Genomic DNA, 72,089 nt, shown 5'->3' on the forward strand with positions numbered 1-72,089 from the left:
AAACAAATCGCAACATAACTGAAACAGAAAGTTTAAGTATCAAATGGAAGGTTAAATTTAGCACCCAGAAATTCCCATAGCCTAATAAAATTGAGAAAGAAAGATAGCATCCGAAAACAACAATTACCAATCGTATCAAGAGAACTCCCTAGTTTTCCGGTTCGTTCAGGCTTGAAGCTTGAAACAAATTCCCTGCAACACTGTAAATTGAATCTTTTGCAGCACATAAAACACAGAAGTGTAAATCGACTTCTAACTTCTATTTTAGATGATGATGCCAACAAAAACACTAACTAATAGATTCCACCAGCAAATCTCATATGGAAGATGTGAGGAATACAATAACCTTTTTTTAGATTAATTGCTCTGTCTAATATTAGCACCTTTAAGTAGAAGGTGATGCAACAACTCTCACCATTCTTAGAACATTTTGAGCCTCATTAATGCTCCATTAGATTCAGGGGAACCATTTGCTGAATAAAATTCATTGACAACTTTTAGGAAATCTATTAAAACGACATCATTTTCTCCATAACATCATATTGACGAAAAGATCCGCAAATATTTTTTCTTCTATTGCAGTTATTGATGGCTCTCATCAAGAATTTTCAGCTCTTGTTCAATAATTACAGGTCTTTCCGTCAATATGATGTCATGGACAAAACGATGTCATTTTTGAATAGGTTTCATGAAAAAATCAATCTTAAGAGAAGAAAGAGGAGTGAATTTGACTAGCCTCCCTTTCTGATGTGTGCGCAGTTATACGGCTGGAGAACCATGGTTGGCCTCCCGACGACGCCAGAGATGAATACGTCGGTTGTTGCCGGAGATGAAGAGTTTGAAGACGGTGTTCCGGCCGACTTCCCCCTTCACTATTCATTTCAGTTTACTTCAAAAAATATTTTTTTCATTGCCCCATATCAACCATTTTTTCTTTCTTCAATGCTTCATCTAACATTTTTACCGGAATAATAATGAGCAGGGCAAACATGATGAGAAACAAACAATCAGTCAGAAACAAAGAGGAGGAACAATTAGTTGATCGAAAAGGAAACAAACCATTTTTCTGCGGCAAATAATGAATAAAATGACTCCAACAAGTCCAAGAGAACCAACGCATAGGTAGAAGACTAGGTTTGCATGTATGCTGGTCTCCAATCTTTCTGCCATGGAGAAATCTTCAGCCAGCATCTTCGTAACCCTGAATATTAGGTACCACAACACTGCTTAGAAAAATAATTTGATACATATCTATGAGAATATATGTATCTTTTTATACAGTGAAGCTTCTAAAAACTTTACACCCCAACATGATAACAAACAGAAGATAAAGCAATTAAAAGTTGAAGTACAATGATATTTCATAATGCACAGAGAAGCAGCAAGAACGCTTGGAAACAAGTAGGGCTGGCAAAAGAACATATAGTTAAGGGGAAAAATACATGCTGTGGATTCTTTCTAGTGTCATACTATGTTAGCAGAAATGTACTCCAATAACTCATGCCCCAGAATAAAGATATTACTCTGCTGGAATGACCCACCATTGTTTGCATGATGAAGAAAGCAACAAAGAAAAGAAAAGCAAGCAAGCAATTCAATATAAATGCATAATTTGCAGGCAATAAATATGCTCTTAAATAGGAAATCAGGGATCGATAAAGAGAGAAAATAATATAGAAAATCTAAGGAAATCACCGTCCAAATATCAGCAGGGACAAAGATGATGATTGAGAAAGAACAAAACCAGGTATATCCAACGGTCAGAAAGATGTAAATAAGAACAGAAGGAGTCTCGAAATATCACAAAGTGAGAATCACCATCCCCATTGGCAATGAGATCAAATAGAAAACCATCTTTCTTTTTGATCCCTTCATCCTCTATCTATATCATGGTTATCAAAACCGGACTGGACCGGCCGGTTCAACCGTTGAACCATATGAACCGGTGGCCTGTCCGGTCCGGTTACCTCACAAAACCTGTCTGGCAATGAACCGACTGAAAATCGGTAGAACCGGCCGAAAATCAATAAAATCGGGGTGAACCGGCTGAAAACCGATTTGAACCGCCGGTTCACTTTTTTTCTTAAAAAAAAATTAAACCAAAGACGTCGTTTATTCAACGAGCCAAGTCAAATTCAAGTATTGCTAAGCTCGACTCGAACTCAAAAACTTTAAAACTAAGCTCAACTCGACTCAAAAACTCACGAGCTAAAAATTATCAAGTTCAATTCAAACATGAAATATGATATTAAAACTTGAACTCGAAAATGCTCGAACTCAAAAAAAATTAGAAGTAAAAATTGAAGCCTAAAATTTGAGCTCAATTGAAGCGAAATAATAATTCACTCTGTGCTCACCAAAGGCTCCATGATTTTGAATGTCAAATTACCTCTATTATTTATAGAAGTAAGTTGGGACGCTCTTCTATGTTTCTTAGCCATGTGGGATTGTTTTGTTCTCATATTTTTACTCTTTAAACTTTTGGGATGCTCTTCTATGTTTCTTAGCATGTGAGATTGTTTTTTTTTTAAAAAATTAAACTAAATGACATCATTTGTTATGATTTTTTAAGCCCAATTTTATTTTTTTGATTATAATTATATAATTATATTTATTATTTAATATGTTTTACCTTAAATATTATGTTGTAGTTTATTTGAATCATTTTGTTTCACTTGATTTTATGGTTTTTAATTTATATATGTTATGACTTGTGATATTTTTATACCTTTTAATATTGTAAACTTAAAAAAATTGTTACATATATATTAATATTGTTTTGAATATTATGTAAAATTAAAAAAAAAAATTATATAAAATCCGGTTGAACCGCGGTTGAATCCGGTTGAACCAGTGAACCAGTACCTTCACCGGTTCAATATCCGGTCCGGCTTTAAAAACATTGATCTATATACACACTTTATTACTTCACATAAAAATGTAATCAGATGAATATTTTGTATTTTATATGGTTAAATTTCCCTCTCATACTCTCATCTTTCCTTTTTATATGGCTTTTACGTTCAAAATTCTTGCTGCCACTACGAATTTATTGCAATGCATTCGTAATAACAGAAAGTTCGACAAATTATCATATTTCATAGCATACAACTTCATCACACAGTAAAATAAATAAAAGCACTAATAAACAATGTCAAAAATCACATTATATGCGTATGAGCTCTAATTTCAATTACCTCCTGCAGTAGCAAAGGAGAATATTCAGTCTTAACATCTATTCCAAAGTTATACAAACATCATTAACTCTGGCCTATTGTATATGTTGTTCTGCTCGCTACACTGCTCGTCCTCCAGAATAGGATATGAAGCAACAAGAGCATCTTGAACTCCAATATAGAGTGAGTTATAGATCTTCCAATACACTTCCCTCCGAGCAGGATGGAAGAGACCCTGGAGACAACAGTTCAACATGACCGCAGCACTCAAGGCAACCGTCATCCCTTCGATAGCTTCCATGACAGCATCGATGACATGAGGGGAAGTTTCAAATATGTTGGGCCAGACGTAGTTCAACAGGTGGACTAAAGCATCCTCGGAACCTAACCCGGCAACACCCAAAGCCATGTGGTTGACAGCTGAGGCTGCAGTTTGCCTGTGAACCAAATCTCTATCCATGAGAGCATCTGTTGGGACCGTCGTCTCACCCCATGGCACAGCGGAAACAAAATTCGACAGTCTCACCAGCGATCCAAGTACGATAAATCGAAATCGGGAGGAAAGGATGTGAATACTTACAGCGAGTTCCTTGAAAAACAACAACGACAGCAGCGGCTAATGGTGGTGTTGATCGATTCGAATCGTAAGCCTCCACGAAACCACGTCTCATCCTCTACTCAGTTCACCCGATTGAGAGAATATTTGCTTTTCCCAAAACTATTTTGAGAAAAACGACAAAGATCATGTGTAAAAACGACTGCTAGACCTTACACCTCCTTTTATATCCAAGTTACCCTAACATATTTGGGATTTTATTATTTCAAATTAATTAAATATTTATTTAATTAATTTAAATTAAATACTCATGATTATTAAAACATATGTATATAAAACATACATTAACTCTAGATATATTTTAATAACATATAATAAATTGTACATCTTTGCTCATTTCAATCCTAGAGTATGACCTTGTAGGTTCTTGTAAAGTTATCAGTAATTATTAGAACAATTATAATATTACATACAATGAGTGTCATCTAGCAATATATCATTGTCACCTAAGTTACAAGAAAATATGATTCGACATATCGTCTTCGTGATTAATTCTTTTCATTTTGTCCTTTATATCTAAAATAGGCACAAGTCTAGTATTAATCACACTTGTATAGCCCATCTATTGTTTCTTGATATCTAGAGTAGACTTTAATTAACGAATAATTTGTGATATCTCATATCATCTTATTCGAGCATGGCTATGCATTTCTAGTCTCACTTAATCAAGTGGCCTGTGTACATTTTATATTATGTAGGAAGGAAAATCCTATCTTAATCATACACACCCACTACATATATTGAGATATATTTAATAACAGTCTTTATAGAGCAACCAGCTCAAGTCTGAGAATCATACATATAGTCATCACCATGAGCAATGTTATGACTGTCACATAATAATCCAATACATATGCTCATGGTGGTCAATCCAATGCATTGTGCTCTAACAATATAATCATGAATCAATTCTGACATCTCTATGTCAATGAAAACTCGTTGTCATCAATCAATAACATGTTAGTCTTAAGCGTATTATTATTGTCCATGCCCATAATAATATTTGACTAGGGATCTTTTAATTAGAACAATTATGTTATTATATGGACTTTATTATCTTTCAGTTTATGTTAACACACATATATATAACTAAAAATAGTAGCGACAATGCCTTTATTCAATAAAATTGGTAAATAAAATGTATTATTACAATCATGATGTGATTGGTCTTTGGGCATACTCTAACAGAATCCTGAAATATTTCATAAGCCAGAGTTATGTGCTGCCCACTGAGGTTCTTCGAATTTAACCAAGATATATTTATGTGCCAATGCTTTGGAAAAGCCCACACAATATCGATCGAAGCCTTAACGAGGGTAAATATTGGACAGTTAAGTTAAATTAGATTATAAAGAGGGATTTGCGTAATTATCTTATCATTGTTCATTTTACTATTAGGCCTTTATTGATCTCATCAATATCCATTCTTATTTTATCATTTGATACATTGCATACATAAAAAAATATAACAATAAATAAGATGCAATGGTTGTAGCCCAAAAACAAAACATAAGGTGGCCTATCCCAAGCCAATGGGAGAACAAAAAACCCTAAAACCTAAGACTGCACTCTGGGTATCTTCTCGCCTTTAGTTCAATCCGTTCTTATGCTCATTGTGAATCTTCATAGGATTACAATTTTAAAACAAACTCATTTTACATACAAGGGAGTAAGATGAGAAGAGAAATAAAACTGAGATATAGAAAGGCATGGCTCGCAGGCCGTATTTCAAATTCAACCATTGTAAATTGAACCAGAACTATAACCATGCATGTCAAACACTGTGCAAAACAAACATATCATATATATACATGTTGTTACACCTTTGTTAAAAATATTAACATGGGCCTACAATCTATACTGCTGATGAAGGGTCAAGGGGCAGAGCCCCCTAGCGCGCATCGACCATCGCGGTATGGCCAGTGGGGTTTTATTTGAAAAACAGTACTTTTGTTTCTACAGAAAAACCTCACGATTTGATAACACTTATCAACAGAATCGTTTTTTTGGGATTTTCAATCCTGAAGGTTTTCTGCATCGGAACAACCATTGTTCCACTGCCAAACACGATCTGCTATCGCACACCCACGGATCATCATGTCAAAAATTAACATATGGATTTCATAAAATCCTTGCAGCAACACACAAATTGTAAAAATAGATTAACAAAATAACATATTAATTGTTGCGGTTATCGAATCGAAAAATAAAATCATACATATTCATCGAAAACGATAAAACTAGAACATGCATCTCATACATATCGCATCAACCAAGAATTTAACCTGAATTCAGATCGTACAAGTGGCTCTGATGCCACTGTTGGGACCGTAGGCTTACCCCATGGCACAACGAAAACAAAAATTCGATAGTCTCATCAGCGATCCAAGTACGATAAACCAAAATCGGGAGAAAAGAATGCGAATACGTTACATCGGGTTCCTTGAAAAAAACAAGGACAACAACGGCTAATGGTGGTGTCGATCGATTCAAATCGTAAGCCTCCACGAAACCACGTCTCAACCTGTACTTAGTTCACCCAATTGAGAGCAATATTTACTTTTCCCAAAACTGTTTTGAGAAAAACGGCTGAAGATCATTTGTAAAAACGACTGCTAGACCTTACACCTCCTTTTATATCCAAGTTACCCTAAAATATTAGGGATTTTATTATTTCAAATTAATTAAATTTTTATTTAATTAATTTAAATAAAATATTTTGGATTATTAAAACATATGTATATCAAACATACATTAACTCTAGATATATTTTAGTAATATACAATAAATTGTATATCTTTGCTCATTTCAATCGTAGGGTGTGACCCTGTAGGTTCTTGTAACGTTAACAGTAATTATTAGAACAATTCTAATATTACATACAATGAGTGACATCTAGCAATATATCATTGTCACATAAGTTACAAGAAAATTGATTCGACATATCATATTTGTGATTAACTCGTTTATGTATTACATCTTTTTGTCCTTTATATCTAGAATAGGCACAAGTCTTGGAATAGTCACACTTGTATAGCCCATCTATTGTTTCTTGATATCTAGAGTAAACTTTAATTAACGAATAATTTGTAATATCTTATATCTACTTATTCGAGCATGGCCATGCATTTCTAGTCTCACTCAATCAAGTGGCATGTGATATATTTTCAATTATGTAGGAAGGACAAATCCTATCTTAATCATACACACCCACTACATATATCGAGATATATTCAATAACAGTCTTTATAGAGCAACCAGTTACGGAGCTTGTTTAACTGCATCAAAACATAGAACAATATATGTTGGGATAATATTGATCTCAAGTTTGAGGATCATACATATAGTCATCACCATTAACAACGTTATGATTAATAATCCAAGACATATGCTCATGGTGGGTCAATGTTCTCTAACAATATAATCATGTATCAATTCTGACATCTCTATGTCAATGACAATTTGTTGTCATCAATCAATAACATGCTAGTCTTAAGCGTATTATTATTGTCCATACCCATAATATTACTTGACTAGTGATCTTTTAATAATAACAATTATGTTATTATATAGACTTTATTATCTTCCAGTTTATGTTAAACACATATATATAACTGAAAATAATAGCGGCAATGCCTTTATTCAATAAAATCGGTAAATAAAATGTATCATTACAATCATTATATGATTGGTCTTTGGGCATTCTCTAACAGTATCCTCAAGTAATTGAGTCGCGTCATAGAGGTAATCTTTTCCCATTTCACCAATATACTCGAACAGGAAAGAAAGAGATTTCAAGACTCCATTCTGCACATTATGTTCTGGCACACGATACTCGTTCATCAATGCTGGCAAAACTGTGAAAGGCGAACAAGTTTCAGCAACAATTGCAATTGCCACAGTAGTACAGACACGGTTCTGGCTTCTTGTACTTTAAGATTATTCAACAGAGTGGCCAAGACATCTTGTGTGCCAATGGATTTATCAATATATCCAAAAGTATTGACAGTAGCTCTTCCAATAACCTTCTTGTGAGCTTTAAGCATCTCAAGGAGCTCAAAACAAATCCTCATCCAGTCCCTAGCTGTACAAACTCTTCACCTCGATTGACAATACTGCCAACCATATCAATGCAGTTCTCCTGGACTTTCGCATGCCTATTTTTCAAATTGGGGTCAGTCTTGGAAGCAAATCTTTGATTGGAGGCGTCAGTTTTGTCATACGAATAACATTGACAATTGCCTTGAGGGCTCCTAAGATAGATCCCAAAACTTCAGGGTACTCCTCACCCAGATACTCATATAGAACAACCCCGATATGGCCCATCAATTGTTCCTCTTGGCACTATTTCATAACCACTGTAATTCTTGAAATAAGATTAGCTGCCTGCTGCCTAACCTTGGCATTCTTGTTATTCAAGCACCATTTAATCGTACCCCAGATCTGGGGAAGATACGGTTTCACTCTCTGCCCAAGTGAATTCACAACAGCACCAAAACCATTAAGCATCACATTTGCATCATCATTAGTATGCTCTTGGAACGCATAAAGGATACCATCATTCAAAAGTTCCTCCAATCTGGCATCAATATCAGATGCACCCAAGTTTGCAACCACCTTCTCAATTATTTCCATTCCCATACGTCTGTAGGGTTCACTTTCATCCTTCAGATCCTCCACTATTCTCCCAATGATATCAGCAACACCTACTTTATTTTCCATCTCAACAGTTGTCTCGACAAGCTGCCTATAATTTCTCCTATCTAAAGCCATGCTTCTCGCCCAAAAATCCCTAAAGAACTCAGCTAGAATATCATTCCTAATGTACTCAGCTTAACACCCTCTGTGCTCACACATTGCTTCACCACCTTAAGCACAATTTTCTTCATTTCTTCATCAAGAGACTAGAACTCCCGGTTAAGAATAAACATAACTTATTTTGTATAGTAACTAGCATAAATTGCAACCATCAAAGGAATGATAAAACCAATGGCCTTAAAAAATGCAGCCAATTATCATGACGACTTTTTTTCGAAGCGCGTTCAGAATAAGTTTAGAAATTGGAATTAAGATTCAGAATTTTAGAAAAGATTTAAAACATTTGGAGTCATCGACCTTTGTGATTAGGTAGGTTGAAAACCCGGGATACTCCCTTTTAATTTATTTAAAAAGACGTGATTTGGCTTGCGATTTAGGGATTATGGGTTTGGGAGTCAATTACTCTTGGGAAAGGATTAGCACCCCACAACACTCAAATATTGGTACCTTATGAATTTTTCACTATATTAAGAATTAAGAAATTTGAATGTTTATTTAATTGATGATCCTTTTATTCCCTAAAATAAGAATATTTAACCTAATTAGAGAATTTTAGAGAGACGCACAATATTTGTCTATTTCCAATTAAAGAAGAAACTAACCCCCTAATCAGAATTAAGGCGATTATTTCTTATGTTTTAATCGAAATAATAAAATATTATCATCTTTAAAAATTATAGAAATTCTAAAAGAAAACTAAAGGTGACAAGTTAGTCAAATTATTATTTGAAAGAATAAAGATGTTCTTTGATTTAAAGAACGAAGGTCAAGCCTTTGACATTAATCAAACAGCGTGTCCTTAGCAATTTAAAAGTAGGAACAAACTTTTACCCTTTTGTTTTAATTAACGAGCCTATTTAATTTTAAGGTGACCACTTGTAGATTATTTATTTATTTGAAAATATTGAAAAAGAAATGTCTAGTTATCTTAAGACCATTCATTTCCATATTAAAAAATAAATGTATATTCTATTTTAATCAATTATGAATTTATTTGTTTGTTTCTCATTAAAATTATTAAAGAAACTAATCCTAAAAGGATAATTATAAACTTAATTGATTTCTAATTAAAGAACCTAAACTAAGGCTCTAACTAATGACTAAAGCTAAAACTAAAGAACTTAAATTCTAAGGCTTTAATTAAAAAAACTAAGTCGAAAGAACTTAAAGGAAATATAATTGTCTACAACAATATGCCCCCACTATCCTATCTAGCTTATTCACATATATGTGTTCTAGAATGAAAGTTTGATTCAACACCTTTAACAGAGCATATTGGTGCACATCAGAGTTCATCAACAAGTCTAACAATGAGATTCATGCTTATTACTTATACAACTACTCCACCACGCTATATTCACTGTGTTTCAGAAATTTCAAGTCAGTAACCAGCTCATTAATTTTTGGCGGAGGCTCATCCTCAAATATCTTTTGAGGTGGCGGTGCTTTCGCCTTTCCTTTCACCTTCTCGGCTTCCTTCGAAGTTTCAAGAGGAGAATAACATCTTCCACTACTTGTAAAGTGCCCAACTTCACTTATTACCTCAATCGGTGCCTTCATTTTCATTTCAACGTTCGTTTTTACCTCTTGCAACACTTTTGGACCTTCTACTAACTTTATCCCCTCTGATATGGATATATTAGTGGTATAGCTCCATGTAACCTTGCGTGTATCTTTGAATGGGAATAGAGATGGAGCCAAAATCACTATTTTTGGAGTGATGGGTGTTGGATGCGTCACCTTAGGCTTTAGAATTATAACAATCAACTTCTTAACTCCATATGTGGGCTTGGTGTATTCTGACGTGCACACGTCAATTTCTCTCTTTTCATCAACATTCTCAAAGAACTCAATTTCTTTGTTATTCAACATTGATTGTATCAAAAGCCTAAACTCCTGAGAACGTTAAATCACATGCCACTCTTCGTGATGGAACTTTCAAAATAATCCACTTTCAACGTGACTGGAAAATGAACTTTGCTTAATCAGATCAGTACCTATAAGCTGTCCAAACAGCCAGTTAAGCAGTGACCTAATCTCAGACACGTATTTCTTCCTCCTTTTTCTACTTTCCTCTTGAATGACATTCACCCCCTTGCCCACCATGATTTGGCAATGGATTCTTTGTAACGTTAGGGGAGTTGAATTCTAACATCCCAGTATTGATCAGATTTTGCACCATTATTTTGAAAGCACCACAGTTTTCAATCGAATTCCCTACAATATATGCATGATACACCTTGCGTTCGCATCCTACCATCTATCATAAGGTGGTTGAAGCGATTTGAGGTAGTATGGACGAACCACACTTTCCTTAAATAGCGATGCATACAATTTAGCATAAGACATTGGAACTGGTAAACATCAATTTCTAGGCCTCCCTTCTCTGCCACGATACTCGCCCTTATTGGTATTGGACTCTATCCCAGTAGTGCTTGGTTGAGTAATCATTACATTCTTTAAATAACCTTTATTGTAAGTGGTCATGGTGTTTACTTTATTATCTTTCTTTCTAAAAACATGTTTCTCAGCACCATCGATTTTTCCACTTTTGATAGTCACTTATATCAATTCACCTGAAATCACCATGTCTGAAAAGCTCTTTGAAGCACTACCCAACATACGATCTAGGAACAAAACTTTCAAAGTATAAAGGAAAATAATTGTATTCTTCTTATCTAAAGTGGCTGTTGAACTTCTGCAGCTAAATATCGCCATCTCTGAACATATTGTCAAAAACTCTCATTAGGTTTCTTTTCCATGTTCATCAAGGCTACCCGATCGGGTATCATATCAATAACGTGTCTGTATTGTTCCAAAAATGTTCTAGACAAGTCTTTTCATGACCTGATACTGGTACAACTCAGTTGTGTGTAACATTGGGCTGCAGAACTGGTGAGATTATCTTGAAAATAGTGGATAAGCAGTTTTTCATCTTGTAAGACCATCTTGTGGCAGTACATGGTATGGTGAGCACACATACAACTAGTTTCATTGCACTTTTCAAATTCTAGAGTCTTGAACTTATGTGGGAGAATCAGATCAGGTACTAGTCTGAGCTCTCTAACATCCACACCATATTCAGTAATAGATTTCATCGCTCTGACTTTATCTTCGAGCTTCTTATAACGATCTTCGTATTGCTTGGCTAATTCAGACTTAGACTTTTTAGCCACGCTATGTAGATTGAAATAAGGGGTTTCATTGTAAAGGTACTCAACACTATCACTGAGGTGAATGGGATGCGTTGCAGACACTCCAGCAGTATTAATTCGGACTCCCCCTCCATGTAGCACATTTCTCAGATTGATCCCTTATGCGAGCTGACAAACCATGATCAACCGTGTTAGAATCTTTGACAGGACCTTTTTGTTCGGGGTCAACTTCAAGCAATGCGAAAATTTGATTTACCACATCTTTTTGGGATTGGGCCACTTAGTCCCTCAGGTCATTTTGAATATTCCATGACCGATTTTCCAGACGCTTTTGGGACTCTTCCAATTCTTCCAATTTGTCTTCCATATTTTATTTGGCCCTTCCCTGAGTATTATACGAATGAGAGGTACTTTTACTAGGAGCTAGAATATCCTTGAACAAAATCTTGAATTTTGACAGGTACTTTTACTAGGAGCCAGAATATCCTCGCACAAAATCTAGAATTTTAAAAAAGTTTAATGAATAGACATGAATATAAATGTTAATGAATATTAACAACAAAACAATTGATAGGTGTTTTATTTAGTTATTATTTTGCTTTTAAATTACTCCTTAATTGTTGGTTTTTGTGGCTGATTTGTTCTTTTTTTTCATTTTCTGTGCATGACAATAGATTATGGAAATTGCACTAAAAGAACATAATTATGCAGTTTTTTTATTTTTGGAATCAAGACTGGATTAGTGGGCATGACACCGAGCATGACACATTGACAAGGCGATGAGTTGACACCTTCTAGAAGGTCCAATCAGGGCTTCTAGAAAGACGAATGGATCAGCCGCACGTTTCTGTAATTCGAATTTGAGTTAAACTAATGTTTTTAGGATATAAGTTTAAATATTATATTATATTTTATCTTATTTTTGTTTTTAGTATTTTAATTTAAATAGTTTAAGTATTTTCATTAGGAATTATCTCTTTATTTTAGGAATTATATTTTCCTTATTTTTAGGATTTTAAAGGCTATAAATATCCTCTCAGAGTAAGCCTAGAAACACATTCAGAATTCATTCTCCATAGCCAAGGGCTGAAGCAATGACTAAATCCCTATTGTGAGGATTGAAAAGCACTAAAATAACTTCGAGTTATTTTCACAATTTTTTGGAGGAATTAGATTGGTAATCGACCAATCTTCTTAAAATCAAAACGCATTTAATCAAAAAATCGACATTGGTTCGAAAGTTTTTTTGATCTATAGTCGGGAGGAAGAATCGACTGGTAGCAAGTTCGACTTCCTATGAACACACTTAGAGACGGTTCGTGAAGGGAAATATAGATCGAACTCGATTCTCATTGAGGCAACATAGTTCGAGTTGGGTTTTTTTCGTATCTATAAAACAATTTAGCACTAACTACGATAGTCGTAGTTAGCCTTTTAAATGACAGATATCCAAAAATAGATTTTGAGTTATCAGTTCACAAGAGAGAAAAACAAGTTACAGGGGTTGGGCCCTGTACATTGTAATCGGCAAATAACTGAAGCAAAAATTCATTCCGATGATCAATAGGAATTTAAGGCAAAAGCTGAAGACAGATGCTAATTTCACTATAAGTTTCTCTTTATCTCAATCACTTTAAAATATTTATTTAATTATTTTCTTAAATTTTATTATTATATTTTATTTTAAAAACAACTTGTAAACCACCTATTTAATCTCATCCAAAACTCTACCTTATCTCATCATTTTCTAAATAAGAAAGTTCACTTCATCATAAACACCAGATTCCATGTGGATCGACCATGCTTCCCGACTCTACTCTACTCTCTCTCTTTATTTATTTATTTTTAAGAAGCCATAATTATTTTAACAAGAAAACGACACCCGTCAAAATTGGCACCGTTGCAGGGAACTTCGACAATAGTAAATGATAAAGTTGTTTCTTTTTTATTTATGACCAGAATTAATCCATGTGATTTGGTAGAATTTGATCCAGAAATCAAAGCTCGAGGGAGATGAATCTACACAAAAACACTTCGAGAAAAAAGAAGGAAACGACAACAGGAACAACTGGAGCATTCAGATCCATAATTAAATCTAGAAAGATCATATTCCTTTAATACAAATGAAGAACCGATAACCGAAGATACACAAGCCACAGAGAAAGCGCCAGAACCAATGGCAGATCAGGCAATTCGACAGTTAGCTGCGGCACCTTCCATACAACAACCTCTATGTATCACTTTTCCTCAAGGCGCAATTTCATTTACTCTGAAAAATGGCCTTATTCATCTTCTTGCTATATTCCATGGGCTTCCCAATGAAAGTCCACATAAACATCACAAAGAGTTTCATATGGTCTGTTCAAGCATGAAACCTCGTGGAGTATCTGAAGACCGAAGAAAACTACGAACTTTTATTTTTTTCTTTATTTGGTTTAGCCAAAGAATGTCTATTTTATTTACCTCCTAATTCTATAAATACTTGGGTTGATTTAACTCGGATTTTTCTAAATAGGTTTTTCCAGTAACTAAAGCAAGTGAGTTAAAGAGAAGTATTCTGGGAATAAGACAAAAAGATGGAGAATCACTTTACGATTACTAGGAGCGATTTAGAAAGCTTTGTGCAAGCTGTCCACAATACGAATTATCCGAGAAAACACTCGTCCAGTTTTTGTATGAAGGGTTGTTTCCAATGGAGATGAAAACTATAGACCCTGCTAGTGGAGGACCTCTTGTGAACAAAATATCAGCTGCAACAAGGGAATTAATTTCGACAATGGCTGCAAACTCTCAGTAGTTTGGCACTTCAAGTGAACCCACCCGACGGGTTCACGAGATAAGTATTATTTTCTTAGAAAACAAAATCTATAAATTAACTGATATAGTTAATTCTTTGGTTGTAGGGAAAATTGGATCAATAAGAGTATGCAAAATATGCACAATGATAGATCATCCGACAGACTGATGTCCAATGCTACAAGAGGAAGTTGGAGATGCAAATGTTGTAGGGAACTTTCTGGGACTTCCCCAGAGAACCTATAACCCATACTCTAATACTTATAATCCGGGATAGGGAGACCATCCAAATCTGAGCTATGGGAAAACCCCAAGGCCTAATCAAGGCCATCTCCACCACCTCATGAACCGTCAAAGTCCTCTTTGGAATCTATCATTGAGATGTTGGCTATTTCTCAAGAAAAATTCCAGAATTGCAGTGAGGCTCATTTACAAGAAATAGATAAGCATATTAGTCAACTAGCTCATGCTATGGGATGCTTGGAATCACAAGGTAAGCTTCCATCACAAATTGAGGCGAACATACGGGAAAATGTTAGCTCCATAAACCTTCGAAGAGGTACAATTGTTGAACAACCAATCCTAGAAGATATAGGTGTAAATCCACAAGGGAATGAAGAAAATATGAAATCCCAAATAGAAAAAGAACCCGCTGGCACATATCTTTCTAAGGAAAAGGGGATTGACGCAAATCCCAGAGAAAAAAGAAAGAAGTTTTAAAGCTGGTCCAACACCATCTCCCTATGAAACTCCATTACCTTTTCCTTCTATGTTAGTAAAAAGAGAAAAACAAGCTGAATAGAAGGAAATTCTGGAGGTATTCCGAAAGGTTGAAATTAATATACCTCTCCTTGACGTAATCCGAAAAATACCAAGGTATGCTAATTTCTTAAAGACCTTTGTACTACTAAAAGAAAGCTTACCAGAACAAAAAAGGTGAATTTGGGAGAGCATGTTTCTGCTGTTTTCAAACGAAAGCTTCCACAAAATTAAAAGATCAAGGTATGTTTGCTATACCTTGCAAAATTGGTAAAGTTGGAATTAAACGTGCAATGTGTGATTTATGAGCTTCTATAAATATTATGCCTTTATCTGTGTACAACTTACTTTTAATGAGCCTTTGAAGGATATAAGAGTAACAATAAACTGGTAAATATATCGATAATATATCCTTAAGGACTCTTGGAATATGTCTTGGTTAAGGTAAATGAGCTTATATTTCCAGTAGATTTCTATGTCATTGACATGGAAAACGAGCGAACAAATACTTGTTTCAAGATACTTTTGGTTGTCCCTTCCTTAGCACAGCAAATACAAAAATTGACGTAAGCAGCGGGACTTTAACCATGTAGTTTGTTGGTGAGATAGTTAAATTTGATGTGTATAAGAAAATGAAAAACCCAGACAAAGTGGCGAGCATTAATTTTGTTGATATTATTGAGCCTCCCATTAATGATTATATGGAATATAACTTTATTGATAATCTATACAGGGTATTGGAGGAATTTGAAAAATGAAATCAGGGAGTTTGAAAAAATATTTTTCAGTTAATTCTGATTCTTGCTTTACTCCCTTTAATCCTAAAATGTTACATTCTGTTTTGTAGGTTCCTCAAATCGGTTTAAAGAAGTTGTCAGACCAATTAAAGAAAACATTTTTGGGAAAAAAATACTTTTCTAGTAATTATTTCAGACAAGATGAAAAGGATTTGTAGAAAAGCATATGAGAATGCCAAAATCTACAAGAAAAAATAAAAGAATTATAGAGTTGTAGAATTTCTCATAAGGAAGTTCTTAGTTGGAAAAAGTGTATGAAGTGGAGGAAGTATTTTTCTAGAAAGTTGTAGTTTGAAACAGGTAGTAGAGCTAACATTAAACAAAAGCGCTTGATGAGAGGCAACCCATTTCATTTTATTTTTAGCATACTTTATTTCATTCCATTTTATTTTATTAGATGCTTAATTTTATTATATTTTTCTGAACAGATTCGAATTTCAATCTAATATACAGCCTTGGAGCAATGTTTTACGTGTAGAGGCATAACCATAAGGTTAGCAAAAACCCACCCTCACATGGTGCACGATAGCAACTCCCACAGCCAATTTTATTCTATTATGCCGCCAACTTAAAATTTTAGGGGACTATTTTTCGGTGGGTCCCACCTTACACCAATCTTATTCCTTTTAAACTTCCCATGGATCCACCTATCACTTTTTCAAATACTTTTAAACTCAAAACACTGTGTTTATCCTTATCATAACCGGCTAAACCCCTTCTCCATCTTAAATACCATTTTTTTATTTTATCACTTATCACTTTATTTTAATTATTAAATTATCTTATCATTAATTTAACATTTTCACTCATTTTCAAACACTTTCCCCTTTTTTTCTTTACTCACATGAATCAACAAAAAGCCAAATCCCCATACTTTCTTTACCCAGCCACACAACACCACCCATTTCATGCATTCTCTTTTCTTTTTCCTTAATCGGCCGATTCACTCTAACCCATCGCCACACCACCGAACGCCACTTTCCTTGCGCATGTTATTTTCGCTCGTTCACGTTCGACTTGCACCGCCAATAAATCATGATAGTAATTATGTTCCCTCTTTTGTGCTTTTATATTCATATTGGGTCAATATGGTATAAGTGAGGGGGTATAATTTACTATCAAATTCTTTGCTTGCTTATTTGATTGTTTAGAATTAAGTTGTTCTAATATTTATGTGTTGGAATCTTTAGTTGCTATTCTTGAAATTTATTTTATACTCTTGCTTCTCTTGAATTCTAATCATGTTTTGATCGAACTTAATTGGTATAATAGTGATTGGCATAACTGGTGATTTTCTGCTAAGTATTGTTATTTCATGCATTTGTTGATAGAGATGAAATTGACTCGGTACATATAAACCTTTTCTTGTGAGATTCGAGCCTAACGAGCATGCATTTTCTTTCTTGCTTATTGTTTGACTTGAGTGTATCAGACTAGTTATGATATTGCAGAACTTGTAATCACAATGCATATCGAGACTACATGTTGGGCATAATGTTTTAATGTGATTAGGAGAACTTAGGATTAAACCCACTTTTTCCCAAAAAGCCTACCCATTTATATATCCACTAGTGAACCATATTTGAGTCTATTTCCCTTTGTTTGATTTTCAAATCACCAAATTAAGCCCAAAGCTTTTTTCCTCCCTTTTCACATCCTTGCCAAGACTTGAGATCTTGTATCATTATTGCCCCATAAAAAGAAAGAAAGGAAATGAAAAAAAAACAATTTCGTAAAAGTATACGCTGTTCACTGTTTTGAACAACAACAAAAAAGAAGAAATAAAGAGACACTTTGTTCGAAAGAAAAGAAAAAGAAGAAGGAAAATTTGATTGTTTAAATTGCCTTTCATATATTCTTTTTCCTTGTTTTTTTTATTGTGCTTCATGCTATTTCATGGATTGTTCCTAATTATTTTCATCTCTTGTTATAGCATATTTTTTTAAAAAATTTGGCCTTTTTCCTACCCTAACCTAAGCCCCATTACACCCTGATTTAAAGACCCCTTGATTATTGCGTTATGTTCTCCTTTAGTAGTGGAGACTTGATTGGTTTCCAAGCCTATGGTAATATATTGATTAGTTCTAGTATGAGTGATTTTAATTTACTCTAAACACTTTGAGCGGATATGTGTGAATTTTTTGTGAGGTATTGAGTTATGTTTTATTTATGTTGGCAAATAATTGGGATATCTTGATTGCCTAAAATTCTCCTTTGTTGTGTCTTTGCTTGATTGTATCTTGAATTCGACAATTTTCATGGACTTAGTTCAATTGGAAGTTTAAGAAATAAATTGAAATTGAAGATAACAACTTGTGATTTTGATGTGTTAATTGAGGAATGCTTAAGGACAAGCATTGAATAAGTGAGGGAGAATTTCATAGGTGCTTTATTTAGTTATTATTTTACTTTTAAATTACTCCATAATCGTTGGTCTTTGTGGCTGATTTGTTCATTTTGATTCATTTTCTATACAAAACAATAGATTTTGGAAATTGTACTAAAATGACATAATTATTCAATTTTTTTATTTTTGGAATCAAGGATGAATTAGTGGGCATGACTCCGGGCATAACGCATCTAACGAGGTAATGAGTCAGCACATTCTACAAGGTCCAATCAGCACTTCTAGAAGGATGAATGAATCAGTCGCACGTTTCTGGAATTCAAATTTGGGTTAAACTCATGTTTTTAGGATATTAATTTAAAAATTATATTATATTATATTTTATCTTATCTTTGTTTTTAGTATTTTAGTTTAAATAGTTTAAGTATTTTCATTAAGAATTATCTCTTTATTTTAAGAATTATCTCTTTATTTTAAGAATTATATTTTCCTTATTTTTAGAATTTTAAAGCCTATAAATGCCCTCTCAAGTAAGCTTAGAAACACATTCAGAATTCATTATTCTTCTTTCCTCTAGTTTAATAAAAGTTTTTTTTTTAGTTTTTCTTTGTTTTTATTTTTATTTTTATTTTTAAAGATGTTAAGTATGATTGTCATACTTAGCTAATTTCTCCATAACCAAGGGCTGAAACGATGACTCAATCTCTATTGTGAGGATTGAAAAGAACTAAAACAACTTCGAGTTATTTTCTCAATTTTTGTAGGAATAAGATTGGCAATCTACCTATCTTTTTAAAATCAAAACGCTCTTTTATCAAAAAGTCGACTTTGGTTTGAAAGTTGTTTTGATTTATAGGTTGGAAGAAGAATCGGCTAGTATCAAGTTCGACTTCCTGTGAACACAATTAGTGGCGGTTTACGAAGGGAAATATAGATCAGACTCGATTCTCATTGAGGCAACACAGTCTGAGTCAGGTTTTTCCATATCTATAAAATAGTTTAGCACTAACGACAATAGTCGCAGTTAGTCTCCGTAAAGAATTGATATCCAAAAATAGATTTTGGGTTATCAGTTCGCAAGAGAGAAAAACAAGTTACAGGGGTTGGGCACTGTAGATTGTAACTAACGAATAACTGAAGCAAAAATTTATTCTGAGGATCAACGCGAATTTGAGGCAAAAGCTAAAGCCAGAGGCTAATTTCACTATAAGTTTCTCTTTATCTCAATCTCTTTAAATGATTTATTTAATTATTTTCATTTATTTAATTCTTATATTTTATTTTAAAAACAACTTTTAAACCCCTATTTAATCTCATCCAGGACTATACCTTATCTCATCATTTTCTAAATCAGAAAGTTCACTTCATCATAAACACCAGAGTCCCTGTGGACCGACCCTACTTCCCTACTCTAGTCTCTCTATTTATTTATTTATTTTTAAGAATTGAAATTATTTTAAGAAGAAAACGACACCTATTAACAATAAAATGCAAAATTAATGAATGCAAGAGTTATCGATCTCAAAAAGCCAACTATCATAGAACAACTTTCAAACTGGAAAAAAAAGTCTCGTACACAATGGTTTGTCTCTAAAAATACGGCCTAGCCTTTCTACTCAACTCTACAACCTTAGCTATCAAGGACATTACTCTTTTGTTTCTTTCTAAAATTGGATCGAAGTAATGCCCCACTATCCTAGCTCGAGCAACCAACTCTCCTAAGTATCGAACGGCTTCACCAATATGGATTAGGGCCTCGGTTATAACTCGCTCTCTAGCATTATTTTGATCCTCGTAGGCATCGATGACTTCCTGCCGCTCATCGTGGGCATCACTAACAGCATGCTCTAGGTCAGAATCCTCCTCCTGACAATGTTGTAACTCTTCTTCGATGCTCAGAACCTGACGACACAAAGCAACTCTCTGTTGAAGACTCTTACTAAGATGTCTCAGTTCTCAGAACAAATCTTTCTCTAGTTGCATAATGTACCTCATGAACTCAATGTTCTTGGCATGACACCGAGCCAACCGATCATCACTCCTATCTTGGGTCTCATGTATCCTCAGGTTTAGACTTCCAATCAGGATAGTCTTGTCTTGACTCCTTTAGATCCAAGTACGAGTAACCCCTCATTGTATCTCAAGCTTAGTCTTCTGGTGTCTCCTTTCAAGGTTAAATCTCACTCTCTCGGTCTCGAGGTGCTCGATTCTCTGTGCCCTGACATCTGCTGGCGAGGCTTTTTCCTTGCCTTTCACCTTTTTGGCTTCTTTCAAAGTTTAAGGAGGATAATAGCATTTGTCACTCCTTGTAAAGTTCCCAACTTCACTTATTACCTCAATGGGCACCCTTCGCTTTCCCTTCAATGTTCATTTTTACCTCTTGCAGGTGTTTTGGTCCTTCTACTGATTTTATCCCCTCTGATATGGAGATATTAGTGGTATAACACCACAAAACCTTGCGTGTGTCTTTGAATGGGAACGGAGATAGAGCAGAAATCATTATTTTTGGAGTGATTGGTGTGGATGCGTCACCTTAGGCTTTACAATTATAATAATCGTATTTCTAACTCCATAAGTGGGTTTAGTGTATTCTGAGGTGCACACGTTGACTTCTCTTTTTTATGAACGTTCTCAAAGAAATCAATTTATTCATTATTCATCATCGATTGTATCAAAGCCCTAAACTCCTGACAATGTTAAATCGCATGCCGCTCTTCCTGATGGAACTTGCAAAATAAACCACTTTCAATGTGACTGGAAAATGAATTTTTCTTAATCAGATCAACATCTATAAGCAGTTCAAATAGCCAATTGAGCGGTGACCTAATCTCATATATGTATTTCTTCCTCCTTTTTCTGTATTCCTCTTGCATGGCATTCACCCCTTTCCCACCATGATTTGGCAATGGATTCTTTGCAACATTAGGGTAGTTGAATTCTAACATCCTAGTATCGATCAGATTCTGCACCATCTTTTTGAAAGCAACACAAATTTCAATCAAATGCCCCACAATATTAGCATGATATTCACACCTTGCATTCGCATCATACCATTTTAGATAAGGTGGTTGAAGTGATTTGAGGTGGTATGGACAAACCACACTTGCCTTAAACAACGATGCATACAATTCAACGTAAGACACCGAAATCGGTGGAAACGTCAATTTCTCGACCTCCCTTATTGGTATTGGACTCTATCCCAGCAGTCCTTGGTTGAGTAATCATTACATTATTCGAATAACCTTTGTTGTAATTGGTCATGGTTTTCACTTCATTCCCTCTCTTTTTAAACACTTGTTTCTCACCACCAACGATTTTTTCACTTTATAGTCGCTTCTATCAATTCACCCGAAATCACCATGTATGAAAAGCTATTCGAAGTGCTACCAAACATACGATCTAGGAATTGACCTTTTAGAGCATGAAGGAAAAAAATTATAGTCTCATTATGTAAAAGTGGCGGTTGAACTTGTGCAACCAAATCCCGCCATCTCTGGGCATATTTTCGAAAACTCTCATTGGGTTTATTTTCCTTGTTCATCAAGGCTACCTGATCGAGTATCATATCAGTAACGTGCATGTATTATTCCAGAAATGTTCTAGACAAGTCTTTCCATGACCTTATATTGGTATGACTAAATTGTGAATACCACTGGGCTGCAGAATTTGTGAGATTGTCTTCAAAATATTAGATAATTAGTTTTTCATCTTGTAAAAAACTGGCCATCTTGCGGCAGTATACGGTAAGGTGAGCAGACGAACAACTAGTTTCATTGTACATTTCAAATTCTAGTCTTGAACTTGTGTAAAGGAATCAGATTAGGTACCAGGTTGAGCTCTCTAACATCCAAACCATATTCATTAATAGATTCCATTGCTCTGAGTTTTTCTTTAAGCTTCTTATAACTATCTTCATATTGCTTGGCTAATTCATACTTAGCCTTTTTCAGCCTTGCTAAGCATATTGAAATCAGGGGTTTCATTGTCAAGGTACTCAACATTGTCATTGAGATGAACGAGATGCATTGCAAATGTTCCAACAACATTAATTCAGACTCTCCCTCCAGGTAGCACATTTTCGGGCTGATCCCTTATATGAGCTGACAAACCATGATCAATCGTGTTAGAATCATTGACATGACCTTTTTGTTTGGGGTCTATTCCGATCAATGCGGCAATTTGATTTACTAAATATTTTTAGGATTGGACCTCGGGTCATTTTGAATATTCTCCAATCGTTTTTCCATATGCTTTGGGCCACTTCTAATTTTTCAATTTGTCTTCCATATTTTCTTTGGTTCTTCCCTGAGTATTATACGAATGAGAGGTACTTTTACTAGTAGCCAGAATATCCTCAAAAAAATCTTGAATTTAAAAAAAAGTTTAATGAATGAACATGAGTATAAAGTAAATGAATATTAACAACAAAACAATAAAATGCAAAATGCATGGATGCAAGAGGTATCAATCTCGAAAAGCCAACTATGATAGAACAACTTTCAAATTGAAAACAAAATATCATACTAATGGTTTATCTCTATAAATACGACCTAGCCTTTCTACTCAACTCTAGAACCTCGGCTATAAAGGACAGAACTCTCTTATTGCTTTCTGAAATTGGGTCGAAGTAATGCCCAACTATCCTAGCTCAAGAAGCCAACTCTCTTAAGTATCAACCGACCTCACTCATCTGGATCAGCGCCTCGTTGATGACACGCTCCTTAGCAGGGGCGGACCCAGGACAAAAATTCAGGGGTTGCACAAAAAAATTCTTATAAATATTTTTAGCGGTTGCACAATATTAAAGGTGACACTTGTATTAATTAAAAAAATTAGAAAAAATTAACACTAAGTAGACAATTTTATTGTATAAATTTTTTTTTCTATAAGAATTTATCTGAAATATAGGGATTCTACCTAAAAATCACAAAAAATATATATAAATACTAAAATAATATCATTTGATCAATGTTCCTCACAATTTGAGGGGTTGCCCGGGCTACCCCTGGCAACCCCCTGGGTCCGCCCCTGCTCCCTAGCAATATTTTGATCCTCGTAGGCATCCATCACATCCTGTCGCTCGTCGTGGGCATCAATAACAGCATGCTCTAGGTCAGAAACCTACTCCTGACAATGCTGTAATTCCTCTTCGATGCTCTGAACCTGACGACACAAAGCAACTATCTACTGAAGACTCTCACTGAGATGTCTCAATTTTCGAAACAAATCTTGCTCCCATTGTGTAATGTACCTCATGAATTTAGTGTTCTTCGCTTGACACTGAGCCACTGATCATCACTCCTATCATGGGTCTCCTGTATCCGCATGTTCAGACTTGCAATCTAGTTAGTCTTGTATTGACTCCTCTATCCAAGTACAAATAAACCCCCGTTGTATCTCAAGATCAGTCTCCTAGTGTTTCCTTTCAAGGTATAATATCACTCCTTAGCCTCGAGGTGCTCGATTCTTTGTGCCTTGACATCAAGCTCTACAAGTAGCTGACTTACCTCAACCTCAAAATTCTTCAGTACAGTGCTATTTGCTCCTCTCTTAGCCTCCAACCGGGTAACCTGATCATTCACCTTTCGTAATTCACAATTCAAACCTTTAATTTTCCGATTGTCTTCTTTGGATTTTATGATCCGACGTCTCATTTTCTCTTACAGCTCCTTAATCGTCTTACACGGGGCGCTCAACCTTAACCTCTAGTGCTTAAACACGATGCTTTTTGACGTTAAATTCCCGAATCTACTGTACTGAAGTTTTACTCGATCCAACCACCTTCTTTGTCTTTTACAAACTCTGTTAGCACCTCTTTATATCTTAATGATCTAACTCGAGGTTCGTATCATTTCAAATTACGCTGCATGGAATTCTACATCGAGACTCACCATAAATTTTTTGAACTCAAGATACTTCAACCTTTCAACCCATTTGACTTTTTCAGCCGTGAACTCACCCCTAGCAATCTCAATTTCCGATGGAATAACCCGAATAGTTACTTTCATAGGGATAACCTTACTTTCGTCTAGGGGATGAACCTTCTTATTTGCTCAGAAACTTCTCCATTCCTCGTAGTCTGACATCATAATAATATCAGCTGGCTCTGCTCATATGCAAAAGGGTTTTTTTCAAGCCTCAATTGCCTCATGAAGATTCTTTTTGTAGTCATATCACTAAAAAGCGAAATCAGAGGTAAAAAGCCCAAAAGTAGTCGGAACAAACTAGAAACCTCCAAACTATCTCAATACCAATAATGGTGTGTATCCAATGGCTCCCCAGAGCCCAAGTAAAATAATCCAATCATGTTAACCTTGATGTATCCCAAGGCCTTCGGAAAGATAATTAACCCATAAATCCCCAAGGCTAACAGGTTAAACTGAACTCGCTCATCTGGGTGCTTGATTAGGACCTCTTTAATGCTAAGCCAGGCAATGCCTTCACCTTCACCCTTCTATTTGATCTGATGCATGACTCATTCCTCATGTACTCTAGTGATCCTGGCCAATTTGATGCGGAAAGGCTGAGGTTTGATTGACTTTGAGTAAACTAGGTCCTCTTGGACCATTTCAATGTGTATCTAACAATATACTCTTCCACGGTAGGAACTAAATCCTTTTATTTGCTAGTGAAACAATGGTAGACCGGATTCCAAAACTGAATTAGATCCCTCAATAAATCATCCTCCACCTTGAAGACCAAGAGGTAAGTGACATCACCAGAACATTATTGGAATTTCTATCTCATCTCGAGATCCCACTTCTTGCAGATCTCACACACGTCAGACATGTCATTTATCTTCAAATAAATTGATGCATACTCGGCTAAACTAGACACATGATCAGCTGACAAACTGTCCTCTTTCCCCTTTTAAAGAGCCTCAAACCACGAACGTACTTCCACATTAAGAACCATCTGAAAAATGTTTTTGTTTTCCATCAATGACAACCTTCTACTTTAACAATTGACTAGAAATCCAATACCTCAACCTATGAATGATGCGATAAGTGCAAAGAAAATGAAAGAAAAAGGACAAAAAACAAAGAAAAATATTGATTAGTATCATAATAATAATTAAATTCATAATATAGTAAAACCTAGTCCGCATGATTTTCTAGTTCGTATACAGTACCTTAGAAAAAAAAAGATAAAGGTTTAGAGTTGATTTCTCCCTTGCGTAATTATTCGGGTACCTACGGTGAGAGTTTTGCATCGGGCAGATCTAAGGTAAATTAAATGCATGGTTTTGGCTTTAAAAGAATAAGGTACTCGAAATTATCTTTGCTCATGCCCCCTTGGGCTAGTCAGACCCTCGATCCTCACCCATTACAGGCTTATGGACCATGTTAAATTTTGAGAGAGAGCATTTCCCTATGCCTAACACGAGGAATAAATCCCTACAACGATATAGGTACTTTGGACCCTGAAAGTTACTCACTAGGCCTATAAGGAGAATAAATCCTCACCAAGACATCACTTTCACTCTCAAATAAAAAGGATAGCTTGGGTATAAAGCGAATTTCATGAATGTGGGTGTGTTGTGTGTAAAGAGAAATACTCAAACCTTTAATCAAACGAGTAGAGAAAGGAACCAGATAAAACAAGTGGTCTTGGAAACATTCTAATATCTGAAAAAGTCACTTAAGTCACACATTAGTACAACTAGTTAGAAGAATTTGGGGAAGTATGAATTTTAAACAAAATTAAAAGGAATAATCTAAGAGGAATGGAAATTACAGGGAAATTAAAAGGATCAGGAATGAAATAAACTAGAATTTCCTGATTTTGCAATATAGGGACAAAGTATAATTGTTTTAAGGCCTGGCTCTCTAAGGAAACTAGTGATCTGGGTTCGGTCCCCAGCAGAGTAACAAAGTTTTCATGACAACTTGTTTTCAAAGCACGTTCAGAATAAGTTTAGAAATTGAAATTAAGATTCAAAATTTTAGAAAAGATTTGAACGTTTGGAGTCGCCATCGACCTTTGGGATTAGGTAGGTTGAAAACCCGGGATATTTCCTTTTAAAAAAATAAAAATATGAAATTTGGCTTTTGATTTAAAGATTATGGGTTTAGAAGTTAATTATGCGTAGGGAAGGATTAGCACGTCCACAACGCTCAAATATTGGTACTTGATTATGAATTTGTCCCTATATTGAGAATTAAGAAATTCAAATATTTATTTAATTGATGATCATTTTATTCCATAAAATAAGAATATTTAACCTAATTAAAGAATTTAGAGAGACACACAATATTTGTCTATTTCCAATTAAAGAAGAAACTGACCCCTTAATCGGACTTAAGGCGATTATTTCTTATGTTTTAATTAAAATTAAATATTGTCATCCTTAAAAGTTATATAAATTATAAACGAAAACTAAAGGTGATAAGTTAGTCAAATTATTATTTGAAAGAATAAGGATGTTCCTTGTTTTAAAAAACGAAGCTCAAGCCTTTGCCATTAATAAAACAACATGTCCTTAGCAATTTAAACGTAAGAACAAACATCTACCCTTTTGTTTTATTTAATGAGCCTATTTAATTTTAAGGTGACCATTATTAGAATATTTATTTATTTGAAATATTGAAAAAGAAATGTCTAGTAATCTGAAGACCATTTCTTTCAATATTAAAAAAATAAATGGATATTCTATTTTAATCAATTATGAATTTATTTATTTGTTTCTAATTAAAATTATTAAATAAATTAATCATAAAAGGATAATTCTAAACTTAATTGATTTCAAATTAAAGAACCTAAACTAAGGCTCTAATAATGACTAAAGCTAAAACTAAAGGACTTAAAGTCTAAGGCTTTAAATTAAAAAAAACTAAGGCTAAAGAACTTAAAATCTAAGGCTTGATTCTAATATTAGTGACTAAATTAAAAGATTTAAAAATCTAAAGGTTTTATTCTATGTTTAAACATGTGACCATTTTAAAAGATTTTAGAATTAACATTCAATATTAACAATTAAACATATTCGAACAAACAATTAAAACAATTGGAATTAAATTGATGACTAAATTGAATCCAATTAAAATTTAGGGAAAGAATTACAAGTATTTGATAACCAAAATAAAATAAAGGAAAAAACATCCCCGAAAGCAAAACATGCATACAATGAGGGGTTTTAATGAAGTAATTATCCCAAAAATTACACACTACAAAACCCAAAAATTTATAGGAAGCTTCATTTTCAACACTTCAAAATTTTCTCCTCCCTCAATTCCTCTCATCTAGCCAAAAATTCCAACCCAAAAACCCATTAATTCTCCAAAAATTCATATTTTATTCATCCTTGTTCTTACCTAAAACCCCACTTCAATCTTCCACGAATGCTAAAACACCACCCAAAACGTGTTTTTCAAGATCAAACACCCAAACTTTTACAAGAACACGGAATGTTCATCTCCCAAAACCAACTATGATCTTCCACTAACACCAAAAAACAACCTAAACATGTTATCTTTAGGTCAAACACCAAAATTCCCAAGAACAAAACCAAATGTTCTTACATCTACCCAAAATCTAAATCTAAACCCCAAAATCTAATACGAATTTCCCAACTTCAGCCAACCTAAACTACCAACACCCTAAACCAAAATCCACTGGTGCCATATCCTCTTCCGGAATCCAACGACGATTGGCCGCCTTCCCCGACGCCGACCACCTAGCCCAACGTCAATAAAAGCTTATTGGAGCAAAAAAAACAAATAATAAAACGAAGCTGACCATGAGCTCAAGATCGACGATGAGCAGTGGCGATAGACGACCTCTGAAGGTAAAAACCTTTCCTTTCCAACTTCTTGCTTCAAAAAATCCTTGGATTAATGCCTTGATTTTTAGTGGTGGATGATTTTCATGTGATTAATGCTAATGATTGAAGCTCCTTTTATATTGATGAAATTCGACTCCTAAACTAACCGTTCCCGCTCAAAAAATATTAGAACAAGCTTATTCAAGAATATCTTAAGCTCAATTTTTTTTTCATTTTTTATATTTGCTGCATGTTCAAAAAGATCAACGACGGTGGTGATGCGGTGGCAGTAACTCGACGAGGAAGATGACAGGATCAATGCGTATGAATCACACGCCAGCGACGCATCGACGAACATTTTGGCCAGTGTAGACGTTGGTATGGAGTGCACTTCCTTTAGATGATGAAATCCTAAACATTGGATCCAATCTTGATCCAATGGTTGAGATTGGTTCTTACTTTTTTACTTGGATGCATGATGTGGCTTCATGAGAGCCATTGGATCTAGTTTCTCATCCAAGGGCTCATATGAATTTGTGTTTCTTTCACATGGATTGAAGCAATAATGACCCTTGGATGAAAGCTAATCAAGGGTGGAGATTAGTTTGTGTTTCTTTACAAAGATTGGTGATGTCATCACCTAAAAAGTTGAACCAACATAAATGCTCCATCTTTGACTTTTCAACATTTCAAAACAATATTTCTCCCTTTTTAAAGAACAAAATGGGCGGCTAGAGAATATTTAGACTAGGGATTTTGTTTTTTATTTGTATATATTTATTTAAAAAAAAATGTATAGGATACTATTTGGGCCTTCTTAAAACACCATGTAAATGGACTATTATTTGGGTTTTTATTATTTAAGAAAAAGAAAAAATTGGGCTACTATTCTAATATAGACTAACCTATTTATAATATGGACTATCTAAAATGCAAAATATATTGTATATACATACTATATAATATAAATTATGCAATATGCTAATTATTTAATATCTAATATGACATGCAATTATTATTTAATATGCAACTATATGATTTGCAATGCAACTATTATTTAATATATACTATCATATGCAATTATTATTTAATATGCAACCACCTAAAAAATTATATAATATGTGATATGCTATATGATATATCTAATATGGACACACATTTATTATATTACTATATTATAATATATGAAAAGTGACACGTGTCACCAATTGGATAAAATGGGTGATGACATATGCCCTTCTTTGCTCATTTACGTGGAACGGGAATGAAGCAAAGAAAAGAATCACCAATTTTATCCAACTAACTACCAATCACGAGCTTCAGATCCTTTCGATTATGAAACCTTCATTCCCTGATAAAAAGTCAACTCTGGAGTTTGAGCAAGTTCTCTATATGAACTCCTCATTTACAAAATGTCTTGGATAAACAGACGAGATCTACTATATCAACCCTCTATTCTACCACAACGACCCAAACTAGGTTGAACGAGCTCTCCTATACAAACTCATTTTTCCTGCAGAAATGTTGATTCACCTCCTTCTATGATGAAATCGAGAAAAAAAACAATGATGATCCAACTTTTACTGTGAAGAATCAAACAAAGCGACGAAGCTGGTGCACCTCCTTATGTGATTGTGTCGAGCAAAATGATGATGTTATTCTGACTTCTTCTATAAAGAAATGAGCACCATATTGACACCGATTCATCTCCTTTTGTGAAGAACCAAGAGAAATGATATTGTTGATCCAACTCCTTATGTGAAGAATCCAACAAAATTTTGATGCTAATCTACTTCCTTCTGTGATAGAATCGAGCAAAATAATTTTATATTGATCCAACTCCTTCTGTGAAGGATCAATAAAATATTGATATTGATCCATCTCCTTCTGTGATGAAATCAAGCACTAAAATGGACATCAGAATCGAACAAGTTATCCTATATGAACTTCTTCAACTTCCAACCAATTTCTGTCAAATGCAATGATGCACATGTTTTGAGTTCTTCATTGAACACCAGTTTATGTTGGGGAGTGCCTCCTTTGTAAATCTTACCATCCCTGTCAAAATGTCAAAATGAATGAATGTATATGCATACTCCTATTTTTATGCCTAAACATGAATGCATGATGTAAATTATATTAAGACCACAGTTTCCACTGGCTCCTGGGCCTCTTTTTTTTTCTCTTTGCTCAGTTTTCATCTTCATGATCCTTTTAAAGTGCCAACTTATGGTTTCATGGTTTCATCTCATGTTTGAAATCAACCCCTTTCCATGCCTTCCTTTTGGGTTCCTTCCTCATTTGTTCTAAAGTGCCCTTTTGGGTTTTCACTTTGGTTTTTCTTTCTGTTTCTTTTCCTTTTTCTCTTTTTCCTTTTTCTCTTATTTTTCTTTTCTTTTTAAACTGTAGTATTTCTTATATACCGCAAATAGCATAAACTTGATAAAAATATGCTCAAACGAGAACATAAATGTCAAACTTGATTGCTTCATTCCAAATTTTAGGCTGGCAAATCTCCTCATTTAATAGACTCAACGTACACTCTTCATCACTAAACACGAGATTCAAGATATTTAAATATTTTGGATTCCCTGTGCTCAGAAGATTAACTCAAAGTAATACCAAGAAATTTTATGTTTTTATATTCACCATGTTGACTTACTCGAAAGATGTATAAAAATGAAAGAAATTCTAGAAACAAAAGCTTGGATAAAAAGAAATGCAATTTATTGATGAGAATTCAGAATTTGACAAATTCATGGCAATCTTAGAACGGATGGAAAATCAAGAAACGAAGTACAAATGCTTCCAACCATTACTAGCAGGAAGGTTTATGCACTAATAAACTCTGGAGAACTAATGTAAACATGTGTTTAGAAGACTTCAAACGTTGTCAAAATGCCTGCAGAAGTGAAGCTTCTCCTAAAATATCATACTCTCGAGAGGGTATAAATTACCAAATGCCTAATATCAACATGCATTTGAGCCGCCCTTTCAGGTTTTCAACTCAAATCCTTCATTTGGTTTCAAGACGCCTTTTGCATATTTTTATCTTGAACCCCCTTTTATTTCATTTTCTTTTCTTTTTCATTTTCTTTTTCTTTCTTTTCTTTTCTTTTCTTTTTTCATTTTTTCTTTTCTTTTCTTTAAGCATAATATTTCTTGACAGAATCTAAGTTCATTGGATTTCTCAACACTTCTCCATCCATTTCTACCAAAATCAATGCTCCGCAAGAAAAGGCCTTCTTGACGACATATGACCCTTCTTAATTAGGCATCCACTTCCCATGGAAGTAACTAAATTATGGTTCTTTATTTTGAATTGTGCATATAACTCTGGCATCATCTCATTATTCATATTAGTGGTGTCATTTATGTAATAATTCTCTCTGGCAACCTATATCGGCAAACTATCTCTTTCTTGATAAACTTACAAATTGTTGATCTCGTGATACTGGCGTAGGAAGCAACGTCTACCCACTTAGTGTAATAATCGATAGCCATCAGAATAAAACAATGACCATTTGAAGCCTTTGGAGAAATTGCCCCAATGACATCCATGCCCCACATCGAGAATGGTCATGGTCTTGTCATTACATTCAATGAAAAAGGAGGTGCATAAATCTTATCAGTGTAGATCTGACACAAATGACATTTTTGGCATATTCTATGCAATCTGTCTCCATGGTGAACCAATAGCATTCATATCTCATGATTTTTCTGGCCATAGAAAGACCATTTGCATGTGTTCCACATATCTTACTGTGCACTTCTTCAACAATATTTTTTGCTTCTCTAGTTCCGACACATCTCAGTAAAACTTGATCTCTGCCACTTATATACAAAATTCCCCTATCAAGAATATATCTTGCAGCCACCCTTCTAATTGTTCTCTTTTCTACCTCAGATGCTCATTGCAGGTAAGATTGATACTTGATGTACTGTAAAATATCATGGTACTATGGATGCCCATTTGCCTCCTCTTCCATGTTGTAACAGTGTGCCAGGATCTTATATACTTGCATCAAGATTCACATCATATTCTCCCTTTTACTTACCTGAAACATTACAACCAAATTGGCCAAAGCATCTACCATTTGATTCTCTTCTCATGGGAGATAAGTGAATGTGACATCTTCAAACTCTTTGATTAATTCAAGGATCAAGTTTTGATATTCAACAAATTTCAGATCTTTTGTCTCGCACTCACCTCACAACCGATAAACCACCAGCAAGGAATCTCCGTATACCTTTAGCACTTTTATTCCCCTTCCCAAGGTTGCTCTCAAACCCATAACACAATTTATATTCTTCCATATTATTTGGACAAAAGAATTCCAGTCTACTGGTGAACGAATAATATACATTTTCTGGAGAAATTAGCACCATCCCAATTCCTTGTTCTAAGGCATTAGACGCTCCATCAAAATAGAGCTTCCAAAATCCGTCATCTTCACTATTTTCTTCAACTATGATGCACGTCAAATCCTCATCTAGAAAATTAAATTTTAAGGACTCATAATCATATAAGGCACGACTTGCAAGGAAATATGCTATGGCACTTCCTTTTATCGCCTTCTAACTCACATACACAATGTCAAACTATTACAGTAAAATTTGCCACCAAGGCTGGAGATTCCATCAGAAACTTCAATGGATCAAGTTTGGAAATCAATCATGTAGTATGATACAACATATATTGTCGGAGTCTTCGGGTTGCCCAAACCAAAGCACAACATAACTTTTGAATTGGTGGATATATTGACTCACAATCAGTGAATTTTTTGCTCAAGTAGTAGATCGCTCTTTCTTTCTTTCCATACTCATCATGTTACCCCAGCACACAACCCATTGAACTCTCAAACACTATTATGTAGAGAATTAATGCTTTGCCAGGAACTGGTGCTACCAAGATAAGAGCGTTCAACATATACTTCTTGACTAGCTCCAGAGTCTCTTGACATTTATTATTCCAACATTCAGGGTTATTATTCCATATTAGTTTAAAAAGTGGATCACACTTATCACTCAACTGGGAGATGAATCTAGAAATATAATTTGACCTTCCCAAGAACCTCGAACTTTCTTTTTACGTACGAAGAGGTGGAAAATTCTAAATTGATTTTACTTTGTCTTGATCAATTTCAATTCCCTTTTGACTAACCACAAAGCCTAGAAGTTTCCCTAATATTACTCCAAAAGTGCACTTTTCAAGAATGAGCTTCAACTAGTATTTCCTCAATCTTTGAAATAAATTTCTCAAATTTTCAAGATGATCTTCCATAATCTAGGATTTAGCAATCACATCATCCACGTACACTTCAATCTCTTTATGCATCATGTCTTGAAAAAGGGTCACCATAGTCTTTCGATATGTTGCTCCTGTATTTTTTAACTCGGATGGCATCACCTTAAAGAAAAATGTGCCCCACATGGTCACAAACATTTTTTCTCCATATCTTCTAGATTCATCTTTATTTGATTGTATCTCGAGAGACCATCCATGAAAGAGAACCATGAATATCATGCGGAGTTATCCACTAACGTATTGATATAAGGTATAGGAAAATTATCCTTCGGGATGGCTTTATTTAGGTCTCTATAGTCCACACTCATACGTATTTTTCCATATTTCTTCGACACAGGGACTATATTAGCCACCCATTAAGGATATTTTGCCACTTGAAGAAAACCTGTATTGATTTGTTTTATCACATCTTCCTTAATTTTCAATAGCATCTCTAGCCTCATTCTCCAAAGTTTTTGCTGCACTGGCTTGTACTCAGGCTTTATTGGGAGTTTATGCACCACTATATATATATTTAATCTTGGCATGTCTTTATAGGACCATATAAAGATATCTTTAAACTCTGGCATCAAATTTATCAAACTTTGTCCTGCCTCGATCGATAAGGTTGTGTCAATCTTCACTTCTTTTTTTCTTCATCAGATCCCAAATTCATAATCTCGACTTCTTCTTTTTGAGGCAAAATTTGTTTATATTTTTTTCTAACAGTCTTAATAATTTGTTCGCAACTTCACATTCCACCTCATTTTGACACTCATTAATGTCTTCTAAATACAAAAATCTATTTAAGATTAATCTCATGATTAACAGAAACATTCATGTTATTAATATTGGGACACCTATAAAAAATATGGAACGGATATATAATTTGGAGAGAGCTAAATGGAATGAATGAAAGAAATGAAATAAAAACGATTGCCACTTGAGAAATGAATGAAAGTATTTTTATTAGAAACAAAATGAGTAATATTAATATGGTTTCCTATTACAAAAGATCCCTTGATGCTCGCGGGCACAAGCACAAGGGTTGGTTCCGAGTATTACTCTGGGTTAAGCCTAGAAACTATAAGAAGATCCTATCCATTATAGTTGTTAAGCTTTTCTCTTGGTAACATGGGTGTATACCAGCTAAATATCTCCCCAGCTTGCTACATTCTCCAACCATGTTGATACTTAAACCCTCTATGGCTTCATCAAACATTTCTTCATCTTGCATCGGCTTTTCTTCTCTGATTACACTGATTAACTGCTGCTCAATGTCATACTTTTCTCTAGATCTAAAAAATATACTTCATATCTGTGAGAGATATATGTTCCCAAGGAATATCCTCATCTCTTAACCGAGCCTTTCTCGCCTTTATTATTCTTTTCATTTACTTATGGCGTTGTTGATTGTTAGGCTTGAAACCTAACCCGAAATGATCTTTCTTCATAACAATAGTTTTGGACGTAGTGTTCCTTGCATACGTTTTCCAAAACCCTTTCCAACCTTTGCTCCCCTTCCCAAGGTCTCACACACATTCATCTTCGTGAAATTAGACAACTAAGGATGAGGAATTTTGCTCCCCTCATCGATAAAAGTAGCATTTACAAACTCCAGATCATGGAATGAACACTCTAAAGTATTTTTATCTGGATCAATGTAAGGAGCATCGATAATTAAGAAGGTAATAATCTCTTGTTCAGCTCCAAGATTGATTAATCTCCCATCAATGACAAACTTCAATTTTTAGTGCAGAGATGAAGGCATTGCTCCTGCGTAATGTATCCACAATCTTCCCAATAAACAATTATAAGTTGGATTGATATTCATCACCACAAACACAATATTGTAAATAATTGAGTCTTTCAATAATGGAACATCAATCTTTCCTACAACATCCCTTTGAGCACTATCAAAAGCATTGACAATATTTTTATATGTCTTTATATGGGATCCATCTATCGGCGATCTCTGGAGAGTAACCATTGGCATCACATTAACTGCAAACACATTGTCAATCAAACTACAGGTAACACATGACCATTACAATGGGTGGTGATATTTAAAGCTTTTACATTGCTTTGCCTCCTCTGGAGTCTCGTCGTCGGTAAAGGAAATATAATTTTCCACAGCAATATACCACTATTCGATATAGTTTTTTAACAGATAATTCTTTTGGAATTAAAGTTTGATTTATCACCTTTAACAGAGCGTTTCAGTGCACCTCAGAATTCATCAACAATTTTAACACCGAAATTTGTGCTTATTGGTTGTACAGTTGCTCCACCACACTATATTCACAGTGTTTCAGAAATTTCAAGAACTCATGGGTCTGAGCTTCACTAACAGGCTCATTAATATTTGAAAGAGGCTTATCTTCAAATATCTTTTGAGGTGGCGGTACTTTTGCCTTGTCTTTCACCTTCTCAGCTTCCTTCGAAGTTTCAGAATGAGAACAACATCTGCCACTCCTTGTAAAGTTCCCAACTTAACTTATTACCTCAATGGGCGCCTTCGTTTTCCCTTCAGTGTTCATTTTTACCTCTTGCAGGACTTTTGGTCATTCTACTGACTTTATCCCCTCTAATATGGAGATATTAGTGGTATAGCTACACGAAACCTTATGTGTGTCTTTGAATGGTAATGGAGATGGAGCATAAATCACTATTTTTGGAGTGATGGGTATTAGATCCGTTACCATAGGCTTTACAATTATAACAATTAGCTTCCTAACTCTATATATGGGCTTGGTATATTTTGACGTGCACACGTCGACTTCTCTCTTTTCATCAACATTCTCAAAGAACTCAATTTCTTTGTTATTCATCATCGATTGTATTAAAACTCTAAACTCGTGACAACGTTGAATCACATGACGCTCTTCCTTATGGAACTTGCAAAAAAACCACTTTCAACAATGACTGGAAAATGAATTTTGCTTAATCATACTAGCACCTATAAACTGTTCAAACAGCCAGTTGGGCGGCGACCTAATCTCATAAACGTATTTTTTCCTTCTTTTTCTGCTTTTCTATTGTATGTCATTCACCCCTTGCCCACCATGACTTGGAAATGTATTATTTGCAACGTCAGGGGAGTTGAATTATAACATCCCATATTGATCAGATTTTGCACCATCTTTTTGAAAGCAATACAGTTCTCAATTAAATGTCCCACAATATAAGCATGATACTCATACCTTGTGTTCGCATCATACCATCTTGGATAAGGTGGTTGAAGTTATTTGAGGTGGTATGGATGAACCACACTTGCCTTAAACAGTGATACATACAATTTAGCATAAAACACTAAAATTGGTATAAACGTCAATTTATCAGCATCCCTTCTCTACCCATGATACTCACCCTTATTGGTAGTGAACTCTGTCCCAATATTCCTTGGTTGAGTGATCGTTACATTATTCGAATAGACATTTTTGTAAGTAGTCATGGTGTTTACTTCAATAGCTCTTTTTCTAAACACTCATTTCTGACCACCATCGATTTTTCCACTTTTGATAATCACTTCTATCAATTCACCCGAAATCACCATGTCTGAAAAGCTCTTCAAAACGTTACCCAATATAAGATCTATGAACATACCATTCAAAGTATGAAGGAAAAGAATTTTAGTCTTCTTATCTAAAAGTGGCAGTTGAACTCTTGCAACCAAATCTCGCCATCTCTAGGCATATTGTCAAAAACTCTTATTAAGTTTCTTTTCCATATTCATCAAGCCTACTCGATCGAGTATATATCAGTAATGTATTTGTATTGTTCCAGAAATGTTATATAAAAGTCTTTCCATGACCTGATATTGGTACGACTCAGTTGTGTGTACCATCAAACTATAGAACCGGTGAGACAGTCTTGAAAATAGTGGATAAGGAGTTTTTGATCTTGTAAAAAACTGGCCATCTTATTGTAGTACATGGTATGGCGAGCAGACGAACACTAGTTTCATTGTACTTTTCAAATTCTGGAGTCTTTACCTTGTGTGGGAGAATCAGATCAAGTATCAGGCTAAGGTCTCTAACATCCATAATATATTCATCAATAGATTCCATCGCTCTAGGTTAAAAACCTGCTCCTAAAAATGTTGTAATTCCTCTTCGATGCTCAGAACCTGACGACACAAAGAAACTCTCTGCTGAAGAGTCTCACTGAGATGCCTCAGTTCTTAGAACAAATCTTTCTCTAGTTGTGTAATGTACCTCATGAGCTAAGTGTTATTGTCTTAAAAATGAGCCAACTGATCATCACTTCTATCCTAGGTTGCATGTATCCTCAGGTTCATACTTGCAATCTGGTTAGTCTTGTCTTGACTCATCTGGATCCAATTATGAGCAACCCCTTACTGTATCTCAAGCTCAGTTTCTTGGTGTTTTCTTTCAAGGTTTAATCTCACTCTCTTAGCCTTGAGGTGCTCGATTCTCTGTGCGCTGACATCAAGTTCTACAAGTAGTTGACCTACCTCAGCCTTAAAATTCTTCAATGCAATGCTCATTTTTGCTTTCTCAACCTCTAACCGGGTAACTTGATCATTCACCTTTCATAATTCCTTGTTCAAACCCTGAATTTGGTGGTCATCCTCTTTGGATTTTATGATCCGATGTCTCATGTTCTCCTCCAAATCCTCAATCGTCTTACACTGGCACTTAACCTCATCCTCTAGTTCTTGAACCTGACACTTTTCGACATTCAATTCTCGTATCCACTGTACTAAAGTTTTACTGGATTCAACCACCTTCTTTATTTTCTGTAAACTCTGATAGCACCTCCTTATATCCTCATGATCTAACTCGCGTTGATATTTTCTTTTCACATCATTTAAACTTGTGTTGCGTGGAATTCTACATCGAAATTTGTCACAAATTTTTCATACTCAAGATGCTTCATCCTTGCAACCCATTTGACTTTTTCAGCCGCGAACCCACACCTAACAGTCTCAAGTTATGTTGGAATAACCCAGATAATTTTTTTCATAGGTACGGCCTCACTTTAGTCTGGAGGAGGAACCTTCTCATTTCCCTAGAAAGCAAAATCATAGGTAAAAAGCCCAAAAGTAGTTGAAACAAATTGACGACCTCCAAACTGTCTCAGTGCCAATAATGGTGCGTATCCAACAGCTCCTTAGAGCCCAAGCAAAATGACCCAATCTCTATCACTAACTCTGAAAAGAAACTCATATTGAATCTGCCATGAAGCACGCCAAACAATGTCTAAATCTTGGAGATTTCGAAATGCCCTCATCCAAGTATCCTTGTGACTTGAGGCCACTTTTTTTTATAGAAATTCCTTTAAAGGTGACTATTGAGTGCTAAAATAGTGGTACAACACCTTCTCGGTTTTCCAAAAAATGTTACGGATCCAGACATACAATAGCTTAGCACATCCCAGAAACCGGCTTCCTCTTATTTTTTGGTAAACATTCAGGTACTGAAAAGTCTCTACTAAAATAGCAGAAGTTGGGTTTATTTTCCTTGATAAATGATCAAATAAATCCTACTACGACTACCTCGATGTATCCCAATGCCTTCGAAAAGATTATTAACCCATAAATCCCCAAGGCTAATAGATTCAGCTGAACTCACTCATTTAGGTGCTTGATCAAGACCTCTTTAATGCTAAGCCATGTAATGTCTTCACCTTCACCCTTTTGTCTGATCCACAACGTGACCCATTCCTCATGCACTCCGGTGATCCTGGCCAATTTGATGCGAAAAGGTTGAGGTTTGATTGACTTGGAGTAAACTTGATCCTCTTGGACCCCTTCAATGCGTAGGAAAGCGATATACTCTTCCAAGGTGGGAATCAAATCCTTTTAGTTGCAAGTGAAACAATGGTAGCCTAAATTCCAAAACTGAATCAAAGCCCTCAATAAATCATCCTCTACCTCGACGGCCAATGGTAAGTGACATAACCGAAACACTGTTAGAATTTCTGCCTCATCTCGAGATCTCACTTCTTCCAGATCTCACACATCATTTCTCTTCAAATAAATCGATGCATATTCGGCTAAACTAGATGCATGATCAGCCAGCAAACTGTCCCCTTTCCCTCTTTGTAGAACCTCAGACCACATGCATACTTCCACGTTAAGAACCATCTAGCGAATGTTTTTGTTTTCCATCTACTAAAAGCCTACTACTTTAACAACTGACTAGAAATCCAATACCTCAACCTATGAATGATGCAATAAGTGCAAAGAAAGTAAAAGGAAAATGACAAAAAAACAAAGAAAAACATTGATTAGTATCGTCATAATAATAATTAATTTCATAATATAGTAAAACCTAGTTCGCATGATTTTCTAGTTCGCATGCAATAACATAGAAAAAAGATAAAGGTTTAGAGTTAATTTCTCCCTTGTGTATTTCTTTAGGTAATTACGGTGTGAGTTTTGCATCAGGTAGATCTAAGGTAAATTAAATGCATGGTTTTGGCTCTAAAAGGATAAGGTACTCAAAATTATATTTGATGATGCTCCCTTGGGTTAGTCAGATCCTCGATCCTCACCCATTACAGGCTTATGGACCAAATTAAATTTCGAGAGAGCATTTCCATATGCCTGACACGAAGAATAAATCCCTACGAAGACATAGGTACTTTGGAGCATGAAAGTTACTTGCTAGGCCTATACAGAGAATAAATCCTCACGAAGATGTCGATTTCACTCTCACATAAAGAGGACAGCTTAGGCATAGAGTGAATGTCATGAATGTGGGCGTGTTATGTGTGAGGAAAAATACTTGAACTTTTAATCAAACAAGAAAAGAAATGAACCAAATAAAATAAGAGGTCTTGGAAACATTCCAATATCTGAAAAAGTGACTTAAGTCACACATTAGTACAATTGATTAAAAGAATTAGGGGAAGTGTGAATTTTAAAGAAAATTAAAAGGAATAATCTAAGAGTAAGGCAAATTACATGGAAATTAAAAGGATCAAGAATGAAATAAATTATAATTTCCTAATTTTGCAATATAGGGACAAATTATAATTGTTTTAAGGCCAAACTCTCTAAGGAAACCAGAGATACTGGGTTCGATCCCCAACAGAGTCACCCAACTATTATGATGACTTCTTTCAAATCGCGTTAAGAATTATTTAGAATTTGGAATTAAGATTCGGTATTTTAGAAAAACTTTGAAACTTTTGGAGACGCCATCAATCTTTGAGATTATGTAGTTTGAAAACCTGACATAAGTCGTTTTAAAAATTTTGGAAACATTCCAATATCTGAAAAAGTGACTTAAGTCACACATTAGTACAATTGATTAAAAGAATTAGGGGAAGTGTGAATTTTAAAGAAAATTAAAAGGAATAATCTAAGAGTAAGGCAAATTACATGGAAATTAAAAGGATCAAGAATGAAATAAATTATAATTTCCTAATTTTGCAATACAGGGACAAATTATAATTGTTTTAAGGCCAAACTCTCTAAGGAAACCAGAGATACTGGGTTCGATCCCCAGCAGAGTCACCCAACTATTATGACGACTTCTTTCAAATCGCGTTAAGAATTATTTAGAATTTGGAATTAAGATTCGGTATTTTAGAAAAACTTTGAAACTTTTGGATACGCCATCAATCTTTGGGATTATGTAGTTTGAAAACCTGACATAAGTCGTTTTAAAAAAATTTAAAATACGTGATTTGTCATTGATTTAGAGATTATGAGTTTGGGAGTCAATTACGCTTGGGGAATGATTAACACCCCTACAACGCCCAAATATTGTGCCTTAATTATGATTTTCCCTATACTGAGAATTAAGAAATTCGATTAATTATTTAATTGATGATCCTTTTATTCCCTAAAATAAAAATATTTAACCTAATTGGAGAATTTTAGAGAGACACACAATATTTGTCTATTTCCAATTAAAGAAGAAACAAACCTCCTAATCAGAATTAAGGTGATTATTTCTTATCTTTTAATTGAAATAATGAAATATTGTCATCCTTAAAATTATAGAAATTCTAAAAGAAAACTAGAGGTGACAAATTAGTCAAATTATTATTTGAAAGAATAAGGATGTTCATTGATTTAAATAACGAAGGCTAAGACTTTGACATTAATCAAACGTGTCCTTGGTAATTTAAACGTAGGAACAACCTCTACCCTTTTATTTTAATTAATAAGCCTATTTAATTTAAAGGTGACCACTAGTAGAATATTTATTTATTTGAAAATATTAAAAAAGGAATGTCTAGTTATCTTAAGATCATTCCTTTCAATAATAAAAACTAAATGGATATTCAATTTCAATCAATTATGAATTTATTTATTTGTTTCTAATTAATATTATTAAAGAAACTAATCTTAAAAAGATAATTCTAAACTTAATTGATTTCTAATTAAAGAAACCAAACTAAGGCTGTAACTAATGACTAAAGCTAAAACTAAAGGACTTAAAGTCTAAGGCTTTAATTAAAAAAACTAAGGCTAAAGAACCTAAACTCTAAGGCTTGATTCTAATGTTACTGATTAAATTAAAAGATTTAAAAATCTAAAGGTTTTATTCTATGTTTAAATGTGTGACCATTTTAAAATATTTTAGAATTAACATTCAATATTAACAATTAATCACATTTGAACAAACAATTAAAACAATTGGAATAAAATTGATGACTAAATTGAATCAAATTAAAATTCAGGGAATGAATTACAAGCATTTGGTGACCAACATAAAATAAAGGAAAAGCCACATCCTGAAAGCAAAACACGCATACAATGAGGGGTTTCAATGAAGAAATTAGCCCAAAAATTACGCACTATAAAAACCAAAAATTAGAGGAAGCTTCATTTTCAGCACTTCAAATTTTTCCCTCCCCCAAAATCCTTTCATCTAGCCAAAATTCCAACCCAACCCTAAATTCTAAAAAAATCATCTTTTGTTCATCCTTGTTCTTATAAAACCCCACTTCAAGCTTCCACGAACACTAAAACACCACCCAAAACGTGTTTTTCAAGATCAATCACCCAAACCTTTCCAAGAACATCGAATGTCCATCTCCCAAAAACCAAATTTAATCTTCCGCTTACACCAAAAAAAATAACCCAAACATGTTATCTTTGGATCAAACACAAAAATTCCCAAGAATATCACCAAGAACATAACCTAATGTTCTTGCATCTACCCAAAATCTAAACCTAAACTCCAAAATCCAATAGAATTTTCCTAACTTCACCCAACCTAAACTACCAACACCCTAAACCAAAACCCACCGGCCATCATGTCCTCCTTCGGAATCCAACGTCGGTCAGTCGCCTTCCCCGACGCCGACCACCTAACCCAATGCTAATGAAAGCTTATTCGAGCAAAAAAACAAGCAATAAAATGAAGCTCACCTTGAACCCGATATCGATGATTAGTGATGGTGGTGGATGACCTCCGAAGGTAAAAACCTCTTCCTTTCCAACTCCTTGCTTCAAAAAATCCTTGGATTAATGCCTTGATTTTTAGTGGTTGGTGTTTTTCGTGTGATTAATACTAATGATTAAAGTTGTTTTTATATTGATGAAATTCGGCTCTTAATATAACTATTCCCACTAAAAAATGGTTAAAACGAGCTTAGATTTGAGAATGATCTTGAGATCAATTTTTTCCTTTTTTATTTTTTCTACATGTTTGAAATGACCGGCGATGGTAACGGAAAGGCGGCAATGTGCGGCGACGACTCGACGAGGAAAATGATCGGACCGGCGCATATGACTCACGCTCTGGAAAACTCTCCAGCTGGTTGGGACGTTGGTGGGGAGTGCACTTCTTTTGGATGATGAAATCCTAACCATTTGATCCAATCTTGATCCAATGGTTGAGATTGGTTCTTACTTTTTCACTTGGATGCATGATGTGTCTTCATAAAGCCATTGGATCTAGCTTCTCATCCAAGGGCTCTAAAATAAAATGGGCTAATATTTTAATATGGACTAACCTATTTATAATGTGGACTATCTAAAATGCAAACTATATTGTATATACATACTCTATAATATAAACTATGAAATACGTTAATTATTTAATATCTAATATAACATGCAATACTATCTATAACATGCAATTATTATTTAATATACAACTATATTATATGCAATGCAACTATTATTTCATATGTACTATCATATGAAATTATTATTTAATATGTAACCACCTAAAAAATTATATACTATATGATATGATATATGATATATCTAATATGGCCACACATTTATTATATTACTATATTATAATATATGAAAAGTGTCACGTGTCACAACCCTAATTAAATGGGTGAGGACACTAATACTTTACCTTGGTGAGACCTGATACAATTCCAATATGGCTTTAAAACTGAGTCAAAGCTTTCAATACCATAGGAAGCAACAACCTCAGCCAGAGCAGCAAGAGACAAGGATATAATTGTCCTCACATTATGATTCTCGTCATTCAAACCATGTTTATGATTTCTAATAGGGACTTCAAGAGAGGAAGAACATCACAATCAATCAAAATCGCAATCTGCTAAACAATCTCGATCCCAATATGCCTAGCTTGCCATGACATCTTACTCTGACACACAACTTTCAAAAAATGGTAGAAGTGCATGAATCCCAAGTGCAGAAGTAACTACACTAAATACCCTAGCAGTTGTATTCCTAACATATTCATCAATGTTGTCAATATCAAGACACATTACTACATTCATAGTAGCCATACCAGCTACCTTAATGAGATTAGATATGATTTTCTCTACCCTCCACACATGCATAATAATCTTTATCAATCAACAATGGTTCGATCACAACAAGAATCTTGTGCACATAAGGCCTAACCAACTAATCCAATTTATACATCACCCTATCAATAACCTTAACCAAGAGATGCCTCTCCTGATCTTCCAATGTAGGGTGCATAAGAAATGGCAGATCCTATTAAACAATGCATTAGCACCAAATTCTCTTGCCTTATCAATAAGCTATCTCATAGTAGTTTTCCTCTGTGGTGGTGTTCTATTTTTTACCTTCAACAAAAGTTTCATAATCTTTCGTTCCTTCTACTCTTCTGGAGACAACTCATCCTCATTTTCCTCATTCAAGAATGATCCAAAATATTGATAATCCTCAGGCTTCATAAATAGAAACCCACCAGGTGCTTCCTTAGGCACATCGAACTCCTGCCCACGATTCTTCTCAGGGATAGCATAAAGTGAAGTTCCCATAGGAGTAGGAGTAGCAAGAAGTTTTCGAGCAGGTGTCCTAATAGGCACATAAGAAGTAGGCGGTTCCAAAATCTTATACCCTTCTTGTGTGAACATAGCATCAAGCTCCTCATCAGTCAATGGTCGATTCCTCTCCACAATAACCTTCTCCCACCTCAACAAATTATACTTCTACGGAGTCATAGGCCCACGAAGATTAATTGAAGTTAGTTTCTGTAAATCAGTACCACCAAAAGAGGTAACCCTAGGTGTAAGAGGAACATTTGGTGTAGCCCCTGCCATAGAAGTTGCACTCCCTATGGTTGCAGGAGTCTTGTCCCACCTAGATCTCTGTCGTTTTGGCGTAGGAGCAACCAACTCTTTCAGAGTAGCATCCCATGTAACTCCAATTGGAGTTGCACCAAGGGTAACTCTACATGTCGGTGTTGTATCAGAATCAGCCAACCGTCCAGGTGTTAGTGTCTCAACTCTATCAGGCGTGGGTATATCATCACAACGCCCAAAACTTGGAGTCACATTAGGTAAATCCCAATCATATATTTTAGCTTTCTTTGCTGCAGAACTATCATCATATTGAGACTGGTCCCACCTATTCCTCTTCTTAGGCACTGCAACAACTGCACCACAACTATCTTTCTCTACCTTAGCCCTCCTCCTCATTCTTTTTCTTTGCTATAGCTCTTAAAGTCTCTTCCTTCTCCCTCGTCAAAGCCTGCTCTCTCATCACATCAACATATTGTTAGATTTGGCTTGAAATTAAGTTGGCAAGTTAGAAATTTCATCTTGGTTGGTGGCCAAACTTTGAACATGGGAATTTCACATTTGGTGGCTAACTTGTACACATTGGAAAATTCTTTGGTAGGTGGCAAACTTATTTTTCATGTTTAATCCCTAAAATATTAGGATATTTATAAGTTTATTCCTTAAAACTCAACTATAAATAGGCCTAAGTATTTCATTAGAAATCATCCCAAAAACAAGTTCTCTCTTCCTCTTGTATTCTTTATTCTCCCACTTTGGGAATTCTAAAGAATTCCATTTTTTTGTAATATTGGCGATATAGTGAAGTTATCATCCAATGTGGTGCCCGAGGAGTAGACGATATTCTCGTCGAACCTCGTAAATTTGGTTTGTTCTCTCCTTTATTGTTTTTTATTCGGTTTTTCCATTGTGTTTCAATATTCAATAGTTTGACAGATTTATCCGCTGTGCAACCTTTGGTGTTTTTTATCTTGACATTTTAGGTCAATTTTGAAACTACATTCGTGTGGGAAATAACCCGATTTCCCCAAAAATTGGTATCAGAGCTTCGGTTGAGGTTATCCTGGTGGTTCGTTGCTGAAAAGATACAGTTTTTGCTATTGAATATTGTTCGTTAGAATTGAAATGCCAAAATATGGATCAGTTGAGACATCAAGCTCTTCATCCAGACGGTGAGGGGGATGATGTCAAATGTAAATTTCTCGGTGGAGTTGTTCGATGGATCCGCTCATTTTGGCATGTGGCAAGGCGAGGTGTTAGACACTTTATTCCAACAATGTCTAGACATCGCCATTGAGGAAGAAAAGCCCAAATATATGGAGGAGAAAGAATGGGGAACAATAAATCATTTGGCGTGCAATATGATTCGATCTTGTCTTTCCAGGGAGCAGAAGTATGGCTACAAAAACGAGACTTCTGCAAGTAAGATGTAGAAAGCATTGGAGGAACAATTCCTAAAGAAAAGCTCTCAGAATCGTTTCCATATGAAGAAAAGATTGTTCAGATTTGATTATCAACCAGGCACCAGTATGAATGAACACATCACTGCATTGAATGAGCTAGTGGCAGACTTATTAGGCATGGATAAAACCTTTAAAGATGAAGATTTGGCCTTGATGTCGTTGTCATCTCTTATAGATGAATTTGAGCACCTTGAGACAATGCTACTTCATGGTAAGGATAATGTTACCCTTAAAGATGTAACTGCTGCTTTGTATAGTTATGAGCTCAGGAAAAAACCAAGAAGGAGAGCAAGTACGAAGCAGCGGAGGCCATGGTGGCAAGAGGTCGCTCGAAAAGTCAAAAGCCAAAGTGGAGAAGGAGATCAAAGTCAAAGTCCAGACTGGGAAAAGATGAATGTGCCTTTTGTCATGAGAAAGGCCATTGAAAGAAAGATTTCCGAAGCTGAAGAAGAAAGGAAAAGCTGCTCCAGATGCATGTGTTACAGAGCATGATACAAATGACTCTGACATATCATTGGTTTCTTCATCAACAACATTCCATTCAGATAAATGGATATTAGATTCGGGTTGCACCTATCATATGTCCCCTAATCAGGAGTGGTTCTCCGATTTAGTAGAACTAAATGCATGAGTTGTTTATATGGGCAATGACAATGCCTGTAAAACTATTGGGATAGGTTCAATTCGATTGAAGAATCAAGATAGATCAACCAGAGTTCTGACGGATGTCCGATACGTGCCCAGTTTGAAAAAAAATCTCATCTCGTTGGGAGCCTTGGAATCCAAAGGCTCAGTAGTCACTATGAGAGATGGAGTTTTAAAAGTCACATATGGCACACTTGTGATGATGGACACCAGGAAAAATAATTTGTATTAGTATCAAGGTAGTACAATTATTGGAGCAGTTGCAGCAGCTTCTGGAGGTGATGATTTGGACGCAACCCAGTTGTGGCATATACGGTTGGGACATACTGGAGAGAAATCCTTGCAAATTATGGCAAAGAAATGATTTTTGAAAGGTGCAAAGGCTTGCAAATTGAACTTTTGCGAGCATTGTGTTCTGGGAAAGTAGAAGAGAATGAAGTTTGTCACCACTATACATAATAAAAAATGTATTGTGGATTATATTCACTCAGATGTATGGGGTCCTTCAAAGACATCGTCTTTGGGAGGAAACCATTATTTTGTAACTTTTGTAGATGACTTTTCCAGAAGAGTTTGGGTGTATCCGATGAAGTCTAAAGATGAAGTGCTTTGAATTTTCCTGAAATGAAAAAATATGATCGAGAACCAGACTGGTAGTAAGATCAAACGTCTTAGGATGGACAATGGATGAGAATATAAAAATGACCCATTCTTTGACGTTTGCCATGAGTATGGTATTGTTTGACACTTCACTGTTAGAAATACATCACAACAGAATGGGGTGGCAGAGCATATGAATCGAACACTATTGGAGAAAGTTCGATGTATGTTGTCTAATGTTGGGTTAGGCAAGGCATTTTGGGCTGAGGATGTGACATATGCTGGCCATCTCATCAATCGTCTACCGTCATCAGTGATAGGAGGAAAAACACCATTGGAGGTATGGTTTGGAAAACCTGCTACTGATTATGATTCCTTACATGTATTTGGATCCACTGCTTATTATCATGTGAAGGAATCCAAGCTTGATCCGAGAGCAAAGAAGGCTTTCTTTATGGGAATCACCCATGGAGTGAAGGGATTCCACCTTTGGTGTTTAGACACCAAGAAGATAATTTGTAGAATAGATGTTACCTTTGATGAATCTGCCCTAATAAAGAAGGTAACAAATGAAGTTGTCCAACAAGTAGTACTCCGCAGCAGGTGAAGCATACTCCAAAACAGGTGGAGTTTCAGCAGACGATGATCCCAGAAGTTGATATAGCTGATTCTTCAACTCCAATAGAAGAATCAGAAGATGAAGAGGTTTAAACCCAAGAACCATTGGAGACACCAGAACTACTTGCAGTTACAAGGCCAAGAAGAGAAATTCGTAGACCTGCTTGATTTGTTGATATGGTGGCCTATGCTCTTCCAGTTGTTGATGATGATATCTCTGTCACTTACCAAGAAGCAATACAAAGCTTGGAAAGTGATAAGTGGAAAAGTGTCATGGACGAAGAAATGCAATCTCTCCAGAAGAACAACACTTGGAAACTGGCTCAATTACCGAAAGGTAAAAGAGCAATTGGATGCAAGTGGGTATTTGCAAAGAAAGATGGATCTCATAGCAAGAAAGATGTTCACTACAAGGCACAGTTGGTAGCTAAAGCCTACACTCAAAAGGAGGGGATAGACTACAATGAAGTATTTTCCCCTGTTGTGAAGCATTCCTCCATTAGAATATTGTTGGCCTTGGTAGCACAGTTGAATTTGGAGCTAGCTCAACTTGATGTAAAACTGGCTTTCTTGCACGGTGATTTAGAAGAGGAGATCTATATGACTCAGCCAAAAGGATAAAAAGATGGTGGTCGTGAGAAATAGGTTTGTAAGCTGAACAAATCGCTATATGGATTGAAGCAATCTCTGAGGCAGTGGTACAAGCGATTTGATAGCTTTATGAGGAGGCAAAAGTATACTAGAAGAAAATATGATCATTGTGTGTATTTGCAAAAGCTTAAAGATGGATTTTTTTATTTATCTTCTCTTGTGTATTGACAATATGTTGATCGTTTTGAAGAATAAAAGAAGATAGACAAATTAAAGGCTCAGTTGAATCAATAGTTTGAGATGAAAGATCTAGGTGAGGCCAAGAAGATTCTTGGTATGGAGATAAGTAGAGATAGACAGATAGGAAGCTTTGTTTAACACAGAAGCAGTATCTGAGCAAGGTATTACAATGTTTTGGCATGAATGAAAATACCAAACATGTAAGTATCCCATTAGCTTCTCATTTGAAACTTAGTTCTCAATTATCTCCTAAAACTAACGAAGAACGAGAGTATATGGAAAAATTTCCATATGCTAATGCAGTTGGGAGCTTGATGTATGCAATGGTGTGTACGCGTCCTAACATTTCACAAGCAATTGGAGTTGTGAGAAGGTACATACATGATCCTGGAGAAGGACATTGGCAAGATGTGAAATGGATTCTACGGTATCTCCAACAAACCGTGGATGTTGGTTTAGTTTTTGAACAGGATGAAGCACTTGGTCAGTGTGTGGTTAGATATGTTGATTTCGATTATGCTGGTGATTTGGATAAGCGTCGATCAACTACTGGGTATTTGTTTACTCTTGCTAAAGCCCCAGTAAGTTGGAAGTCTACATTGCAATCTACGGTGGCCTTGTCTACTACAGAGGCATAATACATGGCAGTTTCAGAGGCTGTAAAGGAAGCAATTTGGCTTAACGGGTTGATGGAAGACTTGGGATTTGTTCAAAGTCACATTAGTCTCTATTGTGACAGTTAGAGCGCTATTCACTTAGTGAAAAATCAAGTCTACCATTCAATGACTAAGCATATCGACGTGAGGTATCACTTTGTGCGGGAGATCTTTGAAGAAGGAAAGATTCTACTTCAAAAAATTGCGACATCAGAAAATCCTACAGATATGATGACCAAGGTGGTAACAGTAATCAAGTTCAATCATTGTTTGAACTTGATTAACATCCTGAAAGTATGAACACCTTCGGGTGTGTGGCGTTTGTGAGCGCAATTAGAGGCACTACAAATTTGGTGAGTTGAAGAAGTTGAGTAGGCTTGGTAATTTCAAGACAAGGTGGAGATTTGTTAAATTTGGCTTGAAATTAAGTTGGCAAGTTGGAAATTTCATATTGGTTGGTGGCCAACTTATTAGAAATTTCATCTTGGTTGGTGGCCAAACTTTGAACATGGGAATTTCATATTTGGTGGCTAACTTGTACACATTGGAAAATTCTTTGGTAGGTGGCCAACTTATTTTTCATGTTTAATCCCTAAAATATTAGGTTATTTATAAGTTTAGTCCTTAAAACTCAACTATAAATAGGCCTAAGTATTTCATTAGAAATCATCCCAAAAACAAGTTCTCTCTTCCTCTTATATTCTTTATTCTCCCACTTTGGGAATTCCAAAGAATTCCATTTGTTGTACTATTGGCAATATAGTGAAGTTATCATCCGGTGTGGTGCTCGAGGAGTAGACAATATTCTCGTCGAACCTCGTAAATTTGGTGTGTTCTCTCCTTTATTGTTTTTTATTCTGTTTTTTCATTGTGTTTCAATATTCAATAGTTTGACAGATTTATTCGCTGTGCAACCTTTGGTGGTTTTGATCTTGACATTTTAGGTCAATTTTGAAACTACTTTCGTGTGGAAATAACCCGATTTCCCCAACATATATGTCCTCACCGAGGGATCAGGGTCTTCTTCCCAACGGCAAACGTATCATGTCTATCCGAAAAAATGACATGTTTCAATCTCCTCCTCCTATACTCATCTTCATGGTCAATAATTTTCGTGGGTTTCTTAAACCTTGACGGGTTATCATCTTCTTCACCACGGGGCATCTCCTTGATGAGTGATTTAGGAGTCGTATAAGAAGCGAGCTTCTGGCCAACCTCAGAATGCATGGAATCAAGATTGGTATTGTCGTCATTGTTGACAGGGATCGAAGTAACATAAGCATCCCTATCTGTTCTGCCATAAAGATTTCGATTGAAAGTTAGGGAAGTAAGCGAGGTGAGTTCCTCCTCCTTTTGCCTTTGCTCTTCTTGGGTTTTCAATATCCCATTATCGATGTCCATAACTAGGGGTTTTTAATAAAAAAAAAATTTGAGTATAATAAATAAAAACCCATAATTAAAAAGAAACAAAAGATATAGTGATATTTAGATGGAAATCAAATGAAACATTTAAGATCAAAATAAATAGAAACAAAGATTGACCTCAAAGGTACAATTAAAATGGCTACAGAAATCTGTGGATGTGCTACAGATTTTAAACCCCATTGATATTTAAGGATTATTTATATAATGATAGCCATGATGGATATAAACCGACTTGAAAATCGGAAAGGTCTATTTGGGTTTTGGGTTCATATCTATGGCCCTAGCCCTGGCCCAATACTACTACCCTAAAACAATCTTATAAATTCATTTCTCGAGGCTTAACTGCACAATTGTCCCTTAAATTATACATTTTATATCGAGTTATTCTTTAAAGCATCAGTAAACTATGCATTTAGTATCTAAACTATCGGTTTTGATCCGTTTAAATACCTAAACTTTATTTTTTTTAGTATCATACCTAAAGTTTAGTTTTTGTTTCATTTTTAGTACCAAAACTTAAGTGTTGAAAAAATTGAAAGTTTAGGTACCAAAGCTCGTTTAGTACATAAATCATACTTAAGTTTTGAAAAAAAAATGAAAGTTTAAGTACTAAAACGGACCAAAACTAATAGTTTAGGTACTAAACGTGTTAAGTTTTTAACGACAGTTACTCAAATAAAACAAAAACTAAACGTTAGTTATGATTTTGAAAAAATTGAAAGTTTAGGCACTAAAACATACCAAAATTGATAGTCTAGATTCTAAACGTGTAATTTACTCTTAAAGTATTTTAGGGATGTTTTTCTCCTAGAGTTTAATATGTTATCTCATTTGCCTCAAACAGTTAATTTCGTTTAAAAAAACATGAGTTATTTACATATTTAGGGCCATTTTTGTATTACTTTTGAAATGTTATTTAAAAAGTGCCGAAAAAGAGTACTTTAAAAAGTTTTTTTTTAAGAGTGCAATTTAAAATTTAAAGTTTGCGGTTAAAAATAATTTTAAAAAGATTAAATATTCATTTTAGACATTGTATTGTAAATTGAAAATATAATATTTAAGGATAAAAGTATAATTTCACTAAAAAGTGATTTTCTACAGCAAAAGCTAGAAATTTGAGCTTTTAAGGTTAGGTTGAAAATCACTTTTTTTTAACCATGATTTTAAATCAATTTTTGGGTGTTTAACATTGCTTATGGGTGGAAATCATTTTTTTATTGTCATAAGTATTCCAAATGGCCCTTAGCCACTCAACTATTCTTGTAATTCTATTTCTATCATCCAACTATTTTGTTTTCAAAATTATCGTTAAACTTAAGTTTTTTGGTCCATTTTAATTACTCAATTCGATTCAATTTATTTTTAAATTTTGTAATATATAAAACTTTATATCACGCTTCTTTTGTATGTGTACATTTAAGTAGAATCTTTGTTTATTGTTGCATTCATGGGTCTTGTACTAAGGTTGTGTTTCATCGGTTAAAGCTTGCATGCATACAATTGCAACCCATGATTTGAGTTCTCTTGATGATTTTCTTTTTTTTTGTGGTGAATAGAAAATCAGTAGAATTTTTTCAAATCGAATAGATAGATAGAGCTGAGAACGAGTAAATGCTTAACTCTTCTAAAAAAGTGGCAGCGCTTTTTTTTTTTTTACTTTTCTGCTTGATTTTCTGTTTTGAAATGGATTTCAATGACTACTGGTGTTAAATTTCGTTCTGATGGTGAAGTTAAGCGATAAGTCATCGGGAGCAGCAACAGATTCACATTCCAAGAAGAAGAACAAACCTAGCAATCCATCCCATCAAGTGAATGAAAATGTGTCCTCTAACCACCACCAGCATAATCCGAAAACCAAGGCCCTTGCAAATATGCCCAGGGCACCAACAAATGCCGACATGAAACTGAATGATGCGAGGAACACCAGTCTTTCAGGGAGAAGAAACAACGACCGCAGTGATAGCATGGAGAGCGCCACTGCGCCGCTTAGGTCGCACACCGATGGCGACGTGCGGTGGGACGATATTAATTCGATGAGTGCCAAATGCTTATTTCACTACGAAGGTGATGGACAAGGCATCTTTGGCAAGTAGAACCAAGCTATTGAGAACTCAAACAGAATGAGAGATTCTTGGCCTTCTTGATCACCTTTTCTTGTGTACTCTTACTTTGATAAATTCTACTGTCTGGTCATAAAATTATACAGTGGGAGCAATCTTCATTCCCTCCGCCAAAATCAACACAATAAGCATTTAAGAGAGGAATCTACAAGGTTCATATTCTTTCATTTCTTATTAGTTTCCTTTTCTTTTTATTAATGATAATTGATTTTAGGTGTTGCAGGTTCTTTGCATCAGAGGTGTTGCAGGTTCTTTGCACCAGAGGTGTTGCTAGCAATAGAATACTTGCACATGCTAGGTGTTGTATACAAGGATTTGAAGCCAGAAAACTTGTTGGTAAGAGATGGGCATATAATGCTCTCGGATTTCAACATATCCCTCCGTTGCTCCGCTAAAAATGACACTGGTGGCACTGAACATTTTTATCAAACTTGAAATTGATTTCAAGTAAGAACCCCATCGAGTATCACTAATTACTTGCTTTATTCAAACTAGTTCCAGTTTCAAGTTGTTCTTCTTCAATCAAATGATTTATCTCATCAGAATAAGCCTTTTTTAGTTCATCGATAAGCTTATACTAGGCAAGAATAATATTGACATTAAATGATAACTTGGAGAAAAATTGATAGATAGGTATCACCTCTTTCGCTACAGCTACTAGTGCCAACTGTAAACGATGGGCAAAACAATGCACATAGTAAGCAAAAGACACTCATTACTAACTAATGCTTGCGACCCATTCCACTTTCCTTGCATGTTACTTGCACTATCATAACCTTGGCCTCGAATATTCTTTATGCCAAAACAATAATGAGAAAGAACAAAAAAATCTCTTTAAAGTCACTGCTGAAGTATTAGGAACATGAATAATACTAAAAAACGTTCCTTCACTAGACTGAGATTATCAACATATCACAAAATAATAATCATTTGTTGTTTTCTTGATACATCCCCTACTTCGTCAATAATAACTCAAAATTTTTCTTCACCAATTTCTTCACAAATTGCTCCTTTTATTTTCTCTGGTAGAATATGTAAAATCTTCTTTTGTATCTCGGGCGAAGTGTTAGAAGCATTTTCTAATACAACTTTTTCAACATTTTTATTATAAGAGACTAATTGTTTCACAAGTTCAAGGAAATTTTCTCGATTAGATGAAGATTCACTCTTATCAAGACCTCTTATTGGTAGTCCTTGTAAAGTTAGCAAACACAATGCATCTATAGAGGCTTCAAGTCTAACCTATTATTAGCAATTTGTAATGGTGTTTGCTTATACAACACTTGTGGCAATTGTCTATACTGGTTAAGAAAATCCTCCAATTCCTGCTCAGTAATTTTACGGGGTGAATTAGGTTCTGAATCAATATGCATCTTAAAATAATAATTTTTTTCCATTTACTTTCTTTCAATTTCGGAATCTAGTCGTAGTGAAAGCCTTATGTGATGGATGACTATATAGCTTCTTAAAAAAAGTAAGTAAAATAAAAGACAACATATTTTCAGGAAAATATTCTAACCATGAAAGAAATTTTTTGTACTAAGAAGCTTGAAATCGGTGAGGATGAGAAACATCTCAGATTTTTTAATTTATAGAGTACTTGTTGATATGGGCCCTCGGCAATATAAGCTCTATGAATTGTGTTTCTTTCATGTTCAGAAGGATAATCCCATATTTGCTTGTGTTTTTCAATATCTCACTCCAAGTAATTAGAGTTGGTATTCGATTCTTGATTCTCCACTCGGTATGAGTACTATAAATGAGTGCGGATATATGTGCAAGTATACAAAATCGAACAAGTAATAGAGTGATAAGTTGAGTATCATCTCCACAGGGATTGGAGGAAATCAAATAAGTTTGTCAAGGCACTTACTCTGTCACCTAAGTAAAGTTAGTGATGGTATATACAAATGATAATGTTGTGGCAAAATAGAATGACTGATGTGGAAATGGAACGATGGTAATATGGTAGCAAATGGATATGTCGTGGCAAAATAAATTGTGTTTAGTGCAAACAGATGGAAATGTCAAGGCAAAATGAAATGTAAATATACGAGTTGGTTAATAGGACTTTGTCTTTCTCACACGACAAGCTACTTTAGGAATGAGTGGTAAGAGTCACTAAGGAAAATCTAAGTCTACTTCTCCGAATGGTCTTCCTTATATGCCTAGTCTGCCCGACAGAGTCTACTGAGGTGCCCTATGTTACCTCTAGTAAGGGACTCGACAAATTAAAGATGCCCTGGCAAAACCGATTGGCGTAAACCCCTGCAGCGATCATATTGGTCCAGATAACAGGATATGTCTCGGCAATACCTTTTTGCGGCAGCATTAACATCTAACCTATCGTTCATGCACAGCTCCTTTTAGTCGAATGAAATCCTAGCCTTATCTCTAGGTGGATTAGGCCTAGTTACTACCTAGAACCCTTTGTTTATGTAGTTCCTCCCTAGTTTCTCTCGAACACTAAGGATATTTTATCTTGGTATTCTTTCAAACCCAAAGAATCTCCTAAGGAAAGGCTACTCTCGTAGCTCCTACAACCTTAAGGCACTAAGTCTCATAAACAAAACAGAATATATCATAGAAAAGCAACCATTCATTGAAATAACACTCAAACATCCAAGTGAACTCCCACCAAATAGGTTTAGTTCATGGTGGGGTTCGAAATAAACAAGCATAAAGCAAGTTTCATCCGTTCTTTACAACCCACTAACAAAATATTAAAGCAAAGAACTAAGGGAAGGAGAAAAAGCCTTCGATGTGCACTGCGGAGCTTCCCTCGACCACCACGAACTGCCCCCAACAAACTAGCTCCTCTCGGATGCCTAGAACACCATTCCCTCATGCTTGTCACAGAGAAATGCCACGGCAAGTAAGATTGACAGAGAAAATGAGAGACCTTTTTCTCTCTCTATTTAAGCTCAAAACGTCGTGGAACAAAAGTCTCTAACATTGTGGCTTCATCCTCTATTTATAGGGGAAAATTAACCCTAGGGCTTGGTGTTAAAATTCCTAAGAAACCCCAAACCATGCTTAAATCATATGGTTATCAGGCAGAGCATAGCAGTGATCTAGTCTGGGTTGCCGACTGAGTACCCAGCATAATCCTGATGCAGACGCCCAAGGACAGACAGGATCTGCAGAGCAGGTGACGTGGTCAACAGGATCGGCTGTAGCAGCGCCGACCCCTCTAGGCGGATCTTCGAGGCAGATTTCTCGGGCAGAGATCACGAAAAGTAGGAGACAGCTGGCTAAAAATATCTTCTTACACTTGGCTCACTTTCAAAATACCAATCCAACTCGGCATTTTCATTCTACTCAGCAGTCTCCTTATGTCACGACATTTACTTTTCTCTTTTCCTTGCTCTCCATTCCTTTACATCATTAGACAAACACCTTCCCCATAAGGTAGCACTGATAACAAAAATAAAATATTGTGGCAAACCGAATTCCACCACATCAACAAAATGCATCTACATGGTCCTAAATGAGCTCTTAAACATTCAATAACTTAAGTGAAAATATCCCAAAATGTGACCTTTTTACGGAGTTATCACAACCTAAACTTAAGCTATTGCTTGTCCTCAAGCAATGGATAATATTAAGCAAAACAAAAATACCATGACAAGTTCAGAAGCAGAATAGTTTAAGGGATAAAAGTTCAGCCCTCGGTACATATGACTTCAACATGCTAGACTAGGTCGAGAAATCTAGTATTGTCCCCTAGGGCAAGATTTTTGTGTGGGTGTGTGCATGTTTGTATCCAGTCCATGCTTAACAAACTTAAAAATTTTCTAAGCAAGCTTTCTTAATTTACCATGGCATTTAGAAATTTTTACTCCCACCTTGTTTTCTTTCATTTATTTATGTTACGAGGGGAGTCAGCCAATCACTTTACCATCCCACACTCTAGGTGAAAGGGAGCATACCTTCCACCCCCGAGCTAGTCAGGTAGAGTCATCACGTGACTACATTCATTCACTCATATGCCATGGCATAGCGGAGTGTCCCTCTACATATATGCCGAGGCATTTATTTATAACTTCTCTTCATTTCAAAAAAAAATCAATTTTTTCATCATTTTTTTAAGTGGGTTTTTCATCATTCAAAATTTTATGCCACAACATTTTAAGAATTCTCTTATAATTTTTTTTAAGTTTCTCAAGCATGGAAAACATACAATCGTGTATTCAAGGATTTCAAAAAAGCAAGTCCTAGAGTTGGTTCTATCATCCTCAACCAGTCATGTACATTCTATCCTAGCCATCAAGATTCATCATCATCGGGCATCTTTAACTAATTCCAGAAAACTATTGAAACATTTACTAATGTCATGGCATATTTATTTTACTGATACTATCATGCAATGATGCGAGAACAATACTTCCCCCAAACTTGAGAGAAGCATTATCCTTAATGCTTGCTAATACTAAGGAAAATAAATTGCATTCTATGAATGCAATGCAATGCAAGGTACCTTGACTTAAACGGGTGGTGCTGCAGCGGTCACGCGGCGAGTGCGCTTTCTCAGTTTGGCGGGGCTGGAGTGTTCGAGTCAGAAGCAGGTGCAACCGGAGGAGTACTTGGACCTTCTAGGACAGTTGAGAGCTGGGTCTCCTCATGCTTAGATGCCTTTTTTAGGCTACGTCGACTCCTACGCGAAGGAACTTGCTGTGTCATCTCGGAATGGGACTCCTCGAATGACTCAGTGGGCTGCGATACTTCGGGGTGCTCTTCTTCCATTGGCGTGGCATATCAGGATGTTCTACCGCCAGGGGTTCAACAAATTGTGGGGATTCTGGGCGATGAGCGAGTTGGAGGTTGGCTTCTCGATCTGTATCGGGTGACATAACATGGACGGGATCAGGGTCAGTGGGATCTTCGGCTTCAATGGGCTCTTCTGCTTCAGCGGCCTGGGGACTTTTTGCACTGTACGATTGATGAGCGTAGTGACAGGGTGAGGTACTTCTGCAGATGCCTCGACATCCTCATTTGGTGGCACTAGTGTTGCAAGGAAATCTGGGATGGTGAAGTTTGTATGCGGGAGAAACTCTAAGAAGGCATTGGTGAAAAATTCATCTTGGCGCTTAGCGTAGGTAAAATATATCATCAGTTTGTCGGACAGCCACCCGACGTGCTCTTGAGTGCGCTGGATTGCCTACTCCAAGGTATCTGAGTTTGCCCTGACATGTGGAGATGGTGAAACACGAGATGTGGTCGCCTCCTTTTCTTTTCCTTTTGCGTCCTTCAGCAACAACAACATAGGGATTTTTTCCATGGTAATTCCAGCAATACCTGGTAAAATCTTGTCGAACTGCTCCTTAGGAACTTTCTTTTTAGGGAATAAAGCAGTGATGAGATTAGGAAATACCAGGGCACTTGCAGATCGCTTCAGGCATAAATGGGCTTGCTCTACAATGATTTTCCCTACATCAATGGGGCGCCCGAATATGATTGAGTACAGTAAAAGCATCCGCAGGCAAGACACGGTGGTGTTGTGGGAAGTGGGCAGCAACTTGTGCTCCATAAAATGGTTCCACAACTTCACTTGCAGGAGAAGCTTCTCCCGGTCCACGGTCCTGCGACTCAGTTGATGGTCGTTCCATTGGGTGTCGGAAAGACAGAGGTCTTCCAGAATGCCATGGTATGTTTCGTTGTCTGCGTCTTGCGCGAAAGTGGTATGGCGGTCTTCCAGAACTTGCAATTTGAAGTAGCGATTAATAACAATAGGAGTGAATCGGAATAGAAATACCGTGAACTACGACGGCATACTGGTTTGGCTCGGAGATGTTTGAGTAAAAATCCTTCACGATCATGCGTTGACAGTGGCCGGATGCTTGGCAAATTTATGCCACTTGTGCTTGTTAACCATATCGAGCACCTCACTTCCGAATGTGGCATCCTCTTCCTCGGAGAAGATAAACCCCAACTTGAAAAAGACTCGTCAATTTTTAATGGTTTAGAACCGGTCACGGGAGGCATCATCCAGAAACTGTGATGGTATAGAAGAAGATGGTCGTGCTTGTACCATCGTGACTAGAGAAAACAAGGACAGAATGAGAAAGCTGGAAGCCTTGGGCGGTTATGGCGGTTTGGTCGAGTAGAGAAGAAGAAGATGAAAGAGAATGGAGTAAAAAGTTAAAGTAAAAAAAAGAATCGGATAAGAACAAAAGAGAGATTTTCTTGTGGGGATAATAAATGAAATAGTGGGGTCTAGGTGGGAAGAAAACAAAAAGAAAGAGTAAAAAATTAAAACCCTAAAATAAAAGTAACTTTGAAAAAGTGTGAAAAGTTTCCCTCCTTTTACTATTCAAATTACCACCCAAAGTACACAAGCTTCCTCCACACACCTCACCTGCTAGCCATGTGGGTTATCCCTTTCACAAAAATAAAATAAAAATAATTTGTTAAAAAGAAGAAATACTAAAATAATGGCAAAGTAAAAATTATTTATGCACATGAGTAAATTTAAAATGTCATGGCATCCTTAAGGTGTTGGGCCAGTATCAACGTCATGCAAAAGAAGCGCCGACTTGTCACGCAATGGTGGGACTCCCTGGTAAGCCTTTAGGCGCTGGCCATTGACTTTAAAGATGGACCTATTATCTATGTTCTTTATATCAACAGCGTCGTACGGGTAAACATGGTGGACTTCAAATGGTCTCGACCACCGTGACTTTAATTTTCTTGGGAAGAGTTTGAGCCTAGAGTTAAATAGCCATACTTTCTGGCCCTCATGAAAATGTCGTGGCAAAAACATTTTGTCATGCCACTTCTTAGTCTTTTCCTTGTAGAGCTTGGCATTTTCATATGTTTGCGCTTGAAACTCCTCCATTTCATTTAGATTGAGCAGCAGTTTTTCCCCAGCAAGTTGCGCGTTGAAGTTAAGTTTCTTGATTGCCCAGTATGCTTTGTGTTCTAACTCAACTGGGAGGTGGCAGGCTTTTCCATATACCATCTTGAAGGGTGACATTCCCAGAGGTGTTTTGAATGTCGTCCTATAGGCCCAGAGTGCTTCATCAAGTTTTGGGGACTAATCTTTCCTTTGAGGGTTCACCACCTTCTCAAGAATTTGCTTGACTTCTCCGTTAGACACTTCAGCTTGCCCATTTATTTGCGGGTGATATGCCGTGGCAATCTTATGTCACACTCCATATTTCTGTAATGCCTTGGCAATTAGCTTGTTATCAAAGTGGGTGCCTTCATCACTTATAGTGGCCCTTGGTACTCCAAATTGAGTGAAGATGTTTTTGTGAAGAAACTTGAGCACCGTCTTCAAGTCATTCCTCGGTGTGGCAATCACTTCCACCCACTTAGACACATAGTCCACAGCGAGCAAGATGTATAAATCTCAAAGGAAGATGGGAATGGTCCCATGAATGCCCCAAACATCAAAGAGCTCTATCTCTAAAATATTTTGCAACGGCATTTCATGTCATCTGGAAATGTTTCCAGTGCGTTGGCATTTATCGCACGGTTTGCAAAATTCGTGGGCATCCTTAAACAGTGATGGCCAATAGAAGCCTGATTGGAGGACCTTTTCAGAAGTCCTCGCACCTCCAAAATGCCCTCCACAGGGTGTTATGTGGCAATGGTGTAAGATATCGTGTTGCTCTTCTTCAGGGACACATAATCGAATCATTTGATCGGCACATTGCTTGAACAAGTACGGCTCATCCCAAAAATAAAACTTGGCATCATGCAGAAACCTCTTTTTGCCCTGGCTATTCAGTTCATAAGGAAAAACACCACTAACAAGAAAATTAACAAGGTCGACGTACCACGAAATTGTCGTGGCATATAAAATTTTCTAATTAGGGAATTCTTCTTTAATATCAAAAATGTCATGGCATTCTGAAATGTTTTCTAGCCTAGATAAATGATCTGCAACTTGGTTCTCAGTACCTTTCCTATCAATGACCTCTAAGTCGAACTATTGCAGCAGTAATATCCATCTAATGAGTCTAGGCTTGGCATCTTTCTTGTTCACTAAGTATTTTATAGCTGAATGGTCAGTGTGAACTATGACTTTGGTGTCTATCAAGTATGGCCTAAACTTTCAAATACAAATACCACGGCAAGTAATTCTTTCTCATGGTAGTGTAGGTTAATTGTGCCTCATTCAAGATACGACTATCATAATATATAACATGAAAGATTTTACCTCTACGCTGCCCAAGCACAGCTCCCACGGCAAAATCACTTGCATGACACATTAATTCGAACGGTGTCGTCTAGTCAGGGGGAACTACGATCAATGCAGAGATAAGTCTCTTCTTCAGCTCATTAAATATGCCATGGCATTTCTGATCGAACATGAACGGTTGGTTCTGTTGCAACAGGGTGCACAAGGGCTTGATATTGTGGAGAAGTCCTTGATGAATTGTCTATAAAATCCAGCATGTCCAAGGAAATCCGTATGCCCTTGACAGAAGTTGGTGGGGGTAGCTTCTCGATCACCTCGATCTTGGCCTTGTCTACCTCAATGCCCTTTGCATAAATTTTATGGCCTAGAACAACGCCTTCAGTCACCATGAAGTGGCATTTTTCCCAGTTCAGCACAAGATCAACCTCCTCACATCGCTTCAGTACCTTTACCAAATTGCCGAGGCATTTTTGAAATTCATCACTGGAAACAGAAAAATCATCCATAAAAATTTCCAGAAAATCCTCAACCATGTCTGAGAATATGGTTTGCATGTAGCACTGAAAAGTTGTCGGGGCATTACAGAGTCCAAAAGGTATTCTTCGAAAAGCATACATGCCATATGGACACGTGAATGTTGTCTTCTCCTGGTCCTCTGGTGCGATGGCAATTTGATTATACTCCGAGTACCGTCCAAGAAACAATAAAATGCCTTGCCAGCAAGTCGATCCATCATTTGATCGATGAACGACAAGGGAAAATGATCCTTCTTGGTGGCCTTGTTAAGCTTGCGGTAGTCCATGCAGATTCACCACCTGGTGACCGTGCGTGTAGGTAACAACCCGTTGTCTTCACTCATCACCATGGTCGTGCCTCCCTTCTTCGGCACACATTGGACGAGACTCACCCATGAGCTGTCTGAAATGGGGTATATTACTCCAGCGTCAAGCCATTTGAGAATCTCTTTCATCACAACTTGCTTCGTGATTGGGTTCAATCTTCGTTGTGGCTCTATGGATTTGCCATGGTATTCTTCCAGCAGGATCTTATGCATACAGATAGTTGTACTTATTCCCTTCAGATCTGCCATCGTCCATCCTAACGCTTTCTTATGTTGTGACAAAACACTTAACAAACTAGATTCTTGGTTATGAGTAAGGGCAGAGGAAATAATCACAGGCAAAGTTTAATTACTACCCAGATAAGCATATTTAAGATGTTGAGGCAAATTCTTAAGTTCTAGGGTATGAGCATGTTGTAATGAGGGCTTAGGAGGAACAAACTCTTCAAAATTCAAAGGTTCAAAATGCGTACCTGGGCCAGCTTTGAGGAAGCTAGCTTGTTGTTCCTCGGTAGGAAAATCATTAGGCTCTCTATCCTTTAAGTCTTTAAATAGCCTCTTATCAGGGTCTGGCTGAATGAAATTGTCTTGGCAAAATTGATCTGCTTCCTTTGCAATTGTTGTATCTACTTCAAAAATGCTATGGCATTCTTCAGAATCATTCATGTACTTGAGAGATCGGAAGACATTCACAGTGACATGTTGATCAGTCACTCGCATGTCAGTTCACCCATCTCGCAGTCGATGAGAATACGACAGGTAGCTAGGAAGGGTCTCCCCAAGATTATGGGTGCTGTGGCATCGACCTCACAGTCTAGGATTAGAAAATCGACAGGAAAAACGAATTTGTCAACCCACACAATGACATATTCAATTCGCCCTTCAGGCCGCACATGTGAACGATCGGCTAATTACAAGATGACAGATATGGGTCTCGTATTTCTTATCCCAAGCTTCACGAAGATTGACTTAGGCATCAAGTTCACGCTTGAGCCAAGATCACATAGTTCATTCCCAACAAACTTGTCTCCTATCGAACATAGGATGATAAAACTGCCTGGATCATGTCTCTTCGGTGTCAGCTTGCTTAAGGAGGAGCAAAATTCTTTTACCATGGTAATTTTCTCGTACTGCTCAACCTTTCTCTTCTTGGTAACAATTTCCTTAAGGAATTTAGAATATGTCGGCATTTGTTTCATAGCCTCCAGAAAAGGAACATTGATTTGAAGTTAACTCAGAATGTCAACAAATTTTCTGAATTGAATATCCTCGTTATGCTTTTTCAGACTTTGCGGAAAAGGAGGTGGGGGTCTAACTTCCTGTACTGATGGGGTGTTAACAGAAGTTGCCTTGGCATTTTTATTTGCCCCCTCAGTTTCTTTACTTGATGAACCCTCAGCCTTGTCCTCTTCCTTAGGTGCTTCTTCCAACACCTCGTGATCAGCTTGCACGATTACAGGGGGTGAATCCTCCTTCAGTCTTCCCCCAAACTTGTCTTTAACATTAATTTGTGTACCACTTCGGAGAGTTAGCACACTTCAGTTCTCCTTGCCATGAGGTTTGGTGACTTCAGTGTCACTCGGCAAATGTCCTGGTCTTCGTTCTTGTAATGCCGCGGTAATTTGACCAACCTGACTCTCCAGCGCCCTTAATAATGAACTATGTCGATCTGAAGCAAGGCTCCTTGATTTTTTATGGAGGTCGCATGGTCTTGCAGCATTGTCTTCGTTGTTTCAATAAACTCTTGCATTGTGGCTTCCAGAGAGCTGGTGTTTGATGAAGATGACCCTCCCTTATTAGAATTATGCCATGGCATATTCGATTGATAATTATGGGAGTCATTGAAATTCTGTTGCCGATCTGGTTAATGAGCATTGTTGTTTCCTTGATTTCCCCACAAAAAGTTTGGATGTTGATGCCATCTAGGATTATAGGTGTTGGAATAGGGGTTGTTGTTGCCTCGATTGAAGTTGCCTACAAAGTTGATGGATTCTTGATTGGTCGAGCAGTCACTCTCATTGTTATTGTCGTGGCATAATAAACATGTTGAATGAGCTACCTTCACTTCTCTCACCTCACTTGGCCTTTGCAAATTTTTCAACACATTAGTGATAGTAGCAAGTTGGGCGGACACTGAATCTTTAGAATCTAACTCGAAAGCTCTATAAGACTTTCGCCCAACTCCAAGCCTTGTGGATGGAAACTGATAATTGTTAGTGGCAATCTTATCCATAATGTCAAATGCCTCTGCTGGTGATTTGTAAAGCAATGTCCCATTTGCCGAGGCATCTAGCATCATCCTCGTAGGCGTGTTGACTCCATTGTAGAACATCACCACTTGTTTCTAATCTTGAAAACCATGATTTGAGAACTTACGAGGCAATGCCTTGTATCAATCCCAACACTCATACATCGACTCGTCATCAGCTTGACGAAAGGAAGCAATGTCGTTCCTCAGTTGGGTATTCATGTTCGGAGGATTATAGCGCAGCAAAATATTTTTGCACATATCAGTCCACGACTCCATTGAACCCGCTGGAACGCCACTCAACCAAGCCCTTTCTCGGTCACGCAAAGAATATGGAAATAATTTTAGCTTCAGAACATCTTCGTACACCCCTTGTTGGCGAAAAGAATCATACACCTCCAAGAAGTTACGAATATGCTGCCTGGCATCTTCATTTGGCATGCCCCCAAACTTCCCTATGGAGTTCAGTATATTGAACATGACAGGTTTAAGCTCAAAGTGGGCTGCCTGAATCTTTGGTGCCATAATTCTAGGATTTAAACGTCTAAAATTGGGTTTAAGTGATCACCAATGGAACGAGGTCTGGGTGCATTCCCAACAAATGGATTTTCCTGCATTCTGATCATCCTCATGACCAATGCCTGGATTTCAAATTTGGTACATATTGGCATGTTGAGCACATTTTCTTCTCCTAAAGAGCCTCTCGATCTCAGGTTCAACCGGTTCTAATGGCTCGTCAGGGTTACTTTGGTCATACACCACGAAATCCTAAAGAAGATAAGAAAAATAAAGGGTAAAACTATATAAAAGAAATATAAACAAGTAAAATAAAAATGCTATCACAAAACAATTTAACTTCCAGTTGCCAATTCCCCGGCAACGGTGCCAAAAACTTGTATGCTCGGTATCAGTACTATAAATGAGTGCATATATATGTGCAAGTATACACAATCGAACAAGTAATACAGTGATAAGTTGAGTATCGTCTCCATAGGATTGGAGGAAATCAAATAAGTTTGTCAAGGCACTTTACTCTGTCACCTAAGTAAAGTTAGTGATGGTATATACAAATGATAATGTTATGGCAAAATGGAATGACTGATGTGGAAATGGAACGATGGTAATATGGTAGCAAATGGATATGTCGTGGCAAAATAGATTGTGTTTAGTGCAAACAGATGGAAATGTCAAGGCAAAATGAGATGTAAATATACGAGTTGGTTAATAAGACTTTGTCTTTCTCACACGACAAGTTACTTTGGGAATTAGTGGTAGGAGTCACTAAGGAAAATCTAAGTCTACTTCTCCGAATGGTCTTCCTTATATGCCCAGTCTGCCCGACAAAGTCTACTAAGGTGCCCTATGCTATCTCTAGTAAGGGACTCGACAGATTAAAGATGCCCCGGCAAAACCGATTGGCGTAAACCCCTGCAATGATCCTATTGGTCCAGATAACATGATATGTCTCGGCAATACCTTTTTGCGGCAACATTAACATCTAACCTATCGTTCATGCACAACTCCTTTTAGTCGAATGAAATCCTAGCCTTATCTCTGAGGTGGATTAGGCCTAGTTACTACCTAGAACCCTTTGTTTATATAGTTCATCCCTAGTTTCTCTTGAACACTAAGGATTTTTATCTCGGTATTCTCTCAAACCCAAAGAATCTCCTAAGGAATGGCTACTCTCGTAGCTCCTACAACCTTAAGGCACTAAGTCTCATAAACAAAACAGAATATATCATAGAAAAACAACCATTCATTGAAATAACACTCAAACATCCAAGTGAACTCCCACCAAATAGGTTTAGTTCATGGTGGGGTTCGAAATAAACAAGCACAAAGCAAGTTTCATCCGTTCCTTACAACCCAATAACAAAATATGAAAGAAAAGAACTAAGGGAAGGAGAAAAAGCCTTCGACGTGCACTTCCGGAGCTTCCCTCGACCACCATGAACTGTCCCCAACGAACTAGCTCCTCTTGGATGCCTAGAACGCCACTCCCTCAGGCTTGTCACAGAGAAATGCCACGGTAAGTAGGATTGAAAGAGAAAATGAGAGACTTTTTCTCTCTCTATTTAAGCTCAAAACGTTGTGGAATAAAATTCTCTAACATTGTGGCTTCATCCTCTAATTATAGGGAAAAATTAACCTTAGGACTTGGTGTTAAAATTCCTAGAAAACCCCAAACCATGCTTAAATCACGTGGGTATTGGGTAGAGCATAGCAGTGATCCAGTCTGGGTTGCCGACTGAGTACCTGGCATAATCCCGTTGCAGACGCCCAGGGATAGACAGGATTTGCAGAGCAGGCGGCGTGGTCAGCAGGATAGCTATAGCAGCGCCGACCCCTCCAGGCGGATCTTCGAGGCAGATTTCTCGGGCAGAGATCACGGAAAGTAAGAGACAGCTGGCTAAAAATATCTTCTTGCACTTGGCTCGCTTTCGAAATGCCAATCCAACTCGGCATTTTCATTCTGCTTAGCAGTCTCCTTATGTCACGACATTTCCTTTTCTCTTTTCCTTGCTCTCAATTCCTACACATCATTAGACAAACACCTTTCCCATAAGGTAGCACTGATGACAAATTAAAATACTGCGGCAAACCGAATTCCACCACATGCAACTAAATCCTTCTAAATGCATCTACATGGTCCTAAATGAGCTCTTAAACATTCAATAACTTAAGTGAAAAGGTCCCAAAATGTGACCTTTTTACGGAGTTATCATTGATTTATAGCTATCTATAAATGACTATCTTTCGGAGGTGAAGCATCAACAGATGTATGAGTTGAAGTTTCAATTTTTGTATTTTTCGAAGTTCCACCACTTTTTCTCTTAAAAAGTTCAATAATTGTTGGATTTTTTCTTATGACAAGTTGCATTTATATAAAATTAATTCATTAACATAACAAAAATTAAATTTGGAAATCAACATTCAAGTTAACAATAATTATCTAATAATTTAAGAATTAAATTTATAATTTTATTTTCTTAATTCAACTTAATAATTATTGATTAACTAAATTAATACTAAAATTAAATATAAGATCAAATAGTTTCAATCAAAAAATAATAAATATAGTATTGCTTAATTATTTACCTTTAAAATTGACACTTGATTGAATTTGAACCACTTCAATAAATCTCGAACAATCGTAATAGAAGAACTTAATCTTGTTTTGGAGCCTATGATTCTATCACAAGGTTTTATGTTAGAAGAATAAAGAATTTACCCATTTTTTCAGGCAAAGATAGCACCTATATTTTTTGTGACACCAATTAGGATAAAACTTAAAAGTTTAGCAAGGGTCGGGGGCCCAATGGCCCTTGGCCTCTGTTGGTGAGGGAAGATATAAATTATTATATGTGTTTCTTAGGGGTGTTTATCGAGCGAGACGATCACGAGTTGGACTGTGCTCAACTCATTCTCATTAAAAATTTATTGTTCAATTTGACTCATTGCTCGTTAAGCTCGTCAAAATTTTTACCTTGTTTTTAGCTATAGGTAAAATCTACTAATATTATATAAAGCTTAATATAAACATAAATTAATAAATTTAATAAAAATATCAAAAGAGTGTATGAAACAATTTTAAAGTCTATACTTCAAGACAATAATCCACAAATATATTAAAATAATAATTAGGGTTTAACTTTAGGTGTAGTATAAATAATAATTATTAATTAACAATTTAATATTTTTATTATTTATAGAAAATTAATAGATTAATAATTAATCATCTTTTTTATATCTACTAGTAAATTGGTAATTTTTTAAATGAAATATTTTTTAAAGATAATTACTAAAAGATTATAAAAAAAATGAGTTTATCGTGAACTTATTTAGTTGAATTGTCTTTGCTCGACTCTATCGTTTAAGATATCGAGTTGAGCTCGAGTTCGAGTCGAGTCAACCTAAGTCGAGATTTGACCGAGTTTTAACCAAGTCAACTTCGAGTTACTCACGAGCTTCTCAACTCATTAAGCATCCCTACCGCCTCTCGTTCAAATTTTTATTTAAAACTTTTTATATTATTTTAATTAATTTATATTATTTTATTTAGTCCATATGATTTTAATTAGATTATAGTATTTCAATTACTTTATATTATTTTAGTTGAATATACTGATTTTCATTATATTTTTATTTTTATATTTTAAATAATTAAGTGATTATAGGTATAATTTACATAAAATTTAGTTACTTTTTTAAATTTGAGATGTTAATTACGTTATAAATATTAAAAAAAAAGTAAAACCCTAATCATCTTACGTGGCACGGATAAGGTAGGGTTGAAAGTATGAATGGGAATGAAATTATCCCTAACATTATATCATAGCAGAAGACCGAAGGGAGAAAATTTCAGGGAAAGGATTCGACACTGCGAGAAAGGGGAAAAGCGTAAAAGGCTGTGTCGATCCTTCGTTTTTATTTGAAGTTTGAGTATAGAAGATGGAAGGAGACGATGTAGTCATGGCCACTGAGGAATCCACTGAAGCTGTAATTTTATTATTTTTTTCTTTTGCACTTTTTATTATTGTTAGGGTTTTTCCTATTTTTAATAAACCCTAATTTTGGAGAATTCTGCAGGACCTCGATGACATGAAAAGAAGGTTAAGAGAGATGGAGGATGAAGCCGCTGCACTTCGTGAGATGCAAGCTAAGGTCGAGAAGGAGATGGGTTCCGTTCAAGGTTCTCTGTTTATATTTCAATTTTCTTGCTTTATTGTGCTCGTTTGCCTTTTTTCCTTGTGACGTATTTTTCCCCTAGTTATCAAGTCCAATTAAAAGCGCTTGATTGACGCTCTTTATTTTCCTCTTTCGAGTTCTTATAAATGGGCTTTTGGTTTTAATGTGTAATATCTGGCCAAATGATTGGAAAACTATCTGATAAATCCTTTCACTTGCCTTATTATCAACAAAGCCTTTAAATCAAACGCAATTCTCTTATGGGTTTTCAAAGCTTATATCTTTTATGGAATGTTAGCTGGAATTTTGAACCCTGTGTTTATTTGTGCATAAAATAAGTTGAATATCTTCTTTGCTTTAATTTTAGTTGCATTGTCGTCTTTTGTTGTTGTGCAATAGATCCAGCTGCTGCAGCTACGTCCCAGGCTAATCGAGAGCTAGTAGATTCCCGATCAATCTTTGTTGGCAATGTGAGGCCGCTTTCCATAGCTTATTTTTCTGCACGTCTTTGCATTTATCTATAATTATATTCTAATGGTGAAAAAGAGGTAAATATCCACCATTTTGAAGTCATAAGCTGCACGGGTAGTTCAATGATATGCTAACTTCTGAATCTAAACAAGAAAAACAAAGTATTCTTTCCCAAATTCATGGGAATAGTTAGATTGTGCATCAGGTTGAACTTATCCTATCAATAATTAATGCCGGACACACTAATACCAGTATTTAGACCAATCTTCATAGCTGAACTTTGAATGTAGCTGTAACTCAAATCGAGTCAACTAGTTGTCCACCTTTACCTATAGATACACTGGATTAAGAGCCACTACCCAGAAGCATTGTCTTGGCTAGCTTTGGGCTCCTGGTTGTGTGACACTGGATTGGAGGTGTGCCACATGCATGAAGAAACCAATTATGGAATGCTGCATCTTCCTTAAATTTTTGTCTAGGCATGAATGACCGAATAATAAATTGTAACTTGAAAGTCTTTTAGAAAGTTACAATAATTGTTTCAATAATGAGTCTTTTAGTTGTTTAAAATTGAATGAAATGACAACTTATGATATATCCCGGTTCTGTTTTTAGTTCTTAGTATGGTGTTTCTATTGTGAAAGAAAATAAGAAAAAGCTGATGCAGAACGATTAGACATTGAGGCAAACAAATCTTAATTGTGTTTTTCTTTTTCTATAACATTTATGTTAAGTTATCATAAAATACATTCTAGTGAAATATTGGCATATGTGCACTTGTTTTCTTCTCTGTATTATGGAAGAACGTAATGGATTTTTCTTTGAGTTTGTTCAAATGATGTTTACCCTAGTTTGGTCATGAAAGGTTGATGTGGTTATGGCTGTAATATGGCAGTGGCCCTGGTCTGTGACTAAGTGATTTGGATATATCCTTTCATGTTCTGTCCTTAGGTTTAGCAAGGTAGGTTATTGTGATTAGATCGTTATTCAATTTGTTGGCCCTATGTATCAATTATGTCTTTCCTGTGTGAATGCTAATTGCTTGAGAAGGTTTTAACTCTTAACCATTTGCTTTAGCTCCTTATAAACAACTGAGTCTACTGGTGAACCAAGACCTGGTCTGCCTTTTTTTAAAGGTGATTAGTAAGCATATACTTGTTGCACAAGTGACATCGTTTGCTGCCTAGTCTCTCTTTTTTTTATAACAAATTAATAATTGCAGTCACCTTTTATTTTTATAATTTAAATTATTTTGTTCTGCATAGTTTACTGGCTACATATATAACATGCTGTGAATGCAGGTGGATTATTCGTGTACACCTGAAGAAGTTCAACATCATTTCCAGTCTTGTGGGACTGTAAATAGGGTTACTATTCGAACAGATAAGTATGGCCAGCCAAAGGGTTACGCATACGTGGAGTTCCTTGAATCTGAGGCTGTTCAAGAGGCTCTTCTTTTGAATGAATCTGAACTTCGTGGCAGGCAGTTGAAGGTAAAATTTAGTGTTTTTCTCCCACCTCTCCCCTCTCTTTTGAGTAGAAAAAGAACACTGGCTGCTTTCTTTATGCCGAGAGAAGTAGTTTTTTTCACTTCCAAACTTCCATGTTTTAAACTATTTAAACATCATGTGCTTTCTTTGTATCTTTGTAGGTTACCACTAAGAGGACCAATATACCTGGGATGAAACCATATCATCCACGTCGATCCAACCCTTTTATGCAACCCAGGGACCCATTTATGGCTCCATATTTCTTTGCTCCCTATGGATATGGGTATGCTAGCAGCTGTGGTCTCCAACTTAATTCATATATTTGTACTTTTGTTTTCAGTTTTGACAACCTGAATAAAGGGTGTTAAACTTTGTTCTATATATTACATTGCAGGAAGGTGCCAAGGTTGAGAATGGCAATGCGATACAACCCCTATTATTAAATACCATGGACCATGGTAGTAGTTCCAGATACTTCTGATAACGTGGCTAGTTTATGAGGTATTTTTTTTACCTATCAATTTGGTTGATGTGCCAAAACCATCCAAGAATTCTGGTCTGGTACTCTGGTTTTATTGGTGGTGAATTATGCAACTATCTTTCTTCAACTGCCATGTTGCTTGAGAATTTTTTGTTCTTAAGAATGCATGTGTTAGTTATTAACTTCATGCTTAGCTCTGTTGGTTCATGTAATTGTTCTTAAAAATGATACTTAGCTGGTCTAAAGTTCAAACCTGTAGGGGTGTGCATTAAACCTAATTATTTCAGTTAATCGGTTTTCTTAAATTGATTTTTTTTAAATTGAAACTGAATCGACTTGGGAGGAAAACTAATAAAGCTGTCCGGTTGAATTTTTG

At 36.0% G+C, this 72,089-nt stretch overlaps 1 protein-coding gene and 1 pseudogene across 1 annotated transcript; one reads left to right on the top strand and one right to left on the bottom strand.

Moving 5' to 3' along the window:
- Positions 1-3,246: 3,246 nt before the first annotated feature.
- LOC120184439 lies at positions 3,247-51,197 on the bottom strand (annotated as a pseudogene).
- Positions 51,198-68,970: 17,773 nt separating this feature from the next.
- LOC120184441 (polyadenylate-binding protein 3-like) lies at positions 68,971-71,840 on the top strand. The gene is made up of 6 exons (XM_039188912.1): positions 68,971-69,082; positions 69,173-69,275; positions 69,671-69,741; positions 71,044-71,235; positions 71,394-71,515; positions 71,627-71,840. The coding sequence occupies exons 1-6, from the start codon at positions 69,035-69,037 to the stop codon at positions 71,673-71,675; spliced, it is 585 nt and encodes a 194-aa protein (XP_039044843.1). The 5' UTR covers positions 68,971-69,034; the 3' UTR covers positions 71,676-71,840.
- The last annotated feature ends 249 nt before the right edge of the window (positions 71,841-72,089 follow it).

Source organism: Hibiscus syriacus, unplaced genomic scaffold, assembly GCF_006381635.1.
Source record: "Hibiscus syriacus cultivar Baekdansim isolate YM2019G1 unplaced genomic scaffold, ASM638163v2 tig00112910_pilon, whole genome shotgun sequence".
Classification (NCBI taxonomy): domain Eukaryota; kingdom Viridiplantae; phylum Streptophyta; class Magnoliopsida; order Malvales; family Malvaceae; genus Hibiscus; species Hibiscus syriacus.

What these genes read in the sequence shown, in the direction of transcription:
- LOC120184441 (XM_039188912.1), top strand. Translation starts at nt 69,035, where the DNA reads ATGGAAGGAGACGATGTAGTCATGGCCACTGAGGAATCCACTGAAGCT. An exon ending in GGAGATGGGTTCCGTTCAAG is followed by an intron (nt 69,276 to 69,670) that starts GTTCTCTGTTTA and finishes GTTGTGCAATAG; the next exon opens with ATCCAGCTGCTGCAGCTACG. An exon ending in TTTGCTCCCTATGGATATGG is followed by an intron (nt 71,516 to 71,626) that starts GTATGCTAGCAG and finishes ATTACATTGCAG; the next exon opens with GAAGGTGCCAAGGTTGAGAA.